The 70,125-nt window shown below is 49.9% G+C and overlaps 6 protein-coding genes and 1 pseudogene across 11 annotated transcripts; 2 read left to right on the top strand and 5 right to left on the bottom strand.

Moving 5' to 3' along the window:
- Positions 1 to 7,633: 7,633 nt before the first annotated feature.
- On the bottom strand, positions 7,634 to 13,005 carry LOC112872435 (glycerophosphodiester phosphodiesterase GDPD4). Of its 2 annotated transcripts, XM_025935506.1 has the most exons (10): positions 12,623 to 13,004; positions 11,119 to 11,443; positions 10,909 to 10,995; positions 10,675 to 10,772; positions 9,548 to 9,608; positions 9,249 to 9,329; positions 8,964 to 9,056; positions 8,405 to 8,494; positions 8,171 to 8,298; positions 7,634 to 8,065 (listed from the first exon to the last, which is right to left on the bottom strand). In XM_025935506.1, exons 1-10 carry the CDS (start codon positions 12,817 to 12,819, stop codon positions 7,900 to 7,902), a joined length of 1,326 nt encoding a protein of 441 aa, XP_025791291.1. In that variant the 5' UTR covers positions 12,820 to 13,004; the 3' UTR covers positions 7,634 to 7,899. The 2 variants fall into 2 exon arrangements, with proteins under 2 accessions (XP_025791291.1, XP_025791292.1); XM_025935507.1 differs by lacking the exon at positions 9,249 to 9,329 and having other exon boundaries at positions 12,623 to 13,005.
- Positions 12,921 to 14,856, bottom strand: LOC112903582 (annotated as a pseudogene).
- A 1,186-nt stretch (positions 14,857 to 16,042) lies between these two features.
- On the bottom strand, positions 16,043 to 17,332 carry LOC112903581. The gene has a single exon (XM_025972833.1). The coding sequence runs from the start codon at positions 17,330 to 17,332 to the stop codon at positions 16,043 to 16,045; it is 1,290 nt and encodes a 429-aa protein (XP_025828618.1).
- A 3,808-nt stretch (positions 17,333 to 21,140) lies between these two features.
- On the bottom strand, positions 21,141 to 22,394 carry LOC112903580. The gene has a single exon (XM_025972831.1). It carries the CDS (start codon positions 22,392 to 22,394, stop codon positions 21,141 to 21,143), a length of 1,254 nt encoding a protein of 417 aa, XP_025828616.1.
- A 19,430-nt stretch (positions 22,395 to 41,824) lies between these two features.
- LOC112903579 (disease resistance protein RPP13-like) lies at positions 41,825 to 42,641 on the top strand. The gene is made up of 2 exons (XM_025972830.1): positions 41,825 to 42,249; positions 42,317 to 42,641. Exons 1-2 carry the CDS (start codon positions 41,825 to 41,827, stop codon positions 42,639 to 42,641), a joined length of 750 nt encoding a protein of 249 aa, XP_025828615.1.
- Positions 42,642 to 49,197: 6,556 nt separating this feature from the next.
- Positions 49,198 to 53,640, top strand: LOC112872454 (disease resistance protein RPP13-like). Of its 5 annotated transcripts, none has more exons than XM_025935540.1 (3): positions 49,198 to 50,118; positions 51,137 to 51,466; positions 51,714 to 51,883. In XM_025935540.1, the coding sequence occupies exons 1-3, from the start codon at positions 49,316 to 49,318 to the stop codon at positions 51,730 to 51,732; spliced, it is 1,152 nt and encodes a 383-aa protein (XP_025791325.1). In that variant the 5' UTR covers positions 49,198 to 49,315; the 3' UTR covers positions 51,733 to 51,883. The 5 variants fall into 5 exon arrangements, with proteins under 5 accessions (XP_025791325.1, XP_025791324.1, XP_025791321.1 ...); XM_025935539.1 differs by having other exon boundaries at positions 51,137 to 51,516; positions 51,647 to 51,785; XM_025935536.1 differs by having other exon boundaries at positions 51,137 to 53,640.
- A 5,875-nt stretch (positions 53,641 to 59,515) lies between these two features.
- Positions 59,516 to 60,799, bottom strand: LOC112903578. Its single transcript, XM_025972829.1, has one exon. It carries the CDS (start codon positions 60,797 to 60,799, stop codon positions 59,516 to 59,518), a length of 1,284 nt encoding a protein of 427 aa, XP_025828614.1.
- Between the last annotated feature and the right edge of the window lie 9,326 nt (positions 60,800 to 70,125).

The following is a 70,125-nucleotide window of genomic DNA, read 5'->3' as shown; positions in this document are numbered from 1 at the left end:
AGCTCTATCTAGTAGTGGTGGAGAAGCATGCGAAAGAAGGGACGAGGGGGCATCCTGAACCCATGCTCATGGAAGTGCGTGACGGAGACAACGTAGCCGTCACGCTGCGCCGGCAGCTCCTCGCGGCTGGGTAAGAACCACTCTTCCATAGCAGTTCGCAGGCAAAGAAGCCCGCGCTTGACGAGGCCCTCCAGGCGCGACTGGCTCACTTCCAAGCTGTACCTCGCCGCCATTGCTGGGCGGCGAGTTGGGGTCTGGAGCTATCGCAGGAAAAGAGGCGCAGAGGAGGGGGTGGCTTGTTAAGATGGCGGCGAGGAGATGTAAAGGGCAGGAAGATGAAAGTGCATGGAGACACCGAGAGCCCCAGTTATAGGCGAGGGATGCGGAAGGTGAACCAATGCCTCAACCCACACGACTGCCATAATGACCGCGTCTGCTGCGTCGTTTCGCCCCATCCCATCGGACCGGGGTGTGCATGCCACGCCCGGGCCTAACTCCTCGGAGTACGTGCCCGATAGTAAAGGGGCCAAAAGGCCCCTACAGGCGAGAAGGGATACGGGTTAAAAATGCCCAAACGGCCTATTAAAGTCTTAGGGTTTGAAGGTTGGCCCACGAACGGGTTCACAACCGCCCTAAGGCACCACCAGAGAAAGGGGCGAGGATGGATGGGCCAACTAGCGGCTAGCATCCAGGCGCACAAGCGTCACGGGCATCCTGACCCGTGTCCGAGTCTTGACTACGACACGATCCATGGTTTTTCTCCGAAAAAAGGCAACGAGCCGTCGGGACCGGTCGAACGGACCTGATAACTATACGGATTGGCCGTTAAGAGTTTGGAGTCGGTCACCAACTGACCCAAGCCGGATCCCCTCGAACGGGAGCCAGGACCCCACTCGGATTGACTTGTTACCAGCTCACTAAGCATCGTGTTTCGACCAACGAGGAAAAACGTGGCACAGCTCAGCCTTTCCGTCCTAACGACAAGGACGCTTGAAGGGAGACGGACATAAGACGAGACGACCGCCCGACTGGTCTCCCACTAACGAGGGGGGGCTCGGGGGTTGGACTCGCGAGGAGATCGAACGCGCGGTCGCATACGAAGTAGCAGCGGGAGCCGAAAGGAAAATCTTGTCCTTCGCGTCCCTCCCGACCAGAAAAAACCTCAAGACGGCATCCGACCCTTCGTTGGCTTGGGGGCTCCCCGGGGTGCAAAGCCAAACATAAGAACATCCTTCTTTTATTCCAAAATCTAGGAGAATGATTACATGGCGCACTCTTTGTGCATAACAAAAACCATAAAATCTAGATTTACCAAAAGGACCCACACTTCGAACGGAGAAGTTAGCCGGCCATGGGCCGTGCACGAATACAAACAACTTAAGTGTTACCGTGTAGGGTAACGCCGAAGGTTACTCGAGGTCTGCCCCAGCTAACATAGGGCCAATATGGGCGGCTACGTCGTAGTCCATCCCCTAACATCGAGGCTGTCTCAGAAGCAGGAGCATACGCGGCTAGCAGTCGGCTTGTACATCTCGTGCTGCAAAGACACAGCCCCCAGCAACCGCTGGGCGACAACGGCAATGGTAGCGGGGAGGATGAGAAATAGGGAAGCTCAGCGAGGCCGTGCGGCACTAGACGGAGCCGGCAGTCCTGCGTGAAATTAGGGCAGGTGCGGCAAGACTCGCCCCCGCCTCCCTATGGGAAGGAAGTAAGGAGTTGCGGGTGAGTCGCCACCTACAGAACGATTTCACGAAGGGCGACGAATCTGCCTCCCGCCCCCGGGAGGAACCAGCACCTAATCCAAGGCAACCGCCGCACGAAGGCGAAGCCAAGGATCTCGAAGCTCGAGTTCTCCTTCATCATACTTCTTCGCTCGCAGTCAATCCTAACAGCAACCGATGGGGGAATAGGGTCCAGCTCGAATGAGCCGAACCTGAGCTTTAGGAGGCCTAGCTCTACAATGCATCTTGGAGGACTTGCCGCCCGGGCTTGGTGCCACAACCGGGAACCCAGCACCGCTATTTATAGCCGCGCCCGGGCAAGGTGACAACGTAGGTTCGAACAAGCAGGAGACCAAGCAGCCAACATTAAAAGGGTCCACCTACCCCAGCCCCGTCGGCGATTGCGGGCTCGATGGGATGGCACGAGATAAGACGGGGCAAGCGGACGCAGACCAGGATGGGAGCAAGCTACAGGCGTCGTGCGAGCCCCAAGGTGAGAGAGCGCAGACGCAGCAGGAGAGCGCGCGCCACGCGACTCAGTGATCACCAAAGCTGCCACCGGCCACAGTTGGCGGGCGTCAGAGATGAGACCCAACGGGAGGGCGCCTGAGCCAAGATGTCGTTGCTGGGCACCCCCCCCCCCCGATACGCTAGCTGACCCTCCATACGAATCTCTGATTCGCCCAGAGGCTCAGGGGCTACACCCACTGGGTGCGCTCGCGTGCACCCACGTGAGACAGGAGGAGGGAAAAGCTCTGAGCGGTCGCTTCCGCCAGGTCATGAAGACGAGCACGCCAGCAAAACTCTCTGCGTGAATCTCTGATTCGCCAAGAGGCTCGGGGGCTACACCTAGTGGGTGCGCTCATGCGTACCCACATGAGCCTGACAAAGACAAGTCGCTTTTGAGTCACATCAACCTAAACGCCAAGCTGGGAACGCGTTCAGACCGGCATGGGACTCGCTGCCCAGGTAAAGAGAAACCCCAGCATGGCTCTCCAAGCCACGCAGGGCTCGGGGGTTACTGTCAGGGGCAAATATCATGGACCCCTCAAAGAATGCTCCTTAGGAGGCTGATCATGGATTAGCTCCCTCAAAGTACTCAGCTTGGGCCAACTGGAACGTCAAACGGCCGCAGCACAGCCCACAAGGAGAAGGGGCATCAATAGCCCAACACAAAGCACGGGAGAAGGAAACGGCCGCCTTGCCCGACCCAAAGGGTAAAGGATCGGGCACGTCCGCCTCGCCCGACCCCAACGATGATGGGTCGGCCATGTTCGCCTCGCCCAACCCCAAGGGTGAGGAGTCGGGCACATCCGCCATAGGCCGTGGGGCCCAGGGACCCCACGAAACGACAGGCCACGCCGGAGGATATACCCCTGGCGTAAGGGTTGGTAAGGACGTGTGATGATTTGACCTCCGGAGGAGATAGGCAAGTACGGCAAGCCCCAGCCGTCCGCCACGCTGGGGGTCAAGCCGTAAAACGCGTCGGAGGCTTGCGCCACCCGTCTTGGCAGGGCGCACGTCGCCCGTCCTGCAGCCGCACGTCACACTAGGGCACGGCATGAGAGCGCCTCCATCGTCATCTACAAGGCCAGTGGGGCCCTGCGAAGGGGAGAAGCAACACGATTCTGGGGATCTCTTTTGCTCTTTCTCTCTCTCTGTAACCATTCCCTTCCCTTTGACTTATAAAAGGGGAAGGGAGACCCCCCACCAGGGGGAGAGAACATTCAAATTCACACTTGTACACGTACACTCTGCCAGAGAGTTGGGAGCCCAGTCCCCCTCTGGCCCGTTTGTAACCCCTACTGCAAACCTAGTGCAAGAGCACAAGCGGCTCGAACTGGACGTAGGGACATTCAGCATGAACCAGTATAAATCTCGTGTCTTTCTTGCTCACAATCTAGGCTAGACGCGCAATCACAAGATTTACTAGTCGGCGGTTCGAAACACCGACATATAGGTTCCATAAAACATCATATTTAAACGCCCTATACGCCCCACTCTACCAACAGAGTTCTCTCTAGGTTCAACATAACATCAAATTTCCAAACAGAGCCCCAACAACAGAGCTCCAACAACAGATCTCTGAAACACTATAGGTTCCACAAAATAAACATCATATCTCAAATAACTCTACACACTTCTGCCAACTGACCTAATCCGTCCACACCACACACACACCTCCTAAACACACACCCCCCCTAACGCTAATAAAAATAAGAATAAATCCCAAAAATGGTTTAATATCTAGATTTCTTAAACATTAGATCTAAACAATCCCCTTGCTCCACATATAGATCTTTGACTCGCTATAGATTACACAAAACATCTTACCCCAACAAAAGCCTAGCCTCGCTCAACGAATAGATTTATTCCACGCTCTTCTCCAAATAACTTTTTCAGATCTAGATTCCACAAAAGATACACAAATCTGAAAAACCCCATGACCTATCTCCAACATGCATTGAATGGGAGCAAAGAAGCACATAGGAAGGATCTGTATCTTTATCACAAGAAAATAGAGGAATTCCAGATTTATTATGCACAAAGACATCATGACACTTGGTAGCTAACTAGGCCAACCTGCATGTGCTACGCAACAAGAACAAATGTGTAGAACATTTTATTAAGTACATTACACATTTTATTTAAAAGAGTACAGTAAGTATTCACATGAGGATAAGTTTAAGAGGACATTCATTATGAGATTTTGGTCTTAACTAATGGCTTCAAGTATTCAATTTCTACAACGTCGACGGCTCACGAACATAGGAAAATTACCATGGCTCGAGAATAAAGTCTTAATAAGTAGAGATCAAGATATGGGACACGACAGCGAAGGATAAAAAAGTCGCCGCTAGTGACGGCATAGAGTTGCACATATTAGCATGTGTTTGGTTTCTGGGTCCAACTGGGTCGGATCGGGTTCAACCCTGTTGGACCCGCATTTGGTTGTGAGAGTAGATGGGTTGGGTCCAACCCACGTAGAAATATTTCGCTCAGATACTGGTTGTAATGGTTCCTCCAAATCAGAGGGATCAACCCGACCCACTTCGATGCCGTCGTGCCTCCGTCGCTCGGGCCAGTGTGAGAGCAAGCGGGGGGCGGCCGATGGGAGCGAGGCTAGGGCCACCGCGGCCTGTCCAAGAGGAGGAGCGCGCGGCGGAGGAATGAGTGGCGGCGGAGGGGCGAGCAACGGAGGAGGAGCACGTGACGGCTCAAGGTAGAGCTCTGGCGGAGGAGCGGCGCGGGACGGAGGAGCGAAGTGCGGCGAGGCGAGCTTGGCCCGCGGCGGCGAACTCGGGCAGAGGAGGGAGGCGCGACGGGGTAGCTTGGCCCGCAACGACCGGCAAGGGCGGAGCAGCGGTGCGGCGGGGGAGCACTGCCCATGGCGGCCGGCTCCCGCGGAGGAGCGGATGCGCGTTGCGGCGGCGTGAGCAGGGGCACAGGCGGCGGAGTCCCTCGGCTGCGGCCACGGGGTCGGCGCCCCTGGTGGAGGCCGCGGTGAGCTGGTTCCATGGCCCGCCGAGCTTGATGCCCGTGCAGAAGGGGGCCGTGGCGGAGAGCACGACGGCGCACGCGGCGGGGAGGCGGTCGAGGAGGGACATGGCGCGTGCGGAGGGGAGGCGGCTGAGCACGGTGCGCTACGCGGGGCGGTTGAGGCGGACCAACGCGGCGACGCGAGCAGGACCGACGCGTCGGCGGGAGCAGGGCAGCAGGAGCGGCGCGGCATGTGCGCCCAAGGAAGAAGAAGTGGCTGTGGATGACAGGTGGGTCCCAATGATGACTGGTGGGTCCCACAGCTAACAGTGTCAAATTGCGATCCATTCTACTCACCCCATCCCTAAACCAAACAGAAAATGAGTTCAATCCATCCTCCTCAACCAAATACGAAATAAGTTCACTCCAATCTAGAAAATAGGGATGGATCCAACCCAATTAACTTATTTGGTCCTAGAACCAAATACGTGCTTAGACGCTCAATTGCTATCTACTTGCTACGCCATCCTACGAGCACTCAATAAGGTCATAAGGATAATGTGTTAAATATTCTAAGTGCATAAAAAATTGTTTTTAAGTGTACAAAACAAGCTTTGGCACGACGATAATCGTTAGAGAACATTGATTATGACATTTTCATATTAAGTACTGGCACTGAATATTCATCTTCCACAGTGGTAATGGCCGACAAACATCAATACAGGCGAGGAGTGATATTTGAGTACAACATAGGAGGGTGTCACTGAGGTTATATGTATCCCGCCACAAGTAGAGAACTATTTAGGAGCATGGAGCTCCTCACATGGAATAGGTCCGCGTCCATATGGCACCTCTTTTAAATTTTTATCCTCATTTTGTGTAAATGGTAGCTAGATGAGCCAACAACTGCAACTAAAAGATATTGGACCGAGTATGATAGAAATTCATAGCTAGTCCCACATCTTTTGGTGCTCCGTGCCAAGGACTTATTCATCAAACAGTTTTTAAAATGTGTATATGTAAAACATTTTTTTCTTGAACTGTATCAAACAAATTTTAGTGGGGTGATAACTTCCGGTAGCCATTGAGGTATTAACTAATGGTCTACCGTGGCAATGGCCTATGGGAGAGGTGGAAAGGGACATCGAAGCGTATGAACATTGATGTACGCAAATGTTGTGAAGAAACCCTAAAATAAGCACTGGCCAAAGATACTGGACTTGGCAATGAACAGCCAGTGGGTGTGGCTCGGCTCATATTAACGCGGACATTGGCCACCTCCATGGAGTTCCACGGTGTACATATCAGGTCGGCAGGCACCCTGAACTCGCTTTTATAGTAAAAGTGTACGTTGCCCCTTGTGCAGGATTCTAGAATGCATTTGTCAAGAAGCATGGGGTTTTTATGTGTTTTAAGAGTAAAAGTGAGGTTTTATGCATGTTTCCAGGGAGTGGCAAGCTGTTCTTATTTGGAATGCAAGCATGGTCTGGACTCTGGAAGGCATGTAAAGGTACATTGCGATTTTTTTACTTCATCCAGAAACTGGTAGTTCACTACCATACCATTGGCAAACAATTCATCACGAACTATTGTGTTATACACGTAACCATTATGTGCAGATTGGTCAAAAACCGGTTCCATGCAGAGTGATCAAAGTGAGTGAATGCTTGCTGTAAATCACATTATTACTGAGAATTCAAAATTCTGAATTTCACATAACACGATTCCAGTTTGTACAAAGTAACAACTTCATGTAACTTACATGCTCTAGTTATAAGCATTTCTCTTGTACATTTGTTGCCAAATCGACAATACATAAATCAGATGTATAAAAAATATGCAATCAATTTCATTCATCGCTTTAGTGTACACATTCATGGTCAGCTCTGACACCTCCCAGAAAGATTGCAATTGTAGGATTTAAAAATTCTCAGAAAGAATGCAACCCTAGCTTTTGGACCAGCAAATATTTTAACATCACGTCCAATTAATTGTGGTTTCCTTAAAGTTCTGCATGCACAGTTAATTAGGAGCACCTAGGTTATTTTGCTCCAAGACTAATCTGTCTCAAATTTTAGAGTTGCATTACTTTTGGGATGGCTGGAGTAGGATCTTAGTTTGTATGGTAAATTAAAATTCTTTGCTTTTCGCTAAAATGGAAACAAAATGCCTTACCCAACACCCTCAGTCCCTCCGTAGCTTCAGCTCTGAGAGTTCTTGAATCTTGGAGCTGGGCTCCCCCAAAAAAACCATAATATAGCCATTCCGAAAAAGAAAACGTGGAACACAAGGTAAACACCATTGGCAATCATCACATGATCTTCAGCAAAAACGATAGATTCCGTAGGTATACATATACATATACATATATATATACATATACATATACATATACATATATATATATATGCATCAAAAGGTGAGAAACCTACTTGAAATTCAATCGTGAAAGTATGATCCTATGAATCAATGATAATATTATCACAATGTCACTATCACTTGATCTGTTGTAGTGGAGCGGTAAAATGAAACCAAAAAAAGATTCATGGCAAGTTAATTATATTTTTTTAAGGCCTATCTCAATGATCTATCGAAGTGTAAAAGATAAGATAAATCATCATCTAATCTATAAAAAAAATTCTTACTCTTTTGTTCTCAAACCTGCAGTGATAGTAATGTGCACTAAGAAATAGAAATCCTATGGTAAGGCAAAACCATCTTCCATGCACTCAGATCTTGTCTCATGCATAAGCTGCTGCAGGACGGAAGGCTTGCTGGTCACAATGGCATCAACATGCTCAGATAGCATCTTCTCCATGGAGTTGGTATCGTCAACAGTCCATGCAAAAACTTTCTTATCATGTCTGTTTTCAAATCCAACAAGCTTAAGTTCAGTTTGAACATAATGTAATGCAAATTGCAAACAGGGGAAAACAGAGATCTAAACATGAGGTATCCGGTGCACGTACCTCCGCATGACCTTCACTACTTTTTCATGGATCAAAGGGTGATATACACCAGCAACTTTAGCCCCTTCGAGCCGCACCAACTCGGTTCTTCTACCAGTGGACTTATCAACCATAACAATATAACCAACCTATAACAGATGAGCCACCTATTGAAACGTACAGGACATGTGGTCGTAGGCACAGATAATAGATGGATCATTCAAATAAAGAAATGTAAAAGAGAGAACAATGTACCACAACATCTTTAGACAACTTGATCATCTCTCTCCCTAGGTCATCACTTTTTGCCCACACAAGACAATTTTTGCAATTTGTTCTCTTCAGCTGCAATAAGGAACAAAAAAGAAGGAAATTGAATCATGAAAGGTTTTCAAAAACATTCTGCAAAAATTGCAACATTTCAGACTGAAGTCAAATGACAAATCACTGAAACAGATAACAGTACATAAATTAGGCAAGATTAGCTAGAAATCTACAAGGATGGAATCACATGAAGCCGTACCATGGATTAAGATGCCATTCCTTGAAGCAACATGTGATCAAGTATAAGGAAATTCAACAATGTTACTCACTACAGACACAGAGCATTTGGCCATAAATCGTTTATCACAATTAATGATTGGTTCAAACTAATTACAACTAAGCTCTAGAAAATTGATGATATGATACAGATAAGCTAGGTACATCAGTTATATGTGAAGAACCAAGAGGTATAAGAATAGTAAACAAAACAGCTCATGCTATTTAAAGCATGCCATTAGGCAAAACAAGACATGACATAGGCAAAACTTACAAGAGACAATACATCTTCAGCTAAACCTTTCTCAAATGAAGGTGGGCCAACTTTCACATCCAGAATCACCTGCCGAACCGACTGTGATATCATCTGTATGAGGGAAAACAGTTCATACATGTAAACAATTAAATCTATACTCAATTATCCAGTAAAGCTTAATATGCTTATGGAAAAGCTTTCACAGTTTCAGACAAGTAGCTTAAAGCTTAAGTGATTACAAGGACTACCAATCGAAAAGTACCAAATTTCCTACAACTTAAAATTGGTTGGATCAATGCTTACTGCCAGAGCATCTTCTGCTTTAGGAACATCCTCGTTTCGGACACTTTTCGATAGCTGAAACCTTGTACTTAGTGCTTTTATCTACAGAACAACTAAATGATAACTCTATTAGCTAACAACTCCAAAATCAGTCAATGATCATGAAATGTCTAAGGAAACATAAATGAAACAAAAAAAATGAGGCAACTTCAATCCATATACTCCAATCAGTCATTTAGCAGTTTGGTTTGAGCAAAAATAAAATAAGAACAGGAATTTTAGGATGTTATAGTAAGATTAAAACTACAAAAATGAGTCACCTCATCTGTGCTCCAGTAGCCAACTTTGGCAGTGGAATTACCAGACATTTTTTGCAGATCCCTGCCTGTGTCAATTGTGCATTAGGTCCAGGCATGTTGTTAGAAAGAAAAATAAGCATGCTAATAGATGCATTCATCAAACTGAACATTCAAAAATGTTTTCTCAAGCTAATATTTTATGAAATTCCATCCATTTCACAATTAACAGTAGCAGGAGGGTGATTCCCAACCATATCATGGCCTCGTGCTCATGGTTATAGGTAGTAAGAACTATGAACACAAAATAAGAAAGTAATCGTATGCTTCCCGGCAGTCCCTTCCAAAAACTAAGGTGTGCATAACTCTCGAAACAAACCAGCCATATGCCAATGAGTAATAGGAAGATAGAACTGTTTTCTCATAATTATATTCCAAACTTCAGAGTTGCCTATTTAATAAAATGAAAGCATATCAATAAATAACAAAATTATATGAAAAAGTGTAGCGAAAGATGGCAGTGTCATCCAACTAATCAGCTTATTAGTAATGGTGGTGGGTAAACCCGACAAACTAATATCTAACGGCCTAGGAAAATTAGACAGACGGTTGCCAGTTAGATGTCTTCTTAACCCCATTAGTTAGACATATTTGCAGTTTAATTATTAAAACAGCTTAGATTTATAATGTTATGAGATGGTAAGCGCAATATGTACTATGCAGGCAGTCTTCATCACCCATCCAATTTAATGATAAGTTTTCGTTTTCTTTGTTTGTAGACTATTCCATATATATAAATGTGTCAAAACGGTTGTAAAAGTCATCTTTAAGAGGATTCCACAGCAATCCATCCATGTAACCATGAATTTTTTCGTGGTACCCTGTTTACACTTGGCAAGCGCATGCATTTTTCCATGACACTAACGTCAACATATCATATAACAGCAAAGGGCAAATTTCTAAACAGAACACTGGACCATCAAGAAGTACTATTGGTACTATAGCTTCTATGTCCAGTTCTATTAAAAACAAGCCATACGCATTCACAGATATAAACATCACATGCCGATTTCTGATACTTTAGTAAATCAATCATCAAATGTAAGCAAGTAATTGATTACACCACCCCAGCAAAGTGGCAATTCAATTACCTGTCGTGCAGCGCGAAGAGCACGCCGTCGGAGGACCTCGAGACGTCCACCTCCACGCAGTCGACCCGCGCGTCCAGAGCCATCCGAAATGCTTCCATCTGAACCACGGGATCCCCAAGAAAACAAGTCTCGTCAACACAATTACCTCAGCTCAAAAACATGGGGGAAATCCCCTTGTTAGAGAAACAAAATCAATTCACAGGGAGCGCGCATCCGTCTCCCCTGCAAACCCACCGAGTTGGGGAACGCGTCGGTGGAGTCGCCGCCGTGCGCGCACACCATAGGCGGGCTCGTGATCCACCCGCACTTCCTCTCGCGCATCTGCAAGCCAGCAACCAAAAAGGTTTAGCAAACGTGACACCAAAGAAACGAACCGAATCAAATCAGTGGAACCCCAAGGCGTGAAAGGGCTCCGATTGAGAATCGAGGGGACGGGGGACGCACGCGGTGGAAGCGGCGCAGGCGGAGGTGAAAGAAGGCCGGCGGGACGAGGGAGAAGAGGGCGAGTAGGAGGAGCAGCCGGAGGAGCCGGCTCGCCGGGAGGAGACGGCGGATGCGGCCGAGAAGGAGGCCCGCCGGAGCGGACGAGCGCTTGGCGGCGGGGAAGAGGGGGAGTGGCGGCGGCTGCCGCCGGCGCCCGAGGAGCCCCCTCATTCTCTCTGCGTGCGCTTCTCCCCCGTGCACTCCGAAGGCAGGCAAAAATGAAGAAACTGAGCCCAGTTGGAAGATTCCGAAAGGCCAGGGTCCAGCCCAGCCCAGCCCAGCCCATCTTGCAATTTAAGCCCATAACAAGATGAGTACTATAGATTAGACGCAGAGAACCCATAATAAAATGAGTTTGGATCGAGCTTCGGAACACGGCAAAGTTGCATTTTCATACCACGCAAATTCACAACATGCGAGAATGCCGGATCCATCTTTTTGGGGGGAAAAAATCGAAGCACATAACATGCCATATGTGCACTGGATTATACATTTCAGCAGAAAGATTACAATGGACTTCTCATTTCTGCATTCAAGGTTCATGAAAATCCAACAGACAAGTAGAGAGCACCCAAAACTAGTAGCAACAAGAACAAGGTGATGTTACTAGTTATAGACCACACCATAGACTGCATAGAACTAATGGACAGCACCATCATAGCATAACAACATCACCGATCTCATCAGCAAATTAAGATCGATCACAGTGAGAACGACTCGATACTGAATCATACTGTATTTCAGTTTCAGTTCAAATCCATTTCCATGCTAGGCTCTACTGTTATGCATGGAAACACTGGAGCAACAACACACATTTTCAAAATGGATTGCCCATTACTAATTCATTCACGATAAGATGAAATATACGGCAATCGTTACGCATTGCCATTGTTGAAAAGACGAAAACTGATGGAATGCGACAAAGGAATAGAAAGTTAGCACGCAGGCTCAGCAATTGAAGCATGCACTTGTGATTTTGATAACCATCTCACTCTCAATATTGCAACCAGATTCTTATCTCAGCACGTCCATCAATTAAAATGATCTCACACTGTTCAGCTAGGGGAAACCATATATATGCATTAGATACCAAGTTGAGATAAATCTGCGTTCAGCCCAATCGAGATTAGCATCGCGTGTTCAGTGAAATGCAGAGTTTGAAATGCATATCTATCAACAAATGGGATGGAACAGTAGTATGCAGGTTTAGCAATTGTAGCAGTACGTTGTGAATTCAACAACTATCTGACTGAACATTGCAGTCAGCAACTACCCTCACTCTGAATATCGCAATCAGAAACTACACCTCTCTGAATATTGCATCAGAAACAGCTCACTCTGAATACCGCAACCAGAAGGATCAAGGATGTCAATTAACACGATCTCAGACTAATCGACTCATGAAAGCATGTCGCCGCCTCAAGGGAGAAGCCAAACTGGAGCAGAGTGGTCTGATGGGTCTGACCTCGGGAAGCAGCGCTGGACATGTCCTTCTGACCACCTCCCGTTGTCGCTGCAAGGGTACTGCCTCACATTGCCGTTGCCGAAGATCACCGCCGCGTCGTAGAAATCCCCGTCATCCAAGAAGTAGATGCCGTCCTTGAAGCCCGGGTACTGATCGACCTCGTAGGATCTGGAGCAGCCATGCCCGACGAACAGCATCCGGCCACCCAGAGTGTCCAGCTCGCTCCACGACGACCAGTGGTACTGAACAACGAAGTTGCCACCGTCTTCGGCATTGTCGGCGTCCGCGTCGTCGTCATCTACGTCGGTGTGGGCTTTGTCGCCAGAAACTGCGGTTCAATCACCCGGAACACCTTGAACTCGGACGTCGGCTGATTAGGCTGAGGCGTGAACCTGACGACCATGAGCAGCTCCCCGCGGGACACGACGAGGTAGCGAGCGCGGACGAACTGGTCGTCGCTGCGCCCACTGGGCAGGAAGAAGCGCCACGCCTGGTCTGCTCCCAGGTCCCCGTTGTGCAGCACGGTCGGCTTGCTCACGACGATGTGGCCGCCGCGGGTGATCAAATGGAAGGCTCGGCGGTGGTAGACGACGTCCTCCACGTCCGCGCCGAGGCCAACTTCGAACCCAACGGACTGCATGGCCTCGTGGAGCCGCTGCGGCCCCACGCGCCAAAGCAGGACGCTCCGCTGGCGCGGCGCCCCGACGGTCGCGACGATGGCGGCGGCGACGCAGCGCGCGTCACCCTCGCGTGGCGAGGACGAGAGCGTGGCGGCGAGGACGACGAGATTGTTGCCGAGCACGCCCGGGAGACAATGGTGGACGTCGCCGGTGCGGACGTTGAGGAGCAGGTGGCTGGCCGTGTCGTGGAAGTGGAGGAAGAGCCAGGCGCCGTCGTGGGAGCCGAAGCAGCGCGCCCCGGGCGGGTGACGGTGAGGTGGTGGTGGACGCGGCAGCCGCTGAGGACGCAGCAGGCCGCGCGGGTGGCGCCGTCGGGGTAGGGCGCGGGGAGGAGGAGCCACGGGAGCGCGCGCGGCAGCGGCGGCGGCTTCGCGGGCGGGCCGGGGGCGGCCGACGACGCGCGCCACGCGCGGTGGCGGTCGACCGGGCACGGGACGCGCGCGAGGACCTCGTACAGGTGGTCGGCGGCGAGGTCCGCCCAGGACCGCGGCGCGGGTGGGGGGCGGGAGGGGCGGTTTGGCGGTGGAGCCGCGGCTGCCTCACGGCGTGGTTGCGGTGGCGAGCTGGGGTGGGAGAGGAAGGCGTTGGAGGCGCCGAGGCGGTGGCCGGTGGGGGACTCGAATCCGCTTTTGTTCTGGAAGCCTCCGCGGCCAGGTGGGACTTGGGAGGAAGGAAGCTGCAGTATTGGACGGGCCGCATTTGGTGGTTGGGCCAAGAAGTCCGCATGCCCATACGGCCATACTGCAGATTGCCAGATACCAAACTAAGATAAATCTGTAGTACTCTACACCCATAAAAAAAAACTGTACTCTTCACAGTTCACAGCTATGATTTACATTGGAAGTTCAGAAATTGCAGATTGAAATGCGAAGTTAAGAGTACACTAGTACAGGGAAAGGACTAGTAAATGAGTCATTGGACAGAATTGTGTAATCTGCATTTAGGCTTTAGATTAGAGCAGAGAGTTCAAAATAAAGGAACAAAAAGTTCCCAGATCACGAACAAACATATTTTCAAACTGGATTGAACAAACATGCAATCCAATTCCGTGCTGGATTGTATTCCTACATTCACACAAACATGCCATTCATGGCCACCATTGTTTCGCCCTGCGTTCAGTTAGCAAATTAGCAAAGCCGACAGAATACCATCAGGACCTGAAAAGTAGTATGCAGGTTAAGCCATTGAACACTAGGAGTGATTTCAACAACTGTACATCACTCTGAAAAAATATCCCAACCAGCAACTACCTCACTCTGAAAATGAGAATATGAAACTACCTCAGCATGTCAACTAACATTTGTTCAGCCTCCTTGCAATTTCAGTTTTCCCATCTGTACTGACATTAGGAAAAGCCAGAGCACTGGCTAACACATTTTCAAACTGAACTGCATAAATGCAAATCCGATTCCGTTTCTGCTCTGCATTCAGTTAACAGAAACAATAGAAAACTCACAAGGTATTGAAAAGTAGTATGCTGCTTCCACAATAAAAGCGGTTTCGGTCTGATCTCAACAACTAACCTGATGTAAAATTTCCAAATTGCAAAACCATAATTACATGTACTTTGCAGAATCAGAAAATTAAACGCGATATCTACCATGTTGCATTATGAGATGCAAAAAGCCAGAACTGTCTTTCCATTATCTAAAACAAAATCAATATGCAGATAGACAGATAGCAAATTAAGATAAATCTATATTCTGCACAATTTTGATTTTGAAGTGCATATTCAGAGAAATGGAGAGTTTGGAATCATTGATCCCAGCTAGAAAGCAAATTATGTGTACTTCAAATTGGAATACCATGTCAATGACCGGTCATAATGAACTAGAAAAATATGCTGATAGCTATATACCGAATTAAAATTTAAAATCTGTATTATCCACAGTTGAGATACATTGCAAGTTTAGTGAAAGGCAGATAACTTCCTCACTTGAAAAGCAGAGAATTTCAAATGCTAATTTATCAGGACATGGAAGAATGAACGGTAAGTGAGCCATCATTTAGTAAATGTGGAATCCGCATTCAGGCTCATAACTTAAGGCTAACACAAACTTTACACAAGCACAGTGAAATCGTGCACATCTTCTGCATACAAGTCCATTAAATTCGACAGACAAAACATAAAAACACAGAGAGTTGTGAGAACAGTACAATAAAGGAGGCTTGCAAAATGATCTTGCAAATGATTACTGCCACTAAAAGCAGGCATCACTAGCTTCAGTGTACAGATCATCATACCATGACTGTAAATGAGTTAAAGTACCAAATCACACTAGTTAACCTTCCACGCAATTCCAATTCCATGCTGTGTTGAGATAAGGAAAAAAAAGAGCACCAACAAACACATTTTCGAACTGAATTGCACAAACGTGAAAAGCCGATTGAAAATCTGTTCTACATTCAGTTAACAAAAACGATTGGAAACAACAAGGCACTGGATGTTCAGTTAACAAAACCGATCTGATACAAAAAGTCGCAGAAATCGAAAGTAGTATGCCGGTTCAGCAATTGAAGCAGTACATTGTGATTTCAACGACTATCTGATTCTGAATATTTCATTCAGAAACTACCTCACTCTGAATACTGCAATAAGCAACTAACTGACTCTGAATACTGCGATCAGAAACTACCTCACTCTGAACATTGCAATCAGAAGTTCCTCAGGACCTCAACTGACATGATCTCAGACAAATCAACTCAAGGATCATTCGGTAGCTGAAAACCGGTGGCCGCCTCAAGGGAGAATCCAAACTGGAGCAGAGTGGTCCGACGGGTCTGGCCTCGGGAAGCAGCGCTGGACATGGCCATTTGACCACTTCCCGTTGTCGCTGCAGGGGTAGCGCCTCTGGTTTCCGTTGCCGATGCCGAAGATCACTGCCGCGTCGTAGAACTCTCCATCATCCAGGAAGTAGATGCCGTCCTTGAAGTCCGGCGGGTACCGTCTCGCCTCGTAGGATCTGGAGCAACCATGGCCGACGAACAGCACCCGACCATCCAGCGCGTGCAGCTCGCTCCATGCAAAGGGGTACTGAGCCACGGGGAAGGCGTCGGCGTAGGCGTCGGGCATGTTGTTCCGTTTAGCCACCCGGAACACCTTGAACTTGGACGTCGGCTGGTTAGGCTGAGGCGTGAACCGGACGACCATGAGCAGATCCATGCGGGACACGACGAGGTAGCGAGCGCGGACGTACTGGTCGTAGACGCGCCCACCGGGACAGAAGAGGACCGTCTCCCAGTGTGTAATCAGCTTGTTATCTCGAAGCCGGACAGGCATGCACACGCGGATGTGCTCGCCCTGGGTGAGGAAGAAGAAGCATCTTCCCCCACGGTCGTAGAGGACGTCCTCAGCATCCAAGGCGGCGTCGTAGTGGTCAAGGGGCACGGGATCGAAGGCGCGGCGCCAGCCCCTGCGCCAGAGCGCGATGCAGCGACGGTATGGCGGCACGGCGAGCGCGCCGCCTAGGGGTGGGTGCTGCCAGGATGTGACGATGGCGGCGCCGACGTAGTTCGGTTCGTGGGGCCAGGTGACCGAGAGCGCGGCGGCGTGGATGACCATCCTGTGGACGTACGGGTACGGGTCGGTCCGGCGCTCGAGCTCCCGCGGGAAGACGCGGACGACGCCGGTGCGGACGTGGATGGCCTTGTGGGAGCGCGGGCGGTGGGTCTCGATGAAGAGCCAGCCGTCGTCGTGGGAGCCGAAGCAGCGCGACCCGGGCGGGGTGACGGCGAGGTAGTGGTGGTCCTGGTGGACGCAGCAGGCGCTGAGGACGCAGCAGACGCGGGAGCCGCTGGCGAGGCAGCGGACGGAGAAGGGCGCGGGGAGGAGGAGCCGCGGGAGCGCCGGCAGCCGCGGGAGCAGGTGCCCGAGCCGTCTCCGCTGGTCGCGCATCACGTCGCGCCACGCGCGGCACACCAGGGACATGCAGCCGCGGTCGATGCCGCACGGGATGCGCCGGAGGATCATGTGCTGGATGTCCTCGCCGAGGTCCTGCAGGGACGCGGGCCGGGGCAGGGGCGCGGCCATGGCGTCGCAGGATGAGCCGGGAGGACTTGACTTGCTGGTGGAAGAAGAAGAAGAGAGAGGCGGTTGCGAACTGGGTGGAGGGATTCGAATCCCCTTTTGTTCTGGAGGAAGCCGGCGGGAGGCAGCCAGCAAGGAGCCAGCTGTCTCGTTGCTAGCCGGAGAGGAGGAAGTTGCTCGCTTGGGCCGCAGTAGTTCAGCCCGTGATGCCCTGCTAAAATTCTAGGCCCATCGATCATTGCCGCTATTTTTTTTTCTTTCACGGTTTTCTCTGTTTTTCCATACTAATTGTACTCTAGTTGGGAAAAATGAAGAGATATGATTGTGTTCACCTTAAAAAAATATGTTTGTGTTCTGGCATGTTCACATTCTAGGCATTTACCAATGGCATTGGCATCAGTGCTAGCAATATGATGTAAAACTTGTGAATTGCAAAGCCACACAAATTGTGTTCTGTATGGTATGCTAGCAGTATAACACAAAGACATTTTCCTGGTCACATTATGCGTGCTGCAAATTGCAATCCCGGTTGCATTGTCTCATAATGAACTAGAATAATAATACAAAGATAACAAGATATTAAACTAAGATAAAAAAAATGCATTCACCGCAGTTGAGATTTGCATTGCAAGTTCAGTAAACTGCAGAGAGTTTGAACTGCAAATTTAACAGCATATGGGATGGTAAGGTAAGTTGATGGTAATTTGAACCTCTAGGCTCCCATCTCCTGCTAGCTCTCAAAACTCTAGGCTCTCTGTACTTAAATGTAACAGATAATCTCTAGGCTCTGATACTAGGTTGTTAAGGGCGTCGGCGCCCAAGATGGCAGGGCCTCGGCTCCGCAGTTCGTAGCCTCGACTGGTAGAGGCGGTGGGGATTTTGCCCGTCGGCCCAATGGTGAAGGGGATGAGATTAGGAGAGCAAAAGGAAGATAGGAGATGAGTAATTCTTTCTTCCTTTCTCTGGAGTCCCTGATTACATCTATTATATAGGCACATAGCCTGTTATCTAAGGGAACAAACTCCCTGATCTTAGTTTACCATGTAACTAACCAAATCTTTTATTCTAATCTTTCCTAACCACCCGGTGGGTGCTGTGCCTGGGTGTGGGACAAGCGCCGTCCCCACATGACACATCTCCTGCTAGATCAGACACAGCGGACTTAAAAAAAAAGAAAGTTTGGCTACTGCAAATTCTTTTCAGGAGATGATGTAATCTCATTTCAGATTCCATGAAAATATTCCGCATTCAAGTTATGGGATCTGGTAGGCAAGCAAACAATCACTAAAGATTAGTAAGAAGAAGTACAACAATTGAGTCGCACAGATCTTGTTGCAAAGTGGTTACTGCGGTTGAAATGAGCTTATCCTAGCTTCAGAGTTCAGACCACACTATAGATTTGTGATAGACTAATCAACAATCACCATGTCATGACAAAAATACTGAAACTCTGAATGGGGTGCCAGACTAATTCAGTTCCTGAAATTTCCATTTCCAAGCTGTAGTGAGATAAGGAACCAGAGAACTAATAAACACATTGTCAAATTGAATCGCTCAAACATGCAAATACAATTCCACTTCTGCTTTGCATCAGCAAAAACCCATACCACAAAGGCACTGACAAGTGGTATGCAGGTTCTGCACTTGAAGCAGTACATGTGGTTCGATATTGCAATCAACAATTTGTGCTTGACTGATATTACAAGGAAAACGGTTACTGCCATTAAAAGGGTGCTTTACTAGCTCCAGGAAGTACATCACATCGTAGCAGTGTGCTAGATGAGTGAACAACTACATACCATGGCTTTTTGACAACACCATTGATCAGATCAGCAAGACAATATACTCACCGTGTAAATGAGTTATGGGCTTATGGCTATCAAAACACACTAGTTAAGCATCCAATCAATTCCAATTCCAGGTGGCATTGAGGTAAGGAAAAACAGAACAGTAACAAAAAACAATTTGAAACTAAATGGCACAAACATTCAGATCCACTTCCATTTCTGCTCTGCATTCAGTAAACAAAAACTGATAGAAATACCACAAGGCCCGCGTTAACCGGCGTGTGCCTCTTGACATTAACCAGGGTCAAGGAACACGTATGAACCAATTTTAGAAAACAATGTACTATATATAGAAAATCAGAATGTGGGTTTCTTAAAAAGAAAATGGCAGGAGCTCTGTTTGATCACTTAAGGTAGAAAGCAACAGAAGGGCAACGAGAGAATTACGGCCAGAACAAGTAACGCACAACTATCAAAGCCCCAACTCAACAACTGAACAGCACAAAGGGTTCAGGGTCAACTCGTCATGAAGGCACGCCTCCTTTGCACAATGTTCTCCTTCGCCCTTGCAGCGACCTCAGTCGCTGGGACTAGGCTGGTGTGTTGGAAAATGTGGCGGTTACGCTCCTTCCAAATGTTTCACATAATGTGATTTGTTTGTGCGAAGCAATTTGTGTTCCTGATGGATTCCAAACTGTACACAAGTTTGGATGTGATGTGATACATGAAGTGAATTTGCAAATTTCTATACCCCAAATTACATGCACTATATAGAATGAGCAAACAAAAAAATGAAGATAATTCAATTCTGAGATCCTGTGTACTGCAAATTGTTCAGTAAAATGCAGATAGTTGAAACTGTAAAATTATCCACACATGGAAAGGACTTGTGGATCATTGTGACATCTGCATTCAGAAACAGACAACTTCATCACCAAAATGGGTTTGGCTTTGGCTTTGGCTATTGCTAGTGCTTCACAAGGCGACAGAAACACGGTTAAGATCACAAGCAAGTATTCTGCATTTAAGTTCATCATATCAAAAAGATAAGTGAAGGAAGACAAAGTTTGGTCAGTATAAAAATTAAGTGCGTCAGATTCTATTGAAAAGTGGTTACTGCCAATAAAATGGGTGTTTCCAAAGGTTTATAGTTCAGACTTCGGACCACTGCAGAGCATTACGCAACTAACTGACTACTATCATATCGACAATATTGTAAATGATTAGAGATCCAAACTGAATTATATTAATTCAAGTTCCGTACAAAACCAGTTCCATGCTAACCTTTATGGAAAAACCAAAGCACTAACAAACACAATTCCAAACTGAATTGCATGAACTTGATAATCCAATTCATATTTCTGTTCTGAATTCAGTTAAAAAATAATTGGAAGCAAAAAGGCACTGGAAATGGAAAGTAGTATGCAGGTTCAGCAATTGAAGCAGTACACTGTGATTTCGACAACTATCTGACTCTGAATATTGCAGTCAGAAACTACCTAAATCTGAATAATGCAATAAGAAATTATCTCACTATGAATAGTGCAACAAGCATGTACCTCAGCTAATCAATTAACATCAATTTAGCATCCCTGCAATTTCAATTCCAAGCTGTATGGAGATAAGGAAAAACCTGTGTACTTTCAAACATATTTTCAAACTGAACTGCACAAACATGCAAATCCAATTCCATTTATGCTCTGCATTCAGTTAACAAAAACTGATAGAATACCCACAAGGCATTGGAAAGTAGTATGCAGCTTTAACAATTGAAGCAGTACATTGTTATTTGGACACTATCTGACTCTGAACATTGCATTCAGCAACTACCTAAGTCTGAATATTGCAATCAGAAACAACCTCCTCACTCTGCATATTGCAACCAGCAGCACGTCAAATAACACGATCTCAGACTAATCGACTCATGAAAACATTGCAACCAGAAGTTCGTCAGGACCTCAATTGACATGATCTCAGACAAATCAACTCAAGGATCATAGGGTAGCTGAAAACATGTCGCCGCCTCAAGGGAGAAGCCAAACTGGAGCAGAGTGGACCGATGGGTCTGACCTCGGGAAGCAGCGCTGGATTTGGCCTTCCGACCACTTCCCGTTGTCGCTGCAGGGGTAGTGATTCCCATTGCCGTTGTCGAAGATCACTGCATCGTCGTAGAACTTGCCATCATCCAGGAAGTAGATGCCTTCCTTGAAGCCCGGGTACTTATCCACCTTGTAGGATCTGGAGCAGCCATGCCCGACGAACAGCATCCAGCCACCCAGCGTGTCCAGCTCGCTCCATGCCCAGGGGTACAGAGCGATGGGGAAGTCGGCGTTGTCGTCATTCACGTTCCGTTTAGCCGTCCGGAACACCTTGAACTTGGACGTCGGCATATTAGGATGAGGCGTGAACCTGACGACCATGAGCAGCTCCCCGCCGGAGACGACGAGGTAGCGAGAGCGGACGAAGTGGTCGTAGAGGGGCCCACCGGGACGGAAGCGGAGCGTCCCCCATTTTGTTGACAGCATGTTCTCTGAAAGCCGCAATGGCACGCAAATGCGGATGTGTTCTCCCTGGGTGACGAAGGCGAATGCTCCATTGTGGTTGAGGTAGAGGACGTCCTCAACATTCAAGGAAACGTCGTCTTGGCCGGGCGGCACGAAATCCCAGGCCCGCGGCCAGTCCCTGCGCCAGAGCGCGACGCAGCGGCGGCGTGGCGGCAGGCCGGCTCCCGGGGCCGCGTTCTGCCAGGCCGTGACGATGGCGGCGCCGACGCAGTTCGCGTCGTCCGGCGAGGACGAGAGCGCGGCGGCGTGGATGACCATCCTGTAGACGTACGGGTCGGCCCGGCGCAGGAGCTCTCGCGGGAGGTTGCGGAAGGCGCCGGTGCGGGCGTTGACGGCCGCGGCCCTGTGGACGGGCTCGCGGGTGTCGACGAAGAGCCAGGCGCCGCCGTGGGCCCCGAAGCAGCGCGCGTCGGGCGGGACGACATTGATGTAGTGGTGGACGCGGCAGCCGCTGAGGACGCAGACGACGCGGTTGGAGCCGGCGGGGAAGGGCCCGCGGAGGAGGAGCCACTGGAGCGATCGCGGCTGCGGGAGCAGGCGCCCCACCAGCATGTGCTGCTGGCTGCGGACCATGTCGCGCCACGCGCGGCACACGAGGGATATGCGGCCGCGGTCGACGCGGCAGGGGATGCGGCTCAGGATCAGGCGCTGGGTGTCCATGTCGAGGTCCTGCAGGGACTTGCGCTGCGGCGGTGGCGGCGGCGTCTCGGCCATGGCGTCGCGCGGTGGGGTGGGAGCCCGGAGGACGTGCTGGTTGCTGCTGCCCAGCGGGCTGGCGGAGGAAGAGGAGAAGGCGGTGGCGAACTGGGTGGGGTGGGGGATTCGAATCCCCTTTTATTCTGGGCGCCGGCGCCGGAGCCGGCGGAAGAGAGGAGCCAGCTGTATCGTAGCTGTTGCAGGCCTCTGCCTCGCTCGCATTTTCTTGGTGGGGAAGAATGTTTGTTGCGCCGATCGGGCCGAAACTTCAGCCCGTGATGCCCACTCTAGGCCCACTTATCATTGCCGTTCTTTTTCCTTTCTCGGCTCGGTTTTCTCTGCTATTCCCATTCGATTTATTTTCCATGTTATTTACAATTATATTTCCCCTTGACACGGTTGAGTTCGTAAAACTTAGCAGAAAATACAAAGAAAAGAAATATTTTAAAAAAGAAAATACAAAGAAAATTTGTATTCGCAGATTTAGATGTCGAAATTTGTTGTTTTGTTTTTCACTCTACCGTGGGACGCTGAGCGGGAAGCGGTTCCTTTAAGGTGACTATAACCTAACTTTGTGGTAGACATGTACTCCGTAAGGACCAGTGTTCCGGACTTTGCATGCCCACTTATCTACTTTTTAACATTAGAGGATGGCATCATGGCGGCAGTCACATAGTAGTAGTAGGGAGAGCCGGGGTGGAGTGGCAAAAATAGAAGGTTAGTGGTGGCATAGAAAAACTAGTGATCTTAGAGAAGGATGGTAGATGGGAGGAGAATGAGGATTTAGTAATATGGAACTCGATCCTATCATGGGCTGTATGGGAGGTGAAATGAGAGTATGGTCACCGAGAGAATTGGATGTGTGATTTTATTTGAGGGTATAGAATGGTTGTGGTAACATCATCGATGGAGCTAATCCGGATATGAGAACGCCCCATATGGGCATATGCAGCCATCCAAACACGGGCCTTCCTTTTACTTAGGCTGGGCCACTCAGATATGCAGGCTATCAAACACACGTCAACTCAGACCAACATCACCAAGCTAGGCAACCAAACCTAGGCAACCAAACGCAAGTCTATTATATATTTACCTGGATTGGCCTCACCTGACTTATTTCTTATTTCTGTTACCAGATCGTTTTTTATGAGAATAGGAAGGGCTCGCCCCTACTGATTATATAATCAGTAATGCTTGGTTTTGAGCGCACGGCGTAGTTAATCAAATTGGATGCTGCGTGGATGCACACCATCCACATCCGCTCATCAGATATTTCTCCAACGTAGACTACTAGCTCCTTCCACACCACTCTACTACTACAGATATATCCTTTGCAAACGCTCTATCACCACCGGTTCTCTTTGGATCCGGCGGTGATAGTTGGTATCGCCGTCGAATCGTATTACGAACCGACGGTGATCGTTGGGTTGTAAAATGATCCGACGGTGATACCAACAGCACCATATTAATTACTCAACCCTCTCCCTCCTCTCTCTCTCCCACTAATTCTCTCCGGCTCTCCCACATCCTTCTCTCTCCCCCACCACTCCTCCCCCATCTCCCCGCCATCGCCCTCCCCTGCTTCCCCTCCCCTGCCACCATCTGACCATCTCTCCTCCCCTTCCCTACATTCCCTCCCCTGCCGCCATCTCCCCTCCCCTCCCCCTCCCCGGCCGCAATCTCCCCTCCCCTCCCCTGCAACACCTCCCTCCGATGGCGGCGTGGCGCGGCAGTGTGGTGAGCGGCACAAGCCGGTGCGGAGGAGTGGCGTGGAGGGGTCCTGCTCGGAGGAGCGGCGTGGAGGGGGCTTGCGCGGAGGAAAGGCGTGGAGGGGCACGGCGAGCGGTGCGGGGCCAGCGCGGAGGAGCCGTGTCGAGGGGTCCGGCTTGGAGGGGCGCGAGCAGAGCGGCGCGGCAGGGCATCACGGAGTAGGCTGGCACGGGCGTAGGTGAGTGGAGTGCGGCGAGCTGCGTGAAGCTGGCCGAGCAAGTTTTTTATTTTTATTTTTTGTTTTGTGATAAGGGCGTCACCGCTGATTCTACAGCCCGCGGTGATGGCCCGCCCTATCACTGTCGATCTTGATCCAACGGGAATCAAAACCGGTGGTGATGGTATTTTACAACCGGTGAGCCTATGTCCTAGTAGTGCTCGCTCCTCTCTCAACACAGCAGAGCCTAAGGCCATGGCGTCTCGCTGCCGCACGGCTCCTCTCCACCCCTCTGCTTTTGCTGCTTGGTCCCGTGCCCTCCTCTCTCCCCCCCCCCCCTCCCGCTGGTGATGCTGACCCGCATCTCATTGTCTGGCTAGTTGCTGTTGAAGGGCATGGACAACAGATCGCCAGCCCCATCCTCACGCACAACATTGCGTGTGCCCGTTCACCAATGGCAGTCAGCTTGGGTACCTCCATGCCGCTGGCCATCGAGCTAGACGCCCACGGGCCTCCACCCCTACTGTTGCAAGTGAGGCAGCGGCGCCGCGGGAGACGATGTGCTATATAGTTCGCGCGGCAACGACATGGTTGGGCAGGGAGGAATGGCAGCGAAGATCATGTGTTGTGCTCACCTTGCTGCGGTCCTTCGAAACTGGTGACACCTGGTAGGGAGGATGAGGTGTTTCTGGTGCCTTTGTTTGCAACAGGTGATTTGTGGATGATAGATTATTTGGATGTTTCATCAATTGATTTACAATGTTGCATTTGTTGTTTATTTATATTTCATTTGCAAGACATTGAGATGTTTGAGTTGGGTCATTTTGAATGTTATAAAAGATTGTTTGAGATGTTGCAAGGGATGATATGCGATGCTGGATGAGTGATTCGATTCTGAGTTATTTTTTCCTCCCCGGTGATGTTGCATTTGTTGTTTGCAGATGTTGCATCCTGGATTTGTGAATGTTGCACTGAGATATTTTGTCTCTTGTTTTAATCTTTTAAATAAGACCGGATTATTTTAACCGATGTTGCATGAAATATATCGTCTTGTTTTGATGGGATTTTTTTCTCTAAAATCGGTTTGATGCTATGAGCTAGTTTAGAATAATTTTGATGTTGTACAGATTTATATATGATGTTGCGTACATTATCGATGCATGTTGCAAACTGATGCTTTTGCTAGCCTCGCCGTCCGATGTGAGAGTTTCTCATGGAACGTCCGGGCACTAGTCTCCCATCGGACATCAAGTCCGATTATATATTAATAATAATGATAAAAGAAAGGAAAGAAGTTACAAGAACAACACACCCTTACGGATCTAATCCAAGCCCATGCTTTTCTTCCATGTATATAGATCGAGAGAGAGAGGCACGGTCCGTGAGTCACTTCCTCTCTCATTTCTTCCTCTCTGCAGCGCGCGCTCGGCAAGCAAGCAGGAAGCAGAGCAGAGCAGGCACCGGCAGCACACCACCACAGAATCCTCTGCTCGCTCGTTCCCCCCTCTCCAAATCCAATTGGCACGAGCTTCCCGACCCAAGCTACATGGCTTGCAATTCCACCTCCTCAAGCACCAAATCCACCTCCCTGGTTGTGCATCTTCCCCAGAATCAGAGCATGCAAGCCGCCGCTCCTCTCTACCCTGCTTCCATGCAGCCAAGAGCCTTACCGTTCCAAGCTTGGAAAGGAGATCCCGTGGTGGATGACATGGCTTAGAAAGGAGTGGCCGGAGGGACAAGTCAACGAGATGGCTTACCGTCGGAGGGGAAGGAGATGAGGGAGGGAGAAAGAAATGGAGGTGAAGGGGATGACAGGTGGGCTCTTGTCTGGTAGAGAGAAAATAATGGAAGGAATATTTTCTTTGCTGCAGTGTGGTGGAGACAAAACAAAAAATCATGGTGTCCAAAAGGCAAATTCAATTAAAGAAAACTTGACGAGAAGAGGCAAACATCCTCCTCGTTTTGAATTAAGAAGGAAGCAAGGGTGCTCGAATTCAGATCTCCTAGCTGAAAGCAAGCTCCACTAGCCAGCAGCCTGAGGGCAAATTCAATGAGTAGAATATGCTTCGCACAAACTTGACGGGAAGTGATATTTAACCCCCTTAACTTTGCAAAACCATTCATTTAGCCCCCTTCCTGGTTTTGCCGAGTGGTTTTATACACGTGGCATGCTAAGCTGGAAGCAGATGATGAGATGGACCATCTGATATGTGGGCCCCGCCTGTAAGTGGGCATCTTTTCTCCCCTCTCTTCTTTTTCCTACCTCTCTCGGTCTCTCCCACCCTCCTCGCCCGCGGGCGACTGCAGCCACTGCCACTTTGTCACCTCCGCCAACTCCTTCTCCATCTCCAGAACCGACTGCTCGTCACAGCCGCCACGGCGGCGTCGAGCTTGGCACATTGGCATGCATTTTTAGCCTCGAGCCAGGACAGCGCAACCCAGCACCGCCAGAGCTCGTTGCTCTTGGCGGCGATGAGCTCGGTCTCCAGGAATGGCACAACTCCTTGAGGATCTTGTGCTCCAGCAGCTCGGTGTGGAGCCGTGAGTCCCGCTCCTGCAACTCCTCGACAAGGCGGACGAACTCGCCGTGCTCGAACGCCGCACACTGGCTGGACCTGCGCGAACGAGCGCAGGAAGTAGCGCGAGAAGAGACGCGCCTTGGACCCTGATGCTGATGGCGCCGGCCAGCCAGACAACCTCTGCCATGGCGTCTCCGGGTACCCCGCCCCCGAGGCGGCGGAGCCAGGGAGCTGCAACTGGGCCGGCGCCAGGGCCTTGCGTGCGGACGAGGATGAGGAGGGGGGCCTGAGCGTCGCCGGGGCCTTGCGCACGAACGAGGAGGAGGAGGGCCTATACAGCGTGGAGGAGGTCGGCGAGGGCGATGCGACGGCGGATGAGGGAGAGGGTGGCGTCGAAGGGTGGGGAGAAGAAGAGATGGGAGAAGAGATGCCCACTTATAAGCGGGGCCCACATATCAGATGGTCCACCTCATCGTCTGCGTCCAGCTCAGCACGTTACGTGTACAAAACCACTCGGCAAAACCAGGAAGGGGGCTCAGTAAATGGTTTTGCAAAGTTAAGGGGATTAAATATCTGATTTTATAGTTTTGGGGGTGAAGTATTCCAACTCTAATAGTTTGGGGGTTATGTAGACTTCTTCCTTTCTTCTTCCCTGCATTACAAGTCAAGACCCAACATAGGATCTTCAGGAACATAATGCAAACACCGGTGAGCACGCTGTCGTTGACTGATGTCGAAGACACCGGGGCAGAAAGGGCCTCCCGCTTCAAAGAGCTGAGGTTGAAGTGGGGTCATCGAGACTACAGAAAACAAACTTCTCCAGCGAAGTGGTTGAGGTTGAATAGTGGCGCTGGAGTGTATAAGATTGGGTTGATGAAACTCTGAGATGACCGTCAACAAACTTGGGGGTGGTAGCACGGCTCCTGATGATTAGTGGGATGACCAGCATGGTGTGAAGTAGTTGCTGCTTGAGGACGGATGGCGGAGGAGAAGGCAGCGTTGTTGGCCGGTGGAGGATCGAGGTCGAGACCGACGATAGCCGCAGCGGAGGTCGCAGCAGCGGCACCTGTGCTCGAAGGAGCACGAGGGTGGCCACAGCAATCCGTAGCCGTACCCGCCCAACGAGCATGGGCCTGAAGATGGTGCTGCATCAGCGGCCACAACGCCGTGGGAGACGGCGGACGCCGGCCAGGACACGAAACACGCCGCCGCCACAGTGGGGAAGCAGCAAAGGCGACGAGCGCCCTCCGCCACCAATGGCGCGACCGGCACCAGGGTAGGGGAAGCACCGCCTCGGTCCTGCCAGAGACGTCGGGCGGCTACGACAGGCACAACTGCCACAAGCATGCAGGGCACGGCCATCACTGGCGACGAAGCGAGCAGATCGGGATGGAGATGAACGGAAGTGAGGACGGAGAGATCTGCTCGAATGGAGAGGGAGGAGATGAGATGATTTATTTTATTTCGACTCATCTTTGCTCCTAAGTCGCCGGCGCCAGTCACGGCGAAGACGAGGATGATGACAGCACCGCCGCCAGCTGGAGCAAGGGAGGACTTTACTATCCGGGAGAACTTTGATCTACTAGCTATATGAAGCGTCCCCCCCCCCCATCAGGGAAGACTTAAAAGTGTTACTTTATCAGTCCCAGGAGGCTGATAACACTTTTATTACATCAGATGGTTCATCACCGTACAACTCTTCGCGGTAATGGGCAGTGAAGTGCCACTATCGCGAGGATTACAACAAGAACCCATACTACTACACTAACTACGAAAAGGGGATCATCAGAGTCTTGCGCCATGCGGAGCTCCAACGGTGACCTCACCCACAGGCAAGACTGGGTGCAGGACGGAACCCTACTCGACGTCTTCGGGGATGTAGTCGGGATCTTCCACTGAAAAGTAAGAATGGGGTGAGTACGAACGTACTCAGCAAGTCCAATCACATCCACGGATGGGGTACAACAGAATTAAATGCACAGGAAATGTTCAAGGATGGAGTTAGGGTTTATTTACGGAAAGCTCGGTTATATGCAAGGGTTCATTTTGGAAAACATTTTCAAAACAGGATTTCAAGTATCAAAGAACACACGATGTGGGTCCACACAGGATCCACATTTTAAATTGCTACCAGACTCTCCGTCTGCCGTAGCACGCGGCACATCTGCCGGACACTCTCCAAACATCTCATGCCCGCCCATCCATTCCGGAGAGAAACACTAGTTATGTGACCACACCGTAACTTGCCCAGTACCGTGGGCATGGCTATTCGAATAGATTTTAAACTCTGCAGAGGTGTGCAACTTTACCCACAGGTGGGGTACCACAGCACGAACACCTTAGTGCCGGTGCAGATCCCATCGAAGCCCTTACCCACCTTAGCTAGACCTGGCTAGCCACCACGGGATCTATCAAGGGGTCATCTGACCTGGCTTAACCGGGGCATAAGTCACACAGAGCTTATCCCGTCTCCTTGATCACCCGTTGCTCCCAGCTCTCCTGATGGCTATCAGACTAACTTAGTGGGGTTAGGCCAAGCCGTTGCCCATACAACGGTCAAGTGGTTTGCACGACAGGAAGCTAGGTGAGATGACACATCACTCGGTCCTTAGGGGTGACAGGATGGATATCTCCCTTTCACGCTCAACCACACAGGTACGAGCACACCAACGACAATTCACACAGAAATGCCATCCATCCCGTCTGATTCACTTTTCAAAACCACATTTTATCCCTTCCCACACGCACACGCATTTCTTTGCAAAACCAAATGGTCGAGGTATGGTTATCACAAGTAAGGTGACTATCCTACCATGTTTTCAGCACGCAAAACCATGCAATTTTTATAAAACGGGCCACTGGGTTGTGTTTATAAAAACTAGGACAAAAATATGCATCAAAGGGCGGAATTGAACTTGCCATCGTCAAACCCTTGCGGGAGGTCTTGATCGAAGCACTGTCCCTCGGGTTCGGGGTCACAGAACTGGTTCTCGGTTGCTTGGTCGCAGTCGGGAACTCCTTCGTTCACTCCGTGTCCTACGACGCAAACAAACAGACATACAATCAAGCGAAAGAACTAAAAGCTTTTATCGTTGGGCTTGAATCAGAAATAATTTAGTTACGGAGGTAGGGTTAATATTTTTGGGTGGTTTCTTAATGGCATGGCTAGAACTATACTAGAAAGGGCGTGGTAAAGTTTCGGGTCAATTGGAGGTTGTTTCGCACATAAAATGACGAGTTAAAGGTGGTTTCAGGGGTTAGACGGGGTCTAAGGACTTGTTCGTAATTATCCAGAAAGAGTGAGGACTCATTTACGATTTCCTAAAGGTACCCTGAGTATGTTAAGGTGTGTCGAATATAACTAGGTTTGCGTATTGGGGGGGGTTTGGTTTGAATTAACGGAAAGGGTAGGGCTTCTTTTGCAAAAGGGAGGGGTTAAGGAAATTTCTTTGGGAAAAACAGGAGAGAGGGGGGGGGGGGTTTGGGCAAATAACCCCTTTCTTCCTCCTTCCTCCCGCACAGAGCAGAGGAGGGGAGGTGGGGCGCCGGCGGCGGCCCATCCCGGCCGGCCAGGGCACGGCGGCGGTCCGGGGGTGGGGGAAAAGAAGGAGGAGGGCACGGGGAACCCATCCCCGACCTTACCTCGGGCCGAGGTGGAGCGAGGGGGCGCCCCCACGGTGGGCGGCGGGCGGCGGGGAAGCTGTGGGCGGCGGCGGCGCTACGGGCTCGGGGAGGGGCTGCAGGTGGCGGTGGAGGCCGTGGGGAGGCGGGCTGTGCGGTGGGGGGGGGGATTTTATAGGGAGAGGGCGGCGGGAAGGAGGCCCTCGGGCGGTGGCGGCCGGCGGGCTGCACGGGGCGCCATTAATGGTGCCCCGGCGGCTTGCGGTCGTCGCCGTGCGGCGTGGGCGCCGAGGGCGGGGCGCTGTGCGGCCACAGTGGCCAGGAGGGGACGGCGCGCGCGGTCGGGCAGGGCGCCAGCGACGGGCGGCGCGGCACGCGCTCGTGCGCGCGCGGGCGGCGCGGCGAGGCGCGGGCCAGGGCGGGCGTGCGGCGATGGGCGGCGCGGCGAGGCGCGTGGCCACGCGGGGCACGCGGAGCACGCGGGGCGGGCGCGTGCGCGGCACGGCCGGGGCGGTGCAAGCGCTCGGCAGGGGAAGCCGGGAAGGGAAGAGAAAGAGGGAAGGAGAGGGAAAAGAAAGAAGGAAGGAGAAAGAAGAAAAGGGGAAAGAGAAAAGAAAAATAGAGAAAAGAAAGAAAAGAAATGGAAGAGGAAAAGAAAAGGAGAGAAAGAGAGAGAGAGAGAGAGAGAGAGAGAGAGAGACGTGTCGGCGCCGGTCGCGGCGGCGACCGCGGCCGGTCGGCCACGCGCGCGGGATTCGCGCGAGGAGAGAGAAAAGAAAAGGAGTCGCGCCGGCGCTAATCGCGGCGGGCGATCGCGCGTGAGCGACAGGCCAGCGGAACGGGACAGTGATCCAGTTAGGTTTTAGGGTTTTGGCGTCGAACCGTCTCTACGAATTACTCTAACGTGTGAGCGGAGCGGCGGTCAGGCTCGCGTCGGCCGTCGGTGTGGCGATGAAACGGAGGGAGTCAGGGTTTTGTGATGGATAAATTTTCGGTCAGGGCACCTTAACGCGTAGTTTAAATTCGAATTTTTCGGGGCATCACAAACCTACCCCACTTAAATGAATCTCATCCTCGAGATTCGGCTGATTCTTGAATAGATGGGGAAACTCCTTCTTTAGCGCTTCCTCGCGTTCCCAGGTTGCTTCTTCTATTCCGTGTCTACTCCATTGAACCCTGCAAATCCGCACCTCAGAGTTTCTTGTCCTCCTGGTGACAGTGTCCAAAATTTTGACCGGCACTTCCTGGTACCGCAGATCCGGTTGCAGGTCTATTGTTTCCACCGGCACGTGTTCTCCCTCAGGTACTCTCAGACACCCTCTTAATTGCGAGACATGAAATACTGGGTGTATATCCGACATTTCTTCTGGTAACTCCAGTCGGTACGCCACGGCTCCGACTTTCTTTAGAACCCGATACGGCCCAATGTATCGAGGGGCTAATTTTCCTTGTACCTGAAATCTTCGTGTCCCTCGAATGGGTGAGACTTTGAGATAGACAAAATCTCCCGGATTGAAACTTATTTCCCGCCTCTTCTTGTCTGCGTAGCTCTTTTGTCGGGACTGAGCCGCTTTCAATTTCTCGCGGATTTCCGCTACTTTTTCCTCTGCTTCTTTTATGAGTGCGGGTCCTACTAGGGCACGTTCCCCAACTTCCGACCACATCAATGGAGTTTTGCACTTTCTTCCATAGAGGGCTTCGAATGGCGACATGCCCAAGCTGGCTTGGTAACTATTGTTGTACGAGAATTCCGCATAGGGCAGACTCTGCTCCCAGTCCTTTCCGTAAGTCAGGACACAGGATCTCAGCATATCTTCCATAATCTGATTCACCCTCTCGGTCTGACCGTCCGTCTGTGGATGATATGCAGAACTGAAATCTAACTTGGTGCCCATGGCTTGATGCAGGCTCTTCCAGAACCTCGAGGTAAATTGGGTTCCTCTATCTGAGACAATTCTGCTAGGTACTCCGTGTAGCTTCACTATGTTTTCCACATAGAGTTTTGCCAGCTTCTCTCCACCGTAGTTAGTTCGTACGGGGATGAAATGTGCCGATTTAGTGAGTCGATCCACTATTACCCATATCGAATCGTGTCCCTTCTGTGTTTTAGGTAGACCTACTACAAAATCCATTCCTATCTCATCCCATTTCCACACCGGAATGGGCAAGGGTTGTAATAATCCTGCCGGCTTTTGGTGTTCAGCCTTTATCCTTTGACAGGTGTCACAATGGGCCACGAATCTTGCGATATCCGCCTTCATTCCGTTCCACCAATATTTTTGCTTTATGTCCATATACATTTTGGTGGATCCTGGGTGGATAGAGTAGGCCGGGTTATGGGCTTCGTCCATGATCAATTGCCGGAAATCTCCATTCTGGGGTACACAAATCCGATCCTCGTACCATAATGTTCCCTTATCGTCCACTCTGAAACCCGGTGCTTTGTTCTCTCCAGTTTGTTTGCAAGTCTTTACTAACTCTTGATCCGATCGTTGGGCTTCTCTAATTCCATCTTCTAGGGTCGATTGGACGTTTAGCACCTGGCTGGAACCTCGAGGAACGATGTGCACGTTTAATCGTGCCATTTCCTCGCATAGGTGGTCATCCTTGGGTCCATAGGTTTTTCGGCTTAAGGCATCGGCTACCACGTTCGCCTTTCCGGGGTGATACTGAATTTCCAAATTATAGTCCTTGACCAACTCCAACCATCTTCTGTGCCTTAAGTTTAAATCCGGCTGGGTAAAGATATACTTCAGACTCTTGTGGTCGGTGTAAACCTCACACTTATTTCCGATCAGGTAATGTCTCCAGATCTTAAGGGCATGCACTACGGCTGCTAATTCCAAATCATGGGTCGGATAATTATGCTCATGAGTCTTGAGTTGGCGGGAGGCATATGCAACGACTTTCCCGTCTTGCATCAGTACGCATCCTAATCCTTGTCGGGATGCGTCGCAATAAATGACAAAGTCCCGATGGATGTCCGGTAGAGTCAGCACTGGGGCGGTTGTCAACCTTCGTTTCAACTCTTGAAAACTTCTTTCACAACTTTCCGTCCAGGCGAACTTCTTCTCCTTGTTAAGAAGTTCCGTCATGGGTCGGGCTATCTTGGAGAATCCCTCAATAAATCTCCGATAGTACCCGGCTAACCCAAGGAAGCTCCTAATTTCACTAACGTTAGTTGGTCGCTGCCAGTTGGAGACTGCTTCGACCTTCTCTGGGTCCACAGCTACGCCTTCCGCGGTCAGGATGTGACCAAGGAAAGTTACTCTTTCCAGCCAGAATTCGCACTTGCTGAACTTAGCATAGAGCCTGTGTGTCCTCAGCTTCTCCAATACTACTCGCAGATGTTGCTCATGTTCCTGAATACTCTTGGAGTAGATAAGTATGTCATCGATAAAGACTATGACAAACTTATCCAGCTCGTCCATAAATACCTTGTTCATGAGGTTCATAAAATAGGCAGGGGCGTTGGTTAGTCCGAAGGACATTACGGTGAACTCAAACTGCCCGTAGCGGGTGACAAAGGCTGTCTTAGGGATGTCACTTTCCTTAATCTTGAGCTGAAAATATCCTGACCTTAGATCGATCTTGGAAAAGTACTTGGCTCCTTTTAGCTGATCGAAAAGGTCATCAATCCTGGGGAGGGGGTACTTGTTCTTAATGGTAACCTCGTTCAGTGCCCGGTAATCTACGCACAACCTCATACTCCCATCCTTCTTTTTGACAAACAGAACTGGGGCTCCCCACGGCGACGAGCTTGGTCTAATGAAGCCAATTCGTTGCAGTTCTTCTAGTTGCTTCTTTAACTCTGTCAACTCGGAGGCCGCCATCCTATAGGGTCTCTTGGCTATAGGGGATGTTCCGGGGATAAGGTCTATGACGAACTCTATATCCCTATCTGGCGGCATACCGGGAAGCTCTTCGGGGAACACATCTGGGTATTCGTTTACTACCGGGACTCCTCCTAAGGGCTTGGCTTCCATGCTAAATATCATCGGGTCAAACTTACTATCCCGGGTATGGCAGATCACTTGTATTCCTTCGGGGTTCGTTAGGTGTACCACTTTGTCAGTGCAGCCTATGAGACCATTGTGTCGGCTTAACCAGTCCATCCCAACGATCACATCTATTCCCCCAGGCTTAAGTACTACCAAATCTGCTAGAAAGTCTACCCCACTTAAATTGATCCTTACCCGTGGACAACCTAATTGACAATTGATGTCGCCTCCAGGCGTCCGGGTTAATAGGGGTGTTTTTAGTAGTACTGTAGGTATTTTGTATTTCTCCACATAGCTCGAGGATATAAACGAGTGTGATGCTCCAGAATCAAATAGTACTGTTGCCAGAGCTGAGTTGACTAGATACTCACCGAGCACTACGCCCTGAGCTTCTTGAGCCTCCTGCGCGTCGATGTGATTGACGCGGGCTCGTCCAAATGATTGCTGCTTCCCCTGCTGGCTGCCCTCGTTGTTGCGGACGGGCACTCGGTTGGCACCGGTCAGGGCTGGTCTGGGCCCATTCACTGTGTTGGAGAAGGCCGACGTTGCCGGCTTATTCTTGGCGTAGGGGCAATTGGCGATGAAGTGCCCTGTCTCGCAGCAGTTGAAACAAGCCCTAACATTGTTGTTGTCGGAGGCGGCCAGGCTTGTGTTGTTCTGCGGGGCCCTCATGGTATTCTGACTCTTAGGCTGTGCTTCAGAGGCTCGTGATCCTGTCACTTGGGACTGAGTCCTATACTGCATTGGGGCCTGGGATCTTGGTGCAGTGTAGTTGGAGTTCCTCGACTTTTGGAAGCGGTCCTGTTGGCGAGCCTTACTTTCCAGGAATTTGCGTTTATTATCCTTCCTCTCTTCGGCCTTGGCTCTTTCTGTGAGGATGGCCTTGTTCATCAGAGTGTTGAAGTCCGGATAGATCTGGGGAGTAAGCAAGGTCCGGAGCTCTGGGCTTAACCCCTTCTTGAACATGTCTTGCTTTTTGTCGTCGTCGTTCACCTCTTCCGGCGCATACCGGGCCAATTCTATGAACCGGTGGGTGTATTCTTCCACCGTCATACTCCCTTGTTGTAGTGCGCGGAATTCATCCGCCTTGCGCTTCATGGTGGCAGAAGGAATGTGGTAGCGGCGGAATTCCCTTACGAATTCTCCCCAGGTGATGGTAGAGGCATCTTCGGCTGCGGCACAATAGTTTTCCCACCAGGATAATGCTGTTCCGGTGAGCTGGTGGGCTGCCAGAAGGACTTTATCCCGGTCCTGGCATTCGTATGGTTCGAGCTTCCTCTGAATTACTCGCAACCAGTCGTCAGCATCCAACGGGTTGCAGGATCCGGCGAAGGTAGGTGGCTTGGTCCTTAGAAAGGCCGTCAGCTTGTCGTTCATATTCTGCCCTCGTGGCTGCCGGTTAATGAGGGCATTCGCCAGAGTCTCCAGTATGAGGGTCTGGTTATGGATGATCTGCGCCAGGTCTCCGAGGGGTGGGGGTGGCGGTAGTTGTTCTCCTTCTTGACTTCCCCCTCGGTTCTGGCTTACTTCTTGTTCTCCTTGGGGAAGATCTTGTTCAACGGGTTGTGCTCCGACACTAGCGGCTACGGGGTTCCGGCCACGGGAGGCCCTCGCGACGTTCCGGGGGGTCACCTGTTGATTGGGTAAATCGGGGTTACGATTTTGTGATGTTTAAGGTGTTTAATTCGTATATATATAAGGCAGAATCTACCTTCTGCCGATATCTATATAAATAAGCAGCACACAACACACCAGCACACGACATCACAAGCAACAAGCATCAACTATTTTATTAAGCAGGGAGGGTACAACTTAGGGGTACGACTAAGCCTCGTGCTATTCGGCCAGGGTCTTGCAAAAGGGCACGTCTTAAACAGAAAGGCTGGGAAGGGCATCACTGGGATGGCGTCGGTCACTCTACTTGCGTGGTGTGTCTTCTTCCGGGGTGGACAGGGTGAGAGGTTCTCGCTCGCCGTCTTCTGGGTCCCCATCGGTCAGGGGTTGCATCGCAGCATCCCCTTCGTCGGTGGCAGCAGAGCTTTCAGGGTTCTCGGGTGGGGCTCGTGCGCTCCCAAAGAGTGATCCCCACCCTATGACGGGTGTCCCGAGTAAAACGTGGTCTTCCCCTATCGCCGGGACTGGTGTTCCACTTTGGGTCCAATCTTGCATACGCCGGTCTCGGGCCTGCCTGAGGCTCTCTTGGGCGACAGCTTCGCTGCTGACCGCGGCTGCGGCTCTCGCCTCGGCATGGGCGGCTCGGATCTGCTGTATCCTCACCGCGAGCTCTGCTTGTTCGGCCCGATGGGTCTGCTCCCTTAGAAGGTTGGCTTGCTCATCAAAGAGTTGGTCCAGGGCGGCTAGGTAAGTAGCCACTTGGTACAGGGGGCCTTCTTCGTGGCGACGTTGTTCCAGGTTCCTCATGCGCGCTTCCCAGACTGGGGTTTTGATGGCCGGCGGAAAGAACTTTGCTGGTGTAAGGGCGAGGTGTTCTTCAAAAATCCGGCACAAATAACGGAGTGCTTTTCTGATGGCCAAGGGGTAGGTGTCTTGGTGTCTAAACCCTGTGGCGGTCGCCCGCCAGGGCTGGATGTCGGGGTAGCGGTTGCTCCTGGCGATGACCAGGATCACCCTGCAGCGGAGGGTACCATGGTGCTCGTACTCTCGGCTGTAGTACCTTGGGCGCTCTGTAACGCCAAGGCCTTCCAGGGTGTTGATCAAGAGGCTGGGGAATCCAGGTGCAGCTTGGCAATCGCCCTGGGTCCATCCTTCCTCAGCCATCTGAAACAGAAACAGGGTAAACAACCTGGTACAGGTGCAAACGGGAGTAGATGATATTTATTATTACAACAAGGGTGGTACAGTTTTCATGGATACGTGGTCATTAGAGTAGGGTTTTAACTAAGGTGCTAATCCTATCATGGGGATTCTTCCTCGGTCCTGATAGAGCGCTTCTTTATTGGAAGGAACCGATCCATCTCGTTTTCGGTCTGAGTACCCTTATCCCAATGGGTTTCCATGGGTTCTTCTTCTTCTTCCTCGATCCATCCACCTATTCTGTTGCGGTTCTCGTATTCTTGCATCTGGGCTTGGAGGGCGGCTAAGGAATACTCGGCGCTTGCGGCTCTTGTCCGTTGTTCCTCCAGCTCCTGGGTTAACTTTTCAATCCCATGGATTAGCTGCTTCAGTTGTGCCGCCTGTTCGCGGTAGAGTGCATCCAAGCCAGTGAGGTAGATGGACAGGTGGGAGACCGTGTCTTCCAGGTCTTCTTCTTCTCGTCCAAGTCCCCTCATTCGGGCAATCCAAGTGCGTCCTCTTCCCTCAGCGGGTGGGAAAAATCCTATAGGAGTCCGCTGAAGGTGGTGCCCGTAGAGCACACGCAGTCGTCGCAGGGCTTTACGAGCGGCCTTTCGATAGGTGTCGGGGAAGCGGAAACCAGTGGTGGAGATGAACCAAGGGTCCACATCAGGGTAGCGGGTGCTTTTCTCCACAAAAACCATTACGTCGCACCGAAGGGTGCCTCCGGCGATGTGCTCACGGTAGGCATACTCCGGTGGTTCCATAACCCCGACGCGTTCCAGGCTGAGCAATAGTAACTTGGGGAGGCCGGGCTCTGCGTGGCAGATTCCGCTAACCCATCCATTGCCAGCCATCTGGAGCAAGGCAAAGACCAGTGGTGAGTGTTTGTGCAGAAAGCTTCTAAACCGGGACAAGTTCTAGGGTCTGAAAAGGGGTCTCGCTCCTAGGGTCACGTCCTACGGCCAGCCTACGGCTCTGATACCACCTGAAGCATCCCCCCCCCATCAGGGAAGACTTAAAAGTGTTACTTTATCAGTCCCAGGAGGCTGATAACACTTTTATTATATCAGATGGTTCATCACCGTACAACTCTTCGCGGTAATGGGCAGTGAAGCGCCACTATCGCGAGGATTACAACAAGAACCCATACTACTACACTAACTACGAAAAGGGGATCATCAGAGTCTTGCGCCATGCGGAGCTCCAACGGTGACCTCACCCACAGGCAAGACTGGGTGCAGGACGGAACCCTACTCGACGTCTTCGGGGATGTAGTCGGGATCTTCCACTGAAAAGTAAGAATGGGGTGAGTACGAACGTACTCAGCAAGTCCAATCACATCCACGGATGGGGTACAACAGAATTAAATGCACAGGAAATGTTCAAGGATGGAGTTAGGGTTTATTTACGGAAAGCTCGGTTATATGCAAGGGTTCATTTTGGAAAACATTTTCAAAACAGGATTTCAAGTATCAAAGAACACATGATGTGGGTCCACACAGGATCCACATTTTAAATCGCTACCAGACTCTCCGTCTGCCGTAGCACGCGGCACATCTGCCGGACACTCTCCAAACATCTCATGCCCGCCCATCCATTCCGGAGAGAAACACTAGTTATGTGACCACACCGTAACTTGCCCAGTACCGTGGGCACGGCTATTCGAATAGATTTTAAACTCTGCAGAGGTGTGCAACTTTACCCACAGGTGGGGTACCACAGCACGAACACCTTAGTGCCGGTGCAGATCCCATCGAAGCCCTTACCCACCTTAGCTAGACCTGCCTAGCCACCACGGGATCTATCAAGGGGTCATCTGACCTAGCACCGAGGCTTAACCGGGGCATAAGTCACATAGAGCTTATCCCGTCTCCTTGATCACCCGTTGCTCCCAGCTCTCCTGATGGCTATCAGACTAACTTAGTGGGGTTAGGCCAAGCCGTTGCCCATACAACGGTCAAGTGGTTTGCACGACAGGAAGCTAGGTGAGATGACACATCACTCGGTCCTTAGGGGTGACAGGATGGATATCTCCCTTTCACGCTCAACCACACAGGTACGAGCACACCAACGACAATTCACACAGAAATGCCATCCATCCCGTCTGATTCACTTTTCAAAACCACATTTTATCCCTTCCCACACGCACACGCATTTCTTTGCAAAACCAAATGGTCGAGGTATGGTTATCACAAGTAAGGTGACTATACTACCATGTTTTCAGCACGCAAAACCATGCAATTTTTATAAAACGGGCCACTGGGTTGTGTTTATAAAAACTAGGACAAAAATATGCATCAAAGGGCGGAATTGAACTTGCCATCGTCAAACCCTTGCGGGAGGTCTTGATCGAAGCACTGTCCCTCGGGTTCGGGGTCGCAGAACTGGTTCTCAGTTGCTTGGTCGCAGTCGGGAACTCCTTCGTTCACTCCGTGTCCTACGACGCAAACAAACAGACATACAATCAAGCGAAAGAACTAAAAGCTTTTATCGTTGGGCTTGAATCAGAAATAATTTAGTTACGGAGGTAGGGTTAATATTTTTGGGTGGTTTCTTAATGGCATGGCTAGAACTATACTAGAAAGGGCGTGGTAAAGTTTCGGGTCGATTGGAGGTTGTTTCGCACATAAAATGACGAGTTAAAGGTGGTTTCAGGGGTTAGACGGGGTCTAAGGACTTGTTCGTAATTATCCAGAAAGAGTGAGGACTCATTTACGATTTCCTAAAGGTACCCTGAGTATGTTAAGGTGTGTCGAATATAACTAGGTTTGCGTATTGGGGGGGGTTTGGTTTGAATTAACGGAAAGGGTAGGGCTTCTTTTGCAAAAGAGAGGGGTTAAGGAAATTTCTTTGGGAAAAACAGGAGAGAGGGGGGGGGGTTTGGGCAAATAACCCCTTTCTTCCTCCTTCCTCCCGCACAGAGCAGAGGAGGGGAGGTGGGGCGCCGGCGGCAGCCCATCCCGGCCGGCCAGGGCATGGCGGCGGTCCGGGGGTGGGGGAAAAGAAGGAGGAGGGCACGGGGAACCCATCCCCGGCCTTACCTCGGGCCGAGGTGGAGCGAGGGGGCGCCCCCACGGTGGGCGGGGGCGGCGGGGAAGCTGTGGGCGGCGGCGGCGCTACGGGCTCGGGGAGGGGCTGCAGGTGGCGGTGGAGGCCGTGGGGAGGCGGGCTGTGCGGTGGGGGGGGGGATTTTATAGGGAGAGGGCGGCGGGAAGGAGGCCCTCGGGGGGTGGCGGCCGGCGGGCTGCACGGGGTGCCATTAATGATGCCCCGGCGGCTTGCGGTCGTCGCCGTGCGGCGTGGGCGCCGAGGGCGGGGCGCTGTGCGGCCACAGTGGCCAGGAGGGGACGGCGCGCGCGGTCGGGCAGGGCGCCAGCGACGGGCGGCGCGGCACGCGCTCGTGCGCGCGCGGGCGGCGCGGCGAGGCGCGGGCCAGGGCGGGCATGCGGCGACGGGCGGCGCAGCGAGGCGCGTGGCCACGCGGGGCACGCGGAGCACGCGGGGCGGGCGCGTGCGCGGCACGGCCGGGGCGGTGCAGGCGCTCGGCAGGGGAAGCCGGGAAGGGAAGAGAAAGAGGGAAGGAGAGGGAAAAGAAAGAAGGAAGGAGAAAGAAGAAAAGGGGAAAGAGAAAAGAAAAAGAGAGAAAAGAAAGAAAAGAAATGGAAGAGGAAAAGAAAAGGAGAGAAAGAGAGAGAGAGAGAGAGAGAGAGAGAGAGAGAGAGACGTGTCGGCGCCGGTCGCGGCGGCGACCGCGGCCGGTCGGCCACGCGCGCGGGATTCGCGCGAGGTGAGAGAAAAGAAAAGGAGTCGCGCCGGCGCTAATCGCGGCGGGGGATCGCGCGTGAGCGACAGGCCAGCGGAACGGGACAGTGATCCAGTTAGGTTTTAGGGTTTTGGCGTCGAACCGTCTCTACGAATTACTCTAACGTGTGAGCGGAGCGGCGGTCAGGCTCGCGTCGGCCGTCGGTGTGGCGATGAAATGGAGGGAGTCAGGGTTTTGTGATGGATAAATTTTCGGTCAGGGCACCTTAACGCGTAGTTTAAATTCGAAATTTTCGGGGCGTCACACTATATTTATATCTAGGGGCTAACAGGGTGGCCGCTCCTCTCCTTTCGTCACCGAAGAACGCTAGAGATGGAGAGGAGGGGGCGGTGGTGCTAGATCTGGGAGACTCCGGAGGCGAGACAGTTGGGGACGGCTCTCGGAGGAGGGGGCCGCTAGCTCTGTTAGATCGCGTGCGAGCTACTGTCTGTGCATGCCAACCGTTGACAGGAATTAGTAAACCTAGCAGCACAGGAATGAGTATTTTTGTTAAAAGATGACACAATGGATGTGGACGAGTCGAGATGGCCGGAAAAGAAAAACATAAACTGGGATGGTGGAGAGAAAGTGGAACGAAACTTCGCGGAAGATGCGCACAAATGTAATCCCATTATTTGCGCCATCGTCGTATGCAATGCCGCAAGCAATAGTTAAACAGGAAATTGAAGCGCCCTTCCCCTCTCAAAGTCAAACAACCAAGCTATATAGGTAGCATTCAGCTAGCTAGAGCGATTGCTTGCGAGTCGATCGAGATGGCCGAAATGGTGGCGAGCGCCGCCGCGTCCGCGATGGGCTCCTTCATCGGCAAGCTGGCCGCCATGCTCGGCGAGAACTACCAGCTCGCTGGAAAGGTCAGGCGCGGGATCAGGTCCCTGAAGGACGAGCTGAGCACCATGGACGCCGTGCTGCAGGAGCTCGCCGAGAAGGACGACGACCAGATCGACGGACAGACCAAAGATTGGAGGAACAAGGTGCGTGAGCTATCCCTCGACATCGAGGATTGCATCGACCGCTTCATGCTCAATCGCAGCCATGGAGGTTCCAAGGCCAACTGCGTGCGCAAGGCCGTGCGGAAGGTGAAGATCTTGTTGCAGGACTGGGGATTAGCGGAGGAGATCCAAGAACTCAAGAGCCTTGCGATCGAGCAGAGCGAGCGGGCCAAACGCTACGACATCCATCAGTGCCAGTGCCTCGCCGCCTCAACACGTCATCGACAAGTGTGCTTGGACCCTCGAGCACCTGCACTCTTCCAGGAGGAGGGATCTCGTGGGGATGGATGGTCCTCGCGGGGAGATCATGGAGTTGCTGAAAGCTGGAGAAGAGAAGCGGCACAAGGTGGTGTCCATCTATGGAACCGCTGGGCAGGGGAAGACCACTCTCGCCATGGAGGTGTACCGCAAAATCTCAGGACCATTTGATTGCAGGGCTTTCGTGTCCGTATCTCAAACTCCAGATATGAAGAAGCTTCTTAGAGATATACTGTCTCAAATAAACAAGAGCATGTTCGAGCAGTCGCAAAGCTGGGAGACCGAGCAGCTCAGACGCACAATCAGAGAATACCTAATGGACAAGAGGTAACCAAGATTAATATTTCTTCTGCAATGTCAACGTAAATTTTCTAGATATATTTAAAACAAACATTCAAAAAAAATTTCTAGATATATTTTTTTCTTTAAACATTAAGTATTTGAACATTAGGCTTCATGTCTTTGAGTGTGACTCCAAGTGTTCTAATGTGGTACATACTATTTGGAAGGCTGTAATATATTTGTACCCATACAAAAATACGCCACTACGATCAATCCTCTTACATTTCTCTGATATCTTGTACCATAGTTTTCCATCCGGCCCGAGACACGTGGGCCAGCCCAAGGTACGACTTTTTGGCCCGGCACGATTTTAATCGGGCCCGGGCTAGCTTGGTATGGGCCTCGTGCTATGCCTGGGCGCTCCCTTAGCCCGTGGGCCGGCACGGCACGGGCCGATTAGATGGTCGGCCCGATCTCGACCTGATTACTATATATCAACCCACATATATATACTACAATTTTTCCAAACTCTTGCTGCTAGCCTACCTCCTTTTCCTCTCCCAGCAGCAGCCACCGCCGCCCCTCCCTCCGCCCTCCTCACGCCGCCCCTCCCTCAGCTGGCAGCCAGCGCCGCCCCCTCCTCCTCTGGGCCGCCACCAGCGTTGCCTCCTCCTTCGGGCCGCGGCCGGCACAACCCCTCTCTTCGTGCGGCCGCAAGCGTTGCCTCCTCCTCCGGGCCCCAGCCGTCGCCGCCCCCTCCTCCCCTGCACCGCGGCCGGCGCCGCCCCCTCCTCTCCTCCCGAACCGCGGCTGGCAGGCCACCTCGTCTCCCCCCGCACTACGGCGGTGCCGCCACCTCCTCTCCTCCTCATGCCGCGGCGGCCGGTGCTGCCCCCTCTCCTCCTCCTCGCGCCATGGCTGGGGCTAGCGTCGCCAGCTCCTTCCCTCCGCTCTCCATGCCGCTTCCGGCGCTGTCGCCATCTCCTCCCCGTGCGGTGGCGCGACCGGCAGCTCCTCCCCGCGCGGTGGCACAGCCGGCTCGGGTCCTCCTTGTGCCTGCAATGCTTAATGGGCCAATCTGGCCGTCGGGCCAGCCCGACACGGCTAAAAGTCCTCCATTGCTTGCCTGGACCGAGGTCTCAGCACGTAGGCTGGCCCGGCCCGGCACGAATAAGTAATCAGGCCAATCAGACCGGGCCTAATCATGCCGGGCTGAGTCGGGCCCGGGCTGTGCTGTGCCGGGCGGCCCGAATGGCCAACTATCTCCTGTACCAGGACATGCTCTATATGTCAAATAATTGTGGTGGCGTTACTAACACGATTCCGCAACCAATGCATGCAGGTATTTCATCTTGATTGATGATATTTGGGATGTATTAGCACGGGAGAGTGTGCGATCTGCATTACCGCTCAATGACAATGGAAGCAGAATAATTACTACAACACGCATTAAAGAAGTAGCCAAATCATGTAGTGCTGGTATTGCTGAACAAATGTACGAAGCAAAGCCACTTAGTGATGACGACTCTCACAGATTATTCTTTAAGAGACTATTTGCTCAAGTGAAGATTGCCCCCATGATTTGAGGGAGGTATCCAGTGAAATTTTGAGGAAATGTGGTGGCATAATCAGTATAGCTGGTTTATTAGCAAACAGAAGCAAAACGACTGAAGCCTGGGGCAATACATTGAAGTCCATTTCTGCTGCAGCTGACAAAGATTCTCCCATTGATAAGATGAAAAGAATTTTGCTGCTTAGTTACTTTGACCTTCCTCCCCATCTAAAGAGCTGTTTGTCATATCTGAGTGTATTTCCAAAGGATAAAAGCATGCTCTATAATCATCAAGCTAATCCAATCTACGACAGTAAAAGTCTTCACCGTGTAACTGGAACATCCTACGCATGGTTAAGGCTAACGAACATGAAAGATAACAAGACGCTAACCCAAAAAGAGACCTAAAAACCAACTAATAAGCCGATTCCCGGAACAATCCCTCCTTAGATTACCATAAAACACCAGACATGCAGCCGGAACATTCAACCCGTTTGAAGGGCCTAATCATACCGATATTAAACCAAATCCTTGTAATACAAAGAATTACCATAACAGATTAAATCTACTAATTGAGAACAGAGCAAGGTGCTGCCCTTGCACCTAGGATCACGCACAAAGGCAGCTAAACGATTACGAACAGCAAGCAGAGCAAAGACATACTATTAAGAACTAATGCAGTATCATAATCGTTTAAGATAACTAGCGTTACTCGCCATCAACAACGCTTCAGCACGAGAAACACAAAGATAAGCAGATAAATACGACGCTGCTCCGACCATGCGGAGCATGATCGGAGCAGCATGTCGATTACCTGGAGAAACCCTTGGGAAAGGGGTGGCGATGCGCCGAGAGTTTATTGTGAATGTTGGATGCTTATTATTGAATCTCATAATACATATTTATAGTCCGGAGACTTATCTTTTTAACTAATCCTAGCTGATTACGATACAATCTCTAACTTACTATATTTAAACTATCCTTATTAAACACATGACCATCCCGACCCTTAATACGCTCGCACAGAAGCCGATTCGTAAACCGTCACGATGATCTCCTTCAGCCCATGTTGCTCTCGGCCCATCCTCTGGCCCAGTCAAATTATGGTGATAACAGTTAGGCAGCGGACCTGCGCCTAGCTCCGGCTGCTCGACGACCCCGCCGCCAAGCCATCCTGCCCGCCGCGCCTAGCTCTGGTCGAGCTGCCTATGGTTCCGCCGCCTCGAGCCCTCGCTCCCTGCAGGTTGCTGCCTACTGCCATGGACAGGCTATGCTGTTTTTGAGCTGGCTCACAAGCTAACTGAGCCAGCTAGAGCTTGCAAACGAGCCGAGCCAAGCCCAATTTCTAGCTCGTCTCGATAACGAGCCGAGCCGAGCTAGCTGGTTATCATAACGAGCCAGCTCAAGCTGAGCTGAGCCGTGCCAAGGTGGCTCGATATCCACCCTTAGTCATTCATAACTACGGAGCTTGATAATCTAAAAGTCATCAAAGGAAATAGAGGGATGCAAAATTTTGCCCAGCTTTCCCCAGTCATGAAGAAGTCATCGCGATTCATAGTGATAGACAGAATACCTTCGGTAACCCGCGCAGGTTCCACCGCAGGGTCTTGCGCAGGCCAAAGGTGTTAGTATCAAAAGAATATTACAACCTTAGTCCTAAATTAAAATGTTCCACTCTCCTCACACCTCCCCAGTAATCGAAGGAGAACCAAGCGCGTCGCCGCCGCCATCGGGAGCCATTTCGCCCTATTGCGCTTCGGCTTCCGCACTGGAAGGTCCATCAGTGTTCATAGGGACAGAGACTTCCGGTTCAGACTTCAGGCTTCCATGTTCTCGAAGGAATTCCTCAGCACAAGTTTCGGCCTTCCGTTGCAACTGTACAAACAAGCAACAACTGTTAGTACTCACCACCGGAGTAAGGGTCCGTTTGGTTGGGGAACCAACTTGAATGGAACGGTTCCATTCCAATTTCTGAGAATGGAGCCGTTCCGTTCTACGTTTGGTAAGGAGAACGGAGCCGTTCCATTTTTTGTATGGTTAGAGAGTGCGCTAGAGTGGAACAGTTCCATTCTGTGTTTGGTTGGAGAGCCAGGTGAGTGTGGTTACTCTCATTTGTTAGGGGTGAGCTTACCACCTATTTCATCATCAACAAAAATAGAGGAGCGATTCTGGCGGGGGTGCTCCTGGCGGCCGCCGGCGGCGGGTGTGGCGGGCCGTGGCGGCGGGCGGCGGGGGGGGGGGGGGGGGGGGCTCCAGGCGGCCGCCGGCGGGGGTGCAGGGGCGGGCGCTGCGCGGGGGGCTGGCGCGCCGCCGGGGGCAGGCCGCGCGGGGGCCGGTGGCCGTGGGGCGGCGCGCGGGGGGGCGGCGGCGCGGGGAGCAGGCGGCGCGGGGAGCAGGCCGCGCGGGGGGCAGGCCGCGCGGGGGCCGGTGGCCGCGGGGCGGCGCACGGGGGGCGCGGCGGCGCAGGGGGCAGGCGGCGCGCGGGGGGGCGCGGTGGCGCGGGGAGCAGGCCGCGCGGGGGCTGGCGGGCGGGGGGCGACGCTCGGGGCTGGCGGGCGGGGGGCGGCGCGGCGGTGCGGGGAGCAGGCGGCGCGGGGGCCGGCGGGCGGGGGCGGCCGGGCAGGGGCTGGCGCGCCGCACGGCGGAGGGAAGCAACAGGCCGGTCGCTCACCTGCGGGAGCGGTTCCGCTCCATGCTCCTTCAACCAAACGCGTGCAAAAATGGAACCGCTCCGCTCCGTTCACCCTCGTTCCGCCAACCAAACACACGGTAAGTGACCAAAACGCAATAATTGAACATAATTCAACGCACCTGGTCACGTACGCGAAGCCCTTCACGCTGGACAAGCTCTGTTCCTCGGCCCTTGAAAAAAGACTCGATAAAATTCTTGGCAATATTCTTCGGTAGACGAGGAAGGTTTTCGGGACAAACAGCTTCTTCCGAAGGCCAAGCTAAAGAAGCGTTCTGAAGAGCCCGAAGCTAAGTTTTGGATATTGTCTGGGCAGTGTCGGATTCCGTGGGCAGCAAACCGCACACCGAAGCTGCCAGTGTCCGTGCGGCGACGATGGCGCTCAAATTTCCATACAACTTGCTTCCGGCGTCTAGCATAGCAAGGCAAATCTGAAGCCAATTGAAAAACTGGTTCACATCCAAGCCGTCGACGGCAAGCTCCGGAGCAGTGAGCCCATAAGATGACATGAAGCTCGGCATCTCCTGAAGAACCATCTCCACGGCACCGAGGGCCTGACGCAAGATGTTGAACTTGTCCTTAATCCTTTGGCGCCTTTTGGTGGCTGTGGCAAGCTCAGTTTTCACCTCGGCCATCTCTGCTCAGGATTTCTTTAGTTGATCTTCCAATACCTTCGATGTCTGGACTGCCGAGGCATGCTGTGATTTTTCAGATTCAAGTTCTTTTGCGAGGGCCGTTTTCTCCTCCTCCAGCTTGGCAATTTTCTCCTCAAGGGTCCCCATCTGGGACGAAGGGGACCCACGGGCCTCGATTTGGCGAGCGCCGCAACGCGTCGCGATGAAGGTCTTCCTGGCCAAGTCCCCAGCACAACGAAGCGCATTCGAAACACCAGTTTTCATCAGTTCCTTCTCCATCAGCGGAAAGCAAAACGACCCCCTGCTTCGGATAGAAACCGGTGCTCGCGATCACTACTTTCAAACCGAAGGCTCCCAAGGATGCGACCGCCGATCAGTTTAGCTCCCGATGCGTTCAGTTCAGCATCACGGCCGCAGGGTCCTCCTGACTCACGAAGTAAGCATCGCTCTCAGACTAGCTGCCGCCTCCTTCGGAGACTTCGCTGACAGCCGAAGCCCGGCGAGCACATGGGGCATCGGTGACGGGCTTGTCGGCACTGGCATGTTGCTCTTTCTTGTCGCTATCGTTTGACAATGATGATGACGAGCCAGCACTCGAAGACTCGGAGGAAGATTGACGAGGGCGGAGCATGACAGTCTTGTGAGGCTTCACGGTCAGCGCCGCAGAATCAGCAACTTCAATTTTCCCACCCCCTTCCATTTCATCATCACTCTCAGGCTCCTGCTCGCTCATTTCCACGTTGATGGGTTTCCGATGAATTGGGGCCGGAGGGGGTGCCAACGTTGAGACAGGAGCAGCGGAGATGGGCTCCGGGGGCTCGCCAGCAGCGTCTTCAGAATTCCCTTTAGACTGCAGGGGAGAGGCGGAGAATAAGGTCTCCATGAAACGTGAAATATATTTGGTATATTTTTTATCTATAGTTCAGCGTAGAAGTTTCATCTTTTTTATTTGTTTTGCTATATGTAAATATTTAAATGAATTTTTGGAACAAAATTGAAAAATATTTTTAGGGGCGGGTGGTGGCGTCACCCGCCCCTAGAAATGAGAGTTAATATAAAAGAATAGGATATTCCTTAGAGTCACAAGTGACTGTATAGTGTGGTGGAGAGGAAAGTACGCGCGAAGCTTGAGGTATGCAGTTCGAAATGCAAGTGTTGATATTTTGTCAAAAAAATCGTAACTCGATAGTACTGGGGCTTGTGGTGGTGGCTAGTTGGCTGCAAATTTTTTTTATTTTGTTTTTTTTGATTTTCTTTTTAATTTTTTAGAAATCGATTTGTAGAGGCGGATCATGCTGTGAACCGTCCCTACAAATTGATTTTTAGGGGTAGATCACACCGTGACCCGCCGCTAGAAATTATTTTTAGGGGCGGGCGCATTACCTGCATCTAAAAATCACACTTTGAGCTGCGAGAATTAGGGGCGGTACAATATCCGCTTCTAAAAATACATTTTTACCCGCCTCTAGAAACTTTAAAGTAGTGTAGCAGTTAAATATGTTGGACGGCACATATTACAAATCACCTCGGTCAAAACACAGATTTTTAAAAACATTTATGTCCGCGTTGATGTGAACAAGCTTTAACGTTTTGTATGGCTACTTGCTGAACCACCATCTAAAGCAGGCCATTTACTTAATGAAGTTGGAGCAGGTATATCCAAAGTGCAGTTTGGCGTGTGCAGCAGGTATCCACAAATTGATATCCTCTCCTTTAGTTTTAGTAATCTCTAGGTCCCCACACGCACCATCGGCGAGTAATTAACCTGAGAATTGAAGTGCGCTTCCTCTCTCACACCACTACAATCGAGCTAGCATTTGGCTTAGAGCGAGTGCTTGCGAGTCGTGATGGCCGAAGTGATGGCGAGCGCGGCAACGGGCGTGATGGGCTCCGTGATCGGCAAGCTGACCGCCATGCTCGGCGAGAAGTACCAGCTCGCCCGAGACGCTGAGGATGGGATCCGCTTCCTGAAGGAGGAGCTGAGCACCATGGACGCCGTGCTGCAGAATCTCGCGGAGAAGGACGACGACCAGATTGATCCACTGGCCAAAGATTGGAGAAGCAAGGTGCGTGAGCTATCCTACGATATCGAAGATTGCATCGACCGTTTCAGGCTCAATCACAGCCATGGGGGTTCCAAGGCCAACTTCGTGCGCAAGGCTGTGCGGAAGGTGAAGATCTTGTTGCAGGACCGGGGATTGGCAGAGGAGATCCAAAAACTCAAGAGCCTCGTGATCGAGCAGAGCGAGCGGGCCAAACGCTACGACATCCACGCCGCCTCACCTCAGCCAGTGCTCTTGGATCTTCGAGCACCTGCACTCTTTGCAGAGGCGAGGGATCTCGTGGGAATTGATGGTCCTCGCAAGGAGATCATCGAATTGTTAACATGTGAAGAGATGCAGCACAAGGTGGTTTCCATCTATGGAACCGCTGGGCAGGGGAAGACCACTCTGGCCATGGAGGTATACCGCAAAATCACTGAAGCATTTGATTGCCGGGCCTTCGTGTCTGTATCTCAGACTCCAGATATTAAGAAACTCCTCAGGGATATATTGTCTGAAATAAGCAACAACCAGTTTGACGACCAGACCGAAAGGTGGGAGATGGAGCAGCTCATACGCAATATGAGAGACTACTTAATTGACAAGAGGTACACAAGATATTTTTCTTCTACTAATGGTTACATTATGTGTGTATGATATTTATTTCAGTAGAAAATTTACTCTATGCCACTGAATACATTTAGATTCAGCAAAACTTTCTGGATAGAGAGAATGATTTTGCAAACCTTCTTTTAAAAGATCATACGCATTTAAATAATGGGACTCTGTTCTAATGTGACACTTATCATTTGGGAGGTTGTAGTCTTTTTATCAGATAACGGAAGTAGATTCCAGCCTAAATCGCTAGCACGTGTAATCACAGTCACACGGAACGCGGTACGTTGCGACGTTCCTCGTTCCCAGAACTTTCGTTCCGGATCGCGGAACAGGAACGCAGCGGTACGGTCGCAGGATTGTGGATGGAACCTATTCCGGTGGTACTAGGTCGTCACGCGGGAGCTGACGACGTCGGCGAGGGTGGGAAGAACGGCGGGGCACGAGCTAGCGACACTGGAAAGGGCGGGAAGAAGGCGCGGCTAGCCCGTGTGGAGGGAGGAGACGTATGGTGCCGCGTTCCCGTTCCTCCCGCCCTCCCATCCGCGGCCGCCCGTGCTGCGCCGCTCGCTCTGCCGCGCCGCGCTGCCCTCCCGCAGCCGTGCGGCGCTGCTCTGCCTACGCCGCTCCGCATGGGAAGGGAGGCCGGGGAGGGGAGCTGGCGGGGGCGGCGGAGGAGGGGAGCCGGCGATGGCAAAGGAGGGGAGGGGGGATCCGGAGGAAGAGAGGAAGGGAGGGGAGAGAGGAATCCGTAGCTATGTTTCGGGTATTGTCCCAATTAACTAGGGATCATGATCCTAACCTCGATCCAAACGTCCCTAGGAGGTATACCCCTAAGATCCGGGAACTTAAAATTGTCGATTCATGTTCCTCGTACCTACGTACCGGGAACTTTTGTTGACTGTGCGTGTAATACACTCTGAGAGAAAATTATGCCACTTGCAATCCATCTCTTTTACATTTCGCAGATATCTGCACCATTTAATGTAGTTCCACAACCAATGCATGCAGGTACCTAATCTTGATTGATGATATATGGAGTGTAGAAGCATGGGAGCTTATAGAATCTGCCTTACCTCGCAATGACAATGGAAGCATAGTAATTACTACGACACGCAGTAAAACTATAGCCAAATCATGTTGTGCTGGTATTGGTGCACATATGTACGAAGCGCAGCCACTTGGAGATGACGACTCTCAGAGATTATTCTTTAAAAGACTATTTTGCTCCCGTGAAGATTGTCCTCAAGATTTAAGGGAAGTATCCAGTGATATTCTGAAGAAATGTGGTGGCTTACCACTAGCCATAATCAGTATAGCTGGTTTATTAGCAAACAAAAGGCAAACGGTGGAAGTCTGGGTCAATACATTGAAGTCCATTTCTGCTGCAGGTGACAAAGATTCTCACATTGATAAAATGAAAAGAATATTGCTGCTTAGTTACTTTGACCTTCCTCGCCATCTAAAGAGCTGTTTGTTATATCTGAGTGTGTTTCCGGAGGACTATTTGATTGATTGCAGAGAGTTGATATTGTTATGGGTAGCGGAAGCACTGATTCCTGGACAAGACAGAGAAAGTATGGAGCAGCTTGGGAGAAGTTACTTGAATGATCTGATCAACAGAAGCTTGGTCCAGCCTGCCAAGGTTGGGGCAGATGGCTCAACAGTGAAAACTTGCAGAGTTCATGATGTCATACTTGAGTTTATTGTATCAAAGGCTGTGGAGGACAACTTTGTTACTATATGGAATCGTAATGGATTCTCTCAAAATTATACTTGTAACAAGATCCGCCGTTTATCCATACAAGAAGACATTTCTGGCCCAGCTGAAGAGATGGTCAAGACAATAAAACACGCACATATTCGATCCATTAATATTTTTGGCTGTAATAATTCAGGGCTGGTAAAGCACGCCTCCAAGTTTTTAAGTAACCAAGTCTTGCGAGTGCTGAATATAAGAGGTCGGGTTGATGCAGAATGCTATCTTGGACAGGTCAAAAGAATCAGTCAAATGAAGTATTTTGGTATTATAAATTTTGGGCCCAGCGGCTGGGGCGGCGAGCTCCCAGAAGATTTAGAAAAGCTGCAACATCTAGAGACACTAGACATTATTAACACCAACATTAGTAAAATACCGGCAAGTGTTATCCAATTGCAGAGATTAGTGCGTCTTAATGTGGGTCCTTGGGGGCAACTACCCGATGGCATTGGAAATCTGCAGGCCCTGGAAGAGCTGTCAACGATCAGTTTGAGTCTTCAATCTGTAAAGTTTATCCAAGGGCTCAGCGATCTGACCAATTTGAAGGTACTTGAAATTGCCTGGACGTACGCTCCAGAAGTACGTGACGTGGAAGGCCACGAGAAAGAGAGAGCATGTATCTCCTCGCTCACCAAGCTGTTCACGAGACTTCGACAGTTACTTGTGTGGGAGTGGTCTGATGCCACGCTTTCATTCATGTCATTATGCGTCGGTACTCCACCACCACTTCAGAGGCTTGTCCTTGGTGGTAATTTAAGTGCCGTGCCCCATCAAATCAGCTCGCTACTCAATTTGACCCACCTCAGCATCGGACTTTTGGGTGAAGTAAGCAAGGAAGGAATAAACATCCTAGCAAGTTTACCCATCCTAGTCTCTCTTTCTGTTTCCTTATGGCCTGGCAATGAAGGAGAGTCAAGCAGTCTACCCATCCTAGGCATTTTCCACCCAAGGTATGCAATCAACAGTGAAGGGTTCCAGCGTTTGGTCGAATTTACAGTCCGCTGTGCGCTTGAGACGGCGGTGGCGCTGGAATTTGAGCCGGGAGCCATGCCAAAGCTCCAAAGGCTCGAGCTGGTACTCACGGCACGGTGCCAATTCAAGTATGGGGACGGTGGCCTGGTCCTTGGGCTGCAGAATCTGGCAGGCCTCAAATATGTCCGTCTCTATATTGACTGCAGAGCTGCTACTTCTGACGAAGTGGATTCTTTGGAGGATGACATCAGAGGTGTAGCAGGAGTCCATCATAACCGTCCCATAGTCCAGGTCGACAGGTGGCATCAAGATTCGATGGCTCACGGGTGCAGCCGTGACCTTGAATTCATGATGTAGAAAAGAAATATCATGACCATGACCATACTAGAAGAACCATGACCATGAATGCATGATGTGGAAAATAAATATCAGTATCAGTAATCATCTGTTTGTCTGTTTCAGCCCCCAGGGAGCATAAACTGGTTGTCACAATTGGTTCGCAGCTTTACTTTCTATTTTTTGATAAAGGGGTAGTCTATTTCATATAGTAAATGAAAGAGGCCCTAGCCTCCGTATTCTTTGATACAACCATGTTTTGGAAATATTGACTTACACATCGTAATGGCTGTAATCAAAATTTTTTCTCCTAAGATTATTCTTGTGTCCATTTAACCATGTCTTGAACACTCATTGGATGGTGTAACTCAAAGGAATCTTGAATGTTCGCCAAATAAACTTAGCAAGATTCCATCCGAAGAATAGATGTTGTATATTTTCATTGGAATTACATAGGCTACAATTTTTATCTCAATGCTAATTTCTTCGAGGTCATATTTGGTGAGAATAATCTATTTATAAATAAACCAGGTAACATCTTAATCCTTAGTGCAAGTTTAATTTGTGAAAAAAATCCAAATTACTCCCCTCATGTATGGCTAAAATCTGGATAACCTCATGAACTATTTTTTTTTGGATCTTCCATCATGTATGGCTAAAATCTGGATAACCCCATAAACTATTATTTTGGATCAATTTACACGCACAACTATGTCAGTAGGTTCAGTTTACCCCTTTGTATTTTTTTCTCCACGCACAAGTCGAGTCCAAAATTAAAATTTTACGTGATGATATCAGACATCATAACGTACATTAAAAATACATCTTGGAATTTTCATTATTCTCTTGATATGATAGGATATTTAATAATAAATTAATCCTCCAATTACAGTACAATACAAAAAATACTAAATATTTATAATACATTTTTATGATGTCCCTTACTTTTGTGTGAAAAACAATTATACCAAGAGGTAAATTGAACCAAATAATATAGTTTCTGGGCACGAGCTGGCGACGCCGGAAAGGGCGGGAAGACGACCATCCGACCATTCCATACTAGAAGCACCATGACCATGAATGCATAAACTGGTCGTGCCAATTTGTGCCGTAGCTTTAGTTTTTTTATTTGGATAAAGGGGTAGTCTATTTCATAAAGTAAATAAAAGAGATCCTAGCCTCTATATACTATAGTACAACCATATTTTGGACACATTGTAATGGCTGCAACCAAAATTTGTCTCCTAAAATTATTCACGTGTCCATTTAACCATGTCTTGGACACTCATTGGAGGGTGTAACTCAAAAAAAAACTGGAATATTTGCCAAATAAACTTAGCAAGATTCCCTCTGAGAACAAATGTTGTATATTTTCATTAGAATTACAAAAGCAACACTTTTTTTATCTCAATGCTAATTTCCTCTAAGTTATCCTTGATGACAATAATCTCTTTATACATAAACAAGGTAAAAATATTAATCTTTAGTTCAAGTTTTAATTTAGAAAAAAAATCCAAATTACTCCCCTCGTTTGTGTCCAAAGTCCGATAACCTTGTAAACTATTTGTGGGAACAATTTACTCCCACAACTATGTCAATAGGCCCAAATTACACCTTAATATGATTTATCTTTTTCTCTCTCCACGCACAAGTGAAGTCCTAAATTAAAATTTTACAGGACGATAGCAGACATCATAACATATATCAAAAAATAAATATTCAAATTTTCATCATTACTTTGATTGGATGGTATATTTAACAATGCATGCCACAACTTTCTGGATCCTTTTTCCAAAATCTTAGAATTTGGATTCAAGACTCGGGGACTGCAGGACACGTGTCATCAATGACTTATCTTTTAAATTCATTTGGAAGATAAAGATCGGAAGATTCAAGATTAATTTGACTCTCAGCCTGATTCTACGATTCAACTTAAGTCTCGGGGCTACTCCATATGGAGTGTGAGTTTCATCGCACCCCATATAAAAAAGACTACTCGGGGCACGAGCACCTCACAGTCTCGAGGCAGCCAAGGAAGTACTTGAAAGATACCTTCAAGATGAAGTTCGGGAGAACTCGAAGACGCCTTCAAAAGTACTTGGAAGCCTGCAGTACTCAGCTACGAAGAGCTCGGGGGTTGTAAGATCCGAGCTATGGGAGTGCGCAATTGATATGACTATTTTGGAATAAGGAATGGGACATGTCTCATACCTTATAACTGTTGTAAACTACTCGGCCACAAGTAGGACTAGTCGGAATAGAAGGAAACTATCCAAGTAGTACTTGGGTAGGACTCTTGGACTTGTATCTAGCTAGAATCTCTATAATCCTATCCCCAAATTATATAAGGATGGGCAGAGATCCACTCCAAAACAATCCACATCTAAGGCAATACAAATCACCATACAGGACGTAGGGTATTACGCTCCTTGCGATCCGAACCTGTCTAAATCTTTACGTTCCTTGCACCTTCGAGTTCCAGATCTCGGCGACACCCCCACCTAAAATCTACCACCTCAGTGTATCTCTCGGTGGGCTCGGCGGTAAACACCAACACAATTATTTCGAGTATAAATAAAAGAAAAAGTTCAATTTTCACCCTTGAACTAGCACGATAGTTCGATTTTCAACGGTCAACTACAAAATCGGATAATGTTGGTCATCTTACTGCTGAAACTTGGCAAATTTAACCCCTCGTGTGGTTTTCAAAGGTGTTTTTTCATTATTTAAAAATTTAAATTTGCCTGGTTTCAACTTTTCGATGGCCACCGATATTTGATTTTATAGTTAAAGGTTGAAAATCAGACTTTTGTCACAGTTGAATGTTGTAAACTGGATTTTTCCCCAAATAAAAATATTCCATTAAAAATAGAAATTGTTCTAAGTACAAAATAAAACATTCAAGAAAAAATGGTTGTTGAACAAATGAAAATGTTCTAAGAGAAAATGGTTCCCAATAAGAAATATGTACCCAAAAATAGAATTTGTTTTGAGAAAATATTATTAGGAAAAAAACAAATTTCTTCTTCCGCGCCTCTTCTCCCACGTGTAACCGAAACAGGACAAAACCGAAACAGGAAAAATCGGAAAACCGAACTGCACAGCCGGTCCCGCCTCCCCACTGACCAGCCTCGTTGCGCCATGTGCCACGGCCGATTTGGTTGCATGGCAAAGAGCCAAAGAGGAACCACCGGTAGGGTCCACGCTGTTGCACCACCAAATTGTGAAATCCGACAGCGATTACGTACTGACCCTTGGCCGGCCAGAGCAGTAGCTTGATCTCTGATTGGTAACTTGCCATGTTTTACGCATGGGGGTGGTGTCTCCCATCAGCGTGGAGATGACATGAGAAACAATAAGCAAGCGCGTGGCGCAGCATTCTCAGGTGAGCCCGCAGCTACCGAGGCTGCGTGCAACTGACGGCATTCGGGCAGGGCGAGTGTCTTCGGATGAGGAGGCAGCAGAGGTGGTGAGATCAGACTCTCTCAAGTCTCAACTGCAAGACTCTTCTTCGGCCCCATTTGATATGGCTTTGTCCAAAACAGCTTCACTGGTGAAGTTTGAAACCGGTGAAGCCAGAAAAACTAGCATCACCTTGTTTCTAGTTTATTTTAGCACGGGCTTATAAAACAGCTTCACGCTACAGTATCTCAATTTACGTGAAACATGTGAAGCTGAAGCCAAAATAAGCTATGTCAAACGGAGCCTTTCATTCTTAGATACAGTATCTGATACTGTTACCTCACATAGCCGGATACAGTGCATTGCAACCCAACACTACGTTAGGTACAGTTGAGGTATGCATTGCAAGTTCAGTAAAGTGCAGAGTTTGAGTTGCAAATTTAACAACACGTTGGAAGGAATGGTAGGTGAGTCAGTAGTAAATCATTGTGGAATCAGCATTCAGGTTTAGAATCTCTAGGCTCTCTCGTCACCTACTTTAGATCGGACACGGCGATCTCCATAACAGAATGATTTTGGCTACAGCAAATTCTTCAGGAGACAACGTAATCACATTCCACATTCCACGAAAAGATTTGGCATTCAAGTTATGAAATCTGGTACAGAAGCAAACAAACACTGAAGATTAGTAAGAAGAAGCATGACAATTATGTGCACACAGATGCTGTTGTGAAGGGGTTACTGCAGTTGAAAGGAGACTTTCCTAGCTTCAGACCTTCAGTGTTCAGACCACACTTTAGCATTGTGATAGAATAATCGGCAATCATGGTACCATCACGTCTAAATGAGGTGCCAAACTAGTCGAAGATGTATTCAGATACTTCTTGGAAACATGCAAATCTAATCCCACTTCTGCCCTGCATTCAGTTATTAAAAAACAATGCAAATACATGCGCACTGCAAATTGTTCAGTAAAATGCAGATAATTGAAATGTAGAATTATCCACACATGGGAAGACTTGTAGGTTCTGTGACATCTGCATTCAGGCTTATGAGTTATAACACCTAGGTTCTCTCCTACTTCAGATCAGACACAGAGAACTCCACAACACAATTGAGTTCCGCTTTGGCTTTAGCTACTGCTAGTGCTTCAGATGGCGGCAGAATTCACATTTCAGATCACAAGAAATCTTCTGCATTTGAGTTAACGATATCTAACAGATAAGAATAAGAGGAGAAACTTAGCAAAATATGTATAAAAATAAGGTGCATACAGATCCTACTGAAAAGGGATTGCTGTCATCAGAATGGGGCTTTCATAGCTTTAGACTTCAGACTTCAGACCAACCACTGCAGAGCATTGCATCACTAGATGGCTACTTTCATATCGGCAATATTGTAAATGACTAAGGGATTGAAACTGAATTACATTAGTTCAGGTTCCGTGCAAAACCAGTACAATGCTCGATTTTATTGATACAAGGAAAAAACAGAGCACCCACAGACACATTTCTGAACTGAATGGCACGAACATGCAAATCCGATTCACTTTCTGTCTCCATTCAGTTTAAAAGCGACTGGAAACAACAAGGCACTGGAAATGGAAAGTGGTATGTCGGTAAAGAATTGAAGCAGTACGTTATGATTTCGACAACTATCTGATTCTGACCAGTTATAATGAACTAGAAAAAGTTTAGGTTTACATTGCAAGTCTAGTGAAAGGCAGAGAATTGCCTAACTGAAAAAAGAAAGGCAGAGAATTTGAAATGATAATTTAAGAGCAGTAAGTGAGTCATCAATTAGTAAATGTGGAACCCATATTCAGGCTTATAAGTTTAACTGTTTAAGGCTAACACAAACTTTAGATCAACATAGAGAAATCATGTGAAACGAGTCTGGATACTGCAAGAGCTTCAGAATATGAAAGAATCACATTGTCCATTCCACGCACATCTTCTGCATACAAGTGCATGAAATCCAACAGACAACGCATAAAAACACCAGTGGTAGTGACGACAGGTATAAAGAAATTAAGTGCTCACAGATCATGCAAAAGTATTACTGCCATTAGGAGGAGGAGCTTCCCTAGCTTCAGTGTACAGAGTACAGACTATGCCGTATAATTATGCTAGCTAATGAACACTTAGCATAGTATGACTGGAAATGAGTTTAGTACACTAGTTCAGCTTCCACACAACTCCAATTCCAAGATGCGCTCAGATAAAGAAAAAAAACAAAGCACTAAGGAAACACATCTTCAAACTGAATTGCACAAGCATGCATATCAGATCTTATTTCTGTTCTGCATAGCAGATCGGAAACAAGAAGGCACTGGAAATGGAAAGTAGTATGGAGGTTCAGCAACTGAAGCAGTACACTGTGATTTCGACAAATATCTGACTCTGAATATTGCAGTCAGAAACTACCTAAATCTGAATAATGCAATAAGAAACTATCTCACTATGAATAGTGCAACAAGCATGTGCCTCAGTTAATCAATTAACATCAGTTTAGCATCCTTGCAATTTCAATTCCAAGCTGTATGGAGATAAGGAAAAACCCGTGTACTTTCAAACATATTTTCAAACTGAACTGCACAAACATGCAAATCCAATTCCATTTATGCTCTGCATTCAGTTAACAAAAACTGATAGAATACCCACAAGGCATTGGAAAGTAGTATGCAGCTTTAACAATTGAAGCAGTACATTGTTATTTGGACACTATCTGACTCTGAACATTGCATTCAGCAACTACCTAAGTCTGAATATTGCAATCAGAAACAACCTCCTCACTCTGCATATTGCAACCAGCAGCACGTCAAATAACACGATCTCAGACTAATCGACTCATGAAAACATTGCAACCAGAAGTTCGTCAGGACCTCAACTGACATGGTCTCAGACAAATCAACTCAAGGATCATAGGGTACCTGAAAACATGTCGCCGCCTCCAGGGAGAAGCCAAACTGGAGCAGAGTGGACCGATGGGTCTGACCTCGGGAAGCAGCGCTGGATTTGGCCTTCCGACCACTTCCCGTCGTCGCTGCAGGGGTAGTGATTCCCATTGCCGTTGTCGAAGATCACTGCATCGTCGTAGAACTTGCCATCATCCAGGAAGTAGATGCCTTCCTTGAAGCCCGGGTACTTATCCACCTTGTAGGATCTGGAGCAGCCATGCCCGACGAACAGCATCCAGCCACCCAGCGTGTCCAGCTCGCTCCATGCCCAGGGGTACAGAGCGATGGGGAAGTCGGCGTTGTCGTCATTCACGTTCCGTTTAGCCGTCCGGAACACCTTGAACTTGGACGTCGGCATATTAGGATGAGGCGTGAACCTGACGACCATGAGCAGCTCCCCGCCGGAGACGACGAGGTAGCGAGAGCGGACGAAGTGGTCGTAGAGGGGCCCACCGGGACGGAAGCGGAGCGTCCCCCATTTTGTTGACAGCATGTTCTCTGAAAGCCGCAATGGCACGCAAATGCGGATGTGTTCTCCCTGGGTGACGAAGGCGAATGCTCCATTGTGGTTGAGGTAGAGGACGTCCTCAACATTCAAGGAAACGTCGTCTTGGCCGGGCGGCACGAAATCCCAGGCCCGCGGCCAGTCCCTGCGCCAGAGCGCGACGCAGCGGCGGCGTGGCGGCGGGCCGGCTCCCGGGGCCGCGTTCTGCCAGGCCGTGACGATGGCGGCGCCGACGCAGTTCGCGTCGTCCGGCGAGGACGAGAGCGCGGCGGCGTGGATGACCATCCTGTAGACGTACGGGTCGGCCCGGCGCAGGAGCTCTCGCGGGAGGTTGCGGAAGGCGCCGGTGCGGGCGTTGACGGCCGCGGCCCTGTGGACGGGCTCGCGGGTGTCGACGAAGAGCCAGGCGCCGCCGTGGGCCCCGAAGCAGCGCGCGTCGGGCGGGACGACATTGATGTAGTGGTGGACGCGGCAGCCGCTGAGGACGCAGACGACGCGGTTGGAGCCGGCGGGGAAGGGCGCGCGGAGGAGGAGCCACTGGAGCGATCGCGGCTGCGGGAGCAGGCGCCCCACCAGCATGTGCTGCTGGCTGCGGACCATGTCGCGCCACGCGCGGCACACGAGGGATATGCGGCCGCGGTCGACGCGGCAGGGGATGCGGCTCAGGATCAGGCGCTGGGTGTCCATGTCGAGGTCCTGCAGGGACTTGCGCTGCGGCGGTGGCGGCGGCGTCTCGGCCATGGCGTCGCGCGGTGGGGTGGGAGCCCGGAGGACGTGCTGGTTGCTGCTGCCCAGCGGGCTGGCGGAGGAAGAGGAGAAGGCGGTGGCGAACTGGGTGGGGTGGGGGATTCGAATCCCCTTTTATTCTGGGCGCCGGCGCCGGAGCCGGCGGAAGAGAGGAGCCAGCTGTATCGTAGCTGTTGCAGGCCTCTGCCTCGCTCGCATTTTCTTGGTGGGGAAGAATGTTTGTTGCGCCGATCGGGCCGAAACTTCAGCCCGTGATGCCCACTCTCGGCCCACTTATCATTGCCGTTCCTTTTCCTTTCTCGGCTCGGTTTTCTCTGCTATTCCCATTCGATTTATTTTCCATGTTATTTACAATTTATATTTCCCCTTGACACGGTTGAGTTCGTAAAACTTAGCAGAAAATACAAAGAAAATAAATATTTTAAAAAAAGAAAATACAAAGAAAATTTGTATTCATAGATTTAGTTGTCGAAATTTGTTGCTTTGTTTTTCACTCTACCGTGGGTGACGCTGAGCGGGAAGCGGTTCCTTTAAGGTGACTATAACCTAACTTTGTGGTAGACATGTACTCCGTAAGGACCAGTGTTCCTGACTTTGCATGCCCACTTATCTACTTTTTAACATTAGAGGATGGCATCATGGCGGCAGTCACATAGTATTAGTAGGGAGAGCCGGGGTGGAGTGACAAAAATAGAAGGTTAGTGGTGGCATAGAAAAACTAGTGATCTTAGAGAAGGATGCTAGATGGGAGGAGAATGAGGATTTAGTAATATGGAACTCGAGCCTATCACGGGCTATATGGGAGGTGAAATGAGAGTATGGTCACCGATAGGATTGGATACGTGATTTTATTTGAGGGTACATAATGGTTGTGGTAACGTCATCGATGGAGCCAATCCGGATATGAGAACGCCCCATATGGGCATATGCAGCCATCCAAACACGGGCCTTCCTTTTACTTAGGCCGGGCCACTCAGATATGCAGGCTATCAAACACACGTCAACTCAGACCAAAATCACCAAGCTAGGCAACCAAACGCAAGTCTATTATATATAGTTACCTGGATTGGCCTCACCTGACTTATTTCTTATTTCTGTTACCAGATCGTTTTTTATGAGAATAGGAAGGGCTCGCCCCTACTGATTATATAATCAGTAATGCTTGGTTTCGAGCGCACGGCGCAGTTAATCAAATTGGACGCTGTGTGGACGCACACCATCCACATCCGCTCATCAGATATTTCTCCAACGTAGACTACTAGCTCCTTCCACACCACTCTACTACTACAGATATATCCTTTGCAAATGCTCTATCACCACCGGTTCTCTTTGGATCCGACGGTGATAGTTGGTATCACCGTCGGATCGTATTACGAACCGACGGTGATCGCTGGGTTGTAAAATGATCCGGTGGTGAAACCAACAGCACCATATTAGTTACTCAACCCTCTCCCTCCTCTCTCTCTCTCTCTCTCCCACTAATTCTCTCCAGCTCTCCCACCTCCTTCTCTCCCCCCACCGCTCCTCCCCCATCTCCCCGCCATCGCCCTCCCCTGCTTCCCCTCCCCTGCCACCATCTGACCATCTCTCCTCCCCTTCCCTACATCCCCTCCCCCGCCACCATCTCCCCTCCCCTCCCCCTCCTCGGCCGCAATCTCCCCTCCCCTCCCCTCCCCTGCAGCAGCTCCCTCCGATGGCGGCGTGGCGCGGCAGTGTGGCGAGCGGCACAAGCTGGTGCGGAGGAGTGGCGTGGAGGGGTCCTGCTCGGAGGAGCGGCGTGGAGGGGGCTTGCGCGGAGGAGCGTCGTGGAGGGGCACGGCGAGCGGTACGGGGCCAGCGCGGAGGAGCCGTGTCGAGGGGGCCGGCTTGGAGGGGCGCGAGCAGAGCGGCGCGGCAGGGCATCACGGAGTAGGCTGGCACGGGCGTAGGTGAGTGGCGTGCGGCGAGCTGCGTGAAGCCGGCCGAGCAGATTTTTTATTTTTATTTTTTGTTTTGTGACAAGGGCATCACCGCTGATTCTACAGCCGGTGGTGATGGCCCGCCCTATCACTGTCGATCTTGATCCAACGGGAATCAAAACCGGTGGTGATGGTATTTTACAACCGGTGGTGATAGCCTATGTCCTAGTAGTGCTCGCTCCTCTCTCAACACAGCAGAGCCTAAGGCCATGGCGTCTCGCTGCCGCACGGCTCCTCTCCACCCCTCTGCTTTTGCTGCTTGGTCCCGTGCCCTCCTCTCTCTCCCCCCCTTCCCCCCGCTGGTGATGCTGACCCGCATCTCATTGTCTGGCTAGTTGCTGTTGAAGGGCATGGACAACAGATCGCCAGCCCCATCCTCACGCACAACATTGCGTGTGCCCGTTCACCAATGGCGATCAGCTTGGGTACCTCCATGCCGCTGGCCATCGAGCTAGACGCCCACGGGCCTCCACCCCTACTGTTGCAAGTGAGGCAGCGGCGCCGCGGGAGATGATGTGCTATATAGTTCGTGCGGCAACGACATGGTTGGGCAGGGAGGAATGGCAGCGAAGATCATGTGTTGTGCTCGCCTTGCTGCGGTCCTTCGAAACTGGTGACACCTGGTAGGGAGGATGAGGTGTTTCTGGTGCCTTTGTTTGCAACAGGTGATTTGTGGATGATAGATTATTTGGATGTTTCATCAATTGATTTACAATGTTGCGTTTGTTGTTTCTTTATATTCATTTGCAAGACATTGAGATGTTTGAGTTTGGTCATTTTGAATGTTATAAAAGATTGTTTGAGATGTTGCAAGGGACGATACGCGATGTTGGATGGGTGATTCGATTCAGAGTTATTTTTTCCTCCCCGGTGATGTTGCATTTGTTGTTTGCAGATGTTGCATCCTGGATTTGTGAATGTTGCACTGAGATATTTTGTCTCTTGTTTTAATCTTTTAAATAAGACCGGATTATTTTGACTGATGTATGTTTTGATGGGATTTTTCTCTAAAATCGGTTTGATGCTATGAGCTAGTTTAGAATAATTTTGATGTTGTACAGATTTATATATGATGTTGCGTACATTATCGATGCATGTTGCAAACTGATGCTTTTGCTAGGCTCGCCGTCCGATGTGAGAGTTTCTCATGGAACGTCCGGGCACTAGTCTCCCATCGGACATCAAGTCCGATTATATATTAATAATAATGATAAAAGAAAGGAAAGAAGTTACAAGAACAACACACCCTTACGGATCTAATCCAAGCCCATGCTTTTCTTCCATGTATATAGATCGAGAGAGAGAGGCACGGTCCGTGAGTCACTTCTTGTAACACCCGGATACTCCGGGCGTGGAGTTTCTATTTCCAAATTTGGTCATCTGGACCCCACAATCTTTGAATAGAAAAGATCACTCTCTCTCCCTCACTCTCACTCTCTCCCGTTACCTCTCTCTCTCCCTCACCTCCCTCACGAGCTCTCCCTCTCCCCTAAGCTCTAGATTCCGAAATCTTTCATTTCAACTTGATTCCAAGGCCAAGGGAGCTTCACTCGGTGTGGGGGATCATCTTCTACAAGTATTCCACCTTGGGGCGACATCGTTTTCAGGTTTTCTTGCAAGGGGAACTAGCTCAAGGTACTAGAAGCTAGGGCTCGCCGATTTAGTTGTTTTAGGATGTTCTAGGTGATTTCCTTTGGTCAATCATCTCTATATGCATCTTTCAACTAGGATTCAAGAGGGTTTCAAATTTGGTGGGGTGGTTTTGCCAAAAATCAAGATTTCAGTTTTTGGGGCGAAAATGCTGTCAAGCCCAGATACTCCGGGAAATAGCCCAGATACTCCGGGTTTGGGATACTCCGGGGGAAAACTCCGGGTATAAGCCCGGATACTCCGGATTTGGGATACTCCGGGGGAAACTCCGGGTATAGGTCCGGAAACTCCGGACGTTGGAGTCCGGATACTCCGGATATGAGTCCGGATATTCCGGGTTTTACTAGAACTGTTGGATGTAGAATTGGGTAAATTTGTAGCGTTTCTACTTGGGCATTTCAAAGATTTTTGTTGCATATCGCATTTGCATACATTCTCATGTCATGTGCATACGTGTAGACGCCGCCGCCGAGGGAGTCGTATATGAAGTGATCGCGGAGGCGAAAGAGCACCCGGAGCAAGTCCCACAGGGGGTTCGCAAGGATCCGGCCCAAGGCCCGTCTGCCCCTGACTCTGAGCAACAGCCCAAAGGCAAGCCCCGGTGCACATCCTACTAATTTTTAAATTACGACACCTATATATATATATGTAGTTATTGCTTATGCATTACGTTTAGGAGTTGTTTGAAACCCTAGTTGCATGAACCCTAGGTGTCCTTGAGTTGTACTAGTATGTATAGGACGATCGAAATGCTATGCTTAATAGAACTCGGTAGAAGTCGAGTAATTTTTGGTTACTCACGAGATATAGGATAGCTTTATGTTTCCAGATATGAGTTACTAATTTATGGATGAAAGTTTTGAAATGAAAGAAAGAATAAAATCTGAGACCGGGCGGGAGAGATGTAGTTCCGCCTGTGTCGGTTAAGGACCGAGCCGTTGTTGGCCCTGCTGATCATGTTTGAATTGTACTAACCGCACGCCGGGAGTAGGAGGTAGTCGAAACCGGTAAGCCGAGTACTGCTTGCTTCGGAAGTACAGAACTTCTACCCACCCCTTAGGGCGAGTCGAGTGGCCGCGGAGAATTGGGATGCATGAGTTTACTTTTGGTGGTCTCTCGTAGGGCTCGGCTGACTATATGCAGGTGGGGCGGTTCTGTAGTTCGAGGCGGGGAGGGGAAAGGTTGGTGCGTGTGGTCCGACGGGGCATACGCGTGCCGTGTTGGTTAGGTCCACCTTGCAAGGTTAAATCGAATCGATTCGCCGTCAGTCGCTCTCGGATATGAGCACCTTGGTCACTGCGTCGCAGCGTAGTATTATGTTGGGGATGATAAGAAATATAGATGAGGATCCATACGTTGAATTAAGGTTAATGCTTCACATGTGTGCTATAGATAGGTTTTGCCAATGATTAGATTATAGTTAAGTTAAATAGAATCTGGAGCTAAAATAATGAAAGTAAGGGATTACTTTAGTCGCTTTTTCTGCAAAATAACCACCAACCAAATGCTTTGCATGTCTAGATATGTGGGCTAAGTTATACCCACTGGTCGGGTAAGCCTTGCTGAGTATTAGTATACTCAGGGTTTTGTTGGAAGAATGTTTTCAGGTCCCGCACACGTAGACTTCTGTCCGTGTTGCGCCAAGTTCGTTCGGCTGGACGTGGAGGGGTGGAGTGTTGAGGATCCAGGCGCGTAACTTTAGATGTGCATGGGATTGCACAGTCGTGGGCTGAGTGTGCAATTCTTATCCGTTTTTGGATGTGGTAGTGGGTAGACTCCATGTTATCCAAATTTTGTATAAAAAAGGCAGATACTCTTGTATAATATTATGTATTTCGAACTCGGTTTGTAAAACTCCTTGTTGTTATCATTTTGTCACTCTTGTGTATTTTCAAGTTATGTCATGTTGTACCATCTGCGCCCACCTTCGCGTGGGACTACCAGTGTTGTTTCGATCGGGACGTGGGTTGAGAAAGGATCGCCAAATTAAGCCGTTAAGCTAATGCGCCTGATGTGTTCAAATGACGGCCATTACGCTTAATTAGAGTTTTAATTTGGCGGTTCCGTCACAGCTGGTATCAGAGCCAAAACACACTGGGGGTGGTACGAGCATGACTAATTTTGTGGTTTTCATGAATTAAAAACAAATTTCAACTTAAGAAAAAAAAGGTTATTTGGTGGTGTGGGCGGGTTTATTCGTAATAGCCCTATATATTTAGTGTTCGAATCATGGGTAGATGGGTGGTTTTGGGCAGAGGGGTTACCGTAGGACGATCATGCATCATGCATCATGTCATTATTTGATCTAAATTCCTGCATTAGGGGTGGGAACGGTGCGAAACATCGCGAGGGTAACCGGATACTCCAAACATAGGTCCGGATAGTCCGGGTGGGGTGTCCGGATACTCTGGAGGAGAATCCGGATATGTCCGGATTGGGGTGTCCGGATATTCCGAATGACATTCCAGATACTCCGGATTTGGTTGCAAAAAGATTCCTGGCCTTTTGATTTAATTTACGCTTTCTGCATTCTTCCATGGTTGATTGTTATGGGACTAATCCAACCATGGCTGAATGCAGAATGGGGGAACCACTGAACCCTCCGGATTTGGCTCAGGCCATTGCGGCCATGTTGACTGGGCGCGACGAGCAGACGGCACTCCTCCATGAGCTTGTGGCGCAGGGCAGAGCGCCGCGGCCTGAACATCACCACCAGCCACCTGCTCCTGGATATCCGGAGTTTTTGGCCACTCAGCCACCGCTCTTCCATAAGGCGGATGAACCACTAGAGGCGGACAGTTGGCTTCGGACCATCGAGTCCAAGTTTACCCTGCACCCATACAATGATGGGGATAAAGCCGGATTGGCAGCCCAGCAGCTGAGGGGTCCCGCGCGCACATGGTGGGAGAATCATGTGGCAATGTTCCCCGCGGACACCCAGTTCACTTGGGCTCAATTCAAGGAGGCTTTCAGAGCACACCATATTCCAGCCGGTGTGATCCGAAGGAAGCTCACAGAGTTCTTAGCCCTAAAGCAGGGCAATGACAGTGTGCTACAGTATTCCCAGGCCTTCGACACACTGGCACAGTATGCGGGGTACCATGTAGACTCCGATGAGAAGAAGCAGGCTTGCTTCAGGCAGGGGCTTAGTAGTAAGCTCCAGGATCGCTTGGCAATGGTCAAGTTTGACAGTTTCAGTGAGCTGGTCAATGGGGCTATCATACAGGAAGACGCCCACCTAGCTCACAAGGCAGGAAAGAAGAGAAAGACGCCGGCAGCGGGATCTTCTAGCAGTGCCCCTCAGAGGTTCCGTCTAGTGCAGTCGGGCCCACAGCGAGCCCCCTTTCAGCACCAGCCGCCGCAGCAGTGGGGATACAGGCCCCCTCAGGACACTCAGCCACAGGGGACAGTCAGGCCTCCTGTTCCTCAGCAGAATGAGCAGAAGGTCTGGGTGCAGCAGCAAGGGGTACGCCCCAATTTGTTTCCGTGCTACAACTGTGGACAGCCGGGTCACTTTGCACGGAACTGCCCAATGCCACCTAGGCAAGGCCAGCAATCGAGCCAGCAAAGTCAGAAGCAGAGGGTGGCCCACTTCAAACCAGGGCAAGTGCACTACACCACCCTTGAGGATATTCCTGAGGGAGCACCAGTGATGTCGGGTATGTTCTCTATTAACGGACATCCCATTACTGTACTATTTGATTCTGGGGCATCTCACACTTTTATTAGCAAGGGGTGTGTAAATAGACTGGGGTTAGAAGTGGAGAGCATATCCAGGCCATATAATATTCACTCACCCGGGGGACACTTAATTACTAATCAACTTGTTAGACAAGTACCCTTGCAGTTACAGGGAAAATTTTTTGCCACCCAACTTATCGTGTTGCCATCCCAGAAGCTGGATATTATTCTTGGCATGAATTGGATGGGAGTTCATAGGGTCGTTCTTGACACTGTTTCTCAATCTGTGCACATCAACTCCCCTATTCATGGTTCGATGGCCTTAAATCTTGTGAACTCCACCCCGGTGGTCCATGCGGTGCACCACACCGAGGGCAAGAAGCTAGAGGATATACCAGTGGTATGTGAATACCCGGATATTTTTCCGGATGATTTGCCTGGAATGCCACCTGATCGTGAAGTGGAGTTTACTATTGAATTGCAACCGGGTACGGCACCGATTTCTAGGAGGCCTTACCGGATGCCACCCAATGAGCTGGTGGAGTTAAAGAAACAATTGCAGGAATTGCTTGACAAGGGCTATATCCGTCCTAGCACGTCACCTTGGGGCTGTCCTGCACTCTTTGTGAAAAAGAAAGATGAAAGCCTCAGGTTGTGTGTGGACTATAGACTTCTGAATGCCGTCACAATCAAAAATAAATATCCCCTTCCCCGAATTGATATTCTGTTTGATCAGCTATTCGGGGCCAAAGTATTTTCTAAGGTTGATCTCCGCTCTGGCTATTATCAGATAAAGATTAGAGCTGAGGATATTCCCAAGACGGCTTTATCCACCAGATACGAACTTTTTGAATATCTGGTCATGTCTTTCGGGCTAACGAATGCCCCTGCTCATTTCATGTATCTCATGAACTCGGTGTTCATGCCCAAGCTAGATAAGTTCGTCGTGATTTTCATTGACGACATCCTGATATTTTCCAAGAATGAAGAAGAACATGCAGAGCATCTCCACATTGTGCTTCAGCGCCTGCGAGAGCACAAGCTGTACGCCAAATTTAGTAAGTGTGATTTCTGGCTCAACGAAGTGCAGTTCTTGGGCCACATCATCTCAGACAAGGGGATTTCTGTTGATCCTAGCAAGATTCAGGATGTCCTGAATTGGAAGACTCCTGAATCTGTTTCAGAGATTCGGAGTTTCCTTGGGCTAGCAGGTTATTATCGCCGATTTGTATCGGACTTTTCAAAAATTGCTAGACCCATGACTGAATTACTCAAGAAAGGGGTGAGATTCAATTGGGATGACAAATGTGAGCAGGCTTTTCAGACCCTGAGAAAGCTTCTGACGTCTGCCCCTATCCTGGCTCAGCCGGATATTACTCGGCCCTTTGATGTATATTGTGATGCCTCAGGTACGGGCCTCGGCTGTGTACTCATGCAAGACCAGAGGGTAATTGCTTATGCTTCCAGAGCCCTCAGACGGCATGAGGAGAATTATGCAACTCATGATCTGGAACTGGCAGCAGTAGTACATGCATTAAAGATCTAGCGCCATTATCTTCTGGGTAATCCTATTCACATATACTCGGACCACAAGAGTCTTAAGTATATTTTTACCCAGAGTGAGCTCAACTTGCGCCAGAGACGGTGGTTAGAGTTGATAAAGGATTATGATTTGGAGATTCATTATCACCCGGGGAAGGCGAATGTCGTTGCAGATGCACTGAGTCGCAAGGCAAGTTGCAGTTGCACCTCAGCTTCTGTGGTGCATGAAACCTTATGCCAAGAAATGGAAAAATTAAATTTGACTATTGTATCTGAAGGCACACTTACTAATCTTACCCTCACATCTACACTTAGAGATCAAATTGTGGAGGCTCAGAAGAATGATGTGGGCATGGATAAGATCAGGCAACGGCTCAGTGAAGATGATCCTCAGGTGCAATGCTTTCATCGAGATAGTGAGGGAGTTCTTTGGTTTAAAGATCGGATAGTAGTACCTAAGAATGTTGAGCTTCGGAAACAAATTCTTGA

This window comes from Panicum hallii, chromosome 8, assembly GCF_002211085.1.
Source record: "Panicum hallii strain FIL2 chromosome 8, PHallii_v3.1, whole genome shotgun sequence".
In the NCBI taxonomy this organism is placed as follows: domain Eukaryota; kingdom Viridiplantae; phylum Streptophyta; class Magnoliopsida; order Poales; family Poaceae; genus Panicum; species Panicum hallii.
The sequence above is the reverse complement of the archived record's forward strand: the minus strand, read 5'-3'. Positions and strand labels throughout refer to the sequence as shown.

Bases quoted from the DNA above. Each gene is read 5' to 3' on its own strand.
- LOC112903579 (XM_025972830.1), top strand. From the start codon at position 41,825: ATGGTGGCGAGCGCCGCCGCGTCCGCGATGGGCTCCTTCATCGGCAAG. The intron at 42,250-42,316 runs GTGCCTCGCCGC...GCACTCTTCCAG, and splicing joins TACGACATCCATCAGTGCCA to GAGGAGGGATCTCGTGGGGA.
- LOC112872435 (XM_025935506.1), bottom strand. From the start codon at position 12,819: ATGCTGTTCGTCGGGCATGGCTGCTCCAGATCCTACGAGGTCGATCAG. The intron at 10,996-11,118 runs GTGCGTCCCCCG...GCTGGCTTGCAG, and splicing joins GCCTGCGCCGCTTCCACCGC to ATGCGCGAGAGGAAGTGCGG. The intron at 9,330-9,547 runs GTGACTCATTTT...GTTGTTCTGTAG, and splicing joins GCTACTGGAGCACAGATGAG to ATAAAAGCACTAAGTACAAG.
- LOC112872454 (XM_025935536.1), top strand. From the start codon at position 49,316: ATGGCCGAAGTGATGGCGAGCGCGGCAACGGGCGTGATGGGCTCCGTG. The intron at 50,119-51,136 runs GTACACAAGATA...CAATGCATGCAG, and splicing joins GACTACTTAATTGACAAGAG to GTACCTAATCTTGATTGATG.
- LOC112903580 (XM_025972831.1), bottom strand. From the start codon at position 22,394: ATGGCCGAGACGCCGCCGCCACCGCCGCAGCGCAAGTCCCTGCAGGAC.
- LOC112903578 (XM_025972829.1), bottom strand. From the start codon at position 60,799: ATGGCCGAGACGCCGCCGCCACCGCCGCAGCGCAAGTCCCTGCAGGAC.
- LOC112903581 (XM_025972833.1), bottom strand. From the start codon at position 17,332: ATGGCCGCGCCCCTGCCCCGGCCCGCGTCCCTGCAGGACCTCGGCGAG.